The following is a 70,715-nucleotide window of genomic DNA, read 5'->3' as shown; positions in this document are numbered from 1 at the left end:
CTACCCAAAGTGAGGGTAATTCAATGACACACGCAATCCAATAGAGTACCTTTTGGCTCTCCACCGAGGAAAGGTTAAGAACCCCTCACAAATCACTACCGGGATGGCCACAAACAATCACCAACTCATATCAATCACCGAGAGCTACTCCAAGCCATCTAGTTGGCGGCAATCACCAAGAGTAACAAGAAAACCGCAGCCATAACGATCTCCAAGTGCCACTAGATGCAATAACTCAAGCAAATGCACTAGGAATCACACCCAATCTCACTTTGATGATAAATCAATGATGGAGATGAGTAGAAGGTGTTTGCTTTAGCTCACAAGGATGTGTCACCAATGAAAATATACAAGAGAGTGAGCTAGAGCCGCCCCTTCTATTTATAGAGCCCCCTTGGCTCAAAGAGCCGTTGGGCTACGCAGAGCTAACTGGACTCTGAGCAAGGTCCGGTCCTCAGGGTCTAGTCCTTCGATGACTGCCACATGTCCTCGGTCCAAATCCCGTCCATCAGATTCCAACGGTCACTTAACGTTCATGCGCAAAGTTAATGTGTGACTAGACTCGCCTGAGCAACGATCGAACTCGGCGCCACTCAGGGTCAGGTCACTTCCAGTAAGTAACCAGAGGACAGTTTTATGACCGGACTGACCCGGTCCTAATGATCGGATGCAGGGCAGGGTCTAGTCCTCACAAAAGTTCACGCCCACACGCTAAGTCACGATGACAGGATGCACCCCATCGGGTCCGGTCCTAACGAGTTGACCAGGGTCCAATCACGGCCAAATTTACACCGAGAGCTCCCAGACCCCTCGGACTAGGTCTGGTCACCCATGATCGGACTCAGGGCCAGGGTCCGGTCACTCTTCGACAGCCATGTCGCCTCGCGCCCGCGCCTAAGCTCAGTCGGACCCCGAGCGTCGGGTCCGGACTCACCACCATGCCGAGTCCACTCATAGCAGAGCCCTCTCAGCTTTAGCATAGAGTCCGGACCGGACTCACCCTATTAGGGTCTGGTCCTGGCACACCTAGGGTTCGGTCCTATGGTTTCTCCTCCTTTTCTTTTTCTAACACTTCAACCACTTCACACTTGTTTCCAAGTTGCTAACCACAAAGCGTATAACCCGTGTGTATGTGTGTTAGCATTTTTCAAAGGTTAATTGTTAACACACTAGGTCCTAATGCATATGCAAGAATCATTTCACCTAGTGGCACTCGATAACTGCTTATCCAAGATTTTCCCTTCTGAATAGTACGGCTATCGATTCTAAACACACTCACACCCTCTATGGTGTCTTGAGTGCTAAAACAAAAACCTATTTGATACCTTTGTCTTGATCAACACTTGGTTTTTGTTTTTATCTTTCTTCTTTTCCAAGTTGGAGCACTTGATCATCTCTTTTGACCACCACCATCACCATGACCATCATCTAGCTCTACCACTTGATGTGTACCACCCTATCTCTTATACAACACTTAATGACAATGGTTAGTACACTAGGTTTCATCAATTATCCAAAACCAAACTAGGGTTATCACCTCCTCCTACTGAATTTTGCTAGGACATGCTAGAGAGAGGAGACGAGTGCAAGGATTTAGGGGGCTATGCCTCGGCAGACCGTGCCTGAGGACAATGAGCACACGGACCCCATGGCGGGTCATGTTGCATCGGCCCTACCCATAGATGATAACTACAAGGGATCTAATGGTAGGCCATGCTTTGCATGCATTAGACCTTGCACTCGTCGGCATGGAACGCCATCACCATGGGCTTGGCAATGTGGGAGAAGAGGAGGAGGAGGCTGCAGCCTCACTTGTGCACCTCAGTTCATAGGGGAGAAACAAGGTCATAGCTACACATGCTTGTTGCTGCAACTAGAGCAAGAACCACTCACTAACCACATTCAATGTCAATGGATCTCATGAGGTCGGCTTTCCCCATCCTTCCCGGTCATTGCCTATCCAAGCGTTGTTGCCTACCTAGAGGCAAGCATTACCATGCCTCGATCAACACCCAAAACTTGAGCGGATCTCAATCCAGGAACTGCTAGGAGCTCTATTTAGCTGTCAAAGCCACTATAGCTTGGGAAGATCTAGGTGTCACAACGACAATGAGCTCGGTGAGCAGGGAAGCAAAGCTATGGAAGAGGTGGCACATGGGTGGTAGGAGAAGGGAGGATAAGTGAAGAAAGAAAAAAGAGAATAGATGAAGAGGTAAAGGAAGAGAGATGACAGGTGAGCACCACTGCCATGCATTGCACATGCTAGAGAAAGCCACCTTGGACTCCATTAGATGGTAAATGTGAACGGTTTTGATAGTTATTAGGTGGTCGAAGATTTCTGAGTTTTGAGTCTAATGAACAAAATCAAACTTTGGTGATAGTTCGATGGTTAAAACTAGACTTCTTCCTTTTTCCGATAAACCAAATAATTATGAACATTAGACTTGGCTAGGTTAGGTTGGCAAAAATCCCAAGTTCTCTCCAGTCTTGAAGCCAACCAAGCTTCTTGGGCTTGTAAATTTTAGACTACGTCAAGCATAAAGAAAAATAAGGACCTTTTTAGTGGAGCTTCAGCTAGCTCTGGCTCCATATTATGGAGATAGTAAGCATAGGAGGTAGCACATAGTTTGTCTAAGTCAACTTTAAAAAATTAATCATTATTTTTATGGTATAAAAATCTATAATAATATGTTCTCCAATTTGTCATGTATTTATAAAACCTACATCACATTCACTTCAACCTATCTCCTTCAAAATTATATAAAACCAACACATAACATCTAGCTGAATTTTACCTATGTAAGGACAAAAGAATTCCGGTGACCGCTAGTAGTTTTTATTTTCCTTCTCCTTAAATGTCTTTACCAATTACTTGGACCAAGTTTAGACTTAGAATTTTGCCATGTAATAGATCAGAAAATCTATATTATTCCCTCACAAAATAAATCTATATGGCACCAAACAGTTCGTTTGCATAAATTGTTGTGATTTTGTAGCGATACCCGATACCTATTACTCGACCTAGCCACATATACTATAGTTACAATCGCAACTTTCTCGCCATGGCTGCTGTCGGTGTTTCGAGTAAACACCAACTAGTAAATTTGTATTTGTTGCATGTTAGGCCCAGATGGTGTGCTAAAAGACACAAGGTTTATACTGGTTCGAGCAGAATGTCCCTACGTCTAGTTTGCTGTTGCTTGTGTTATTAGCACTGAAAGGTTCGTAGTAGGGGTACAAACGGTCGAGAGAGGGACATGTCCCAAGTTTCTGATGAAAAGGTTGAAAGGGCGCCGAGAGCTTGGTTGCTGCTCAGCTATGTGTTATACGATGTGTGGTGTGTAGAATTGATCCATCCCTTTAGTGGGGTGCCCTGCCCTCCCTTTTATAGATCAAGGGGGAGCAGGGGTTACAGATGAGAGAAAGAGGAAAAACCAGAGGCGGAGAAGGTCCTTCGAAGGTGCTGAGTCTTCTTTTTCCTTCGAGCCTGCCTGCCTGACATGGTAGACGGTGCCAGGAATAGCACGTTCGCTAATCCAGATACGACCGTGCTCTGGCTTCATTCAGCAAGTGGTCACGTCCCATCCCAGTCCAGCAGATGGCGTGGTGCACCAGGGTAGTGAGCCACGACCCTATAGGGAGCAAATGGCGTAGAGGCCCCATGTTCGTTACTATAGATGACATGAGTTTCCTCCTAGACCATAGTGGTTGTCATATGTTCCCGTCAGGACTCGTGCCCGAGGGCAAATACCGGCGCCCATAACACTGTAGGACAAATGTCGGCGCCCACAACACTGTTTGGACTCTGACATGTCTAGAAGGGCTTAAAACACCTATCTGGTCATATCATGATGGTACTTTTCTATAGGTGTGCAGGGTATGGTCCTTGGTATTGCGATTGGCCTAAGTGCCCCACCTTATCTGCGCACGTAGTCATGAAGGAGCAGTGCACAGACGTCGGGCGAGGTGGAGCCTGCCCCCGGACATCGCCCTCGGACATCGGGCAAGGCGGAGCCTACCCCCGAATGTTGGGCGAGGCGGAGCCAGCCCTCAGTCGTCGGGCGAGGCGGAGTCCAACCCTCAGGGGTTGATGCGAGGTGGAGCCAGCCCTCAAGGGTTAGGTGAGGTGGAGCCAGCCCTCGGGGGTCAGGCGAGGCGAAGCCATCCCTTAGAGGTCGGGCGAGGTAGAGCCAACCTTCGGTCATTTGGGCAAGAAGTGCAATCATGTTCTTGTCTGTTCGAAAGCATCAACATTTGATGGTTATTAGCTCCTCCTCTTTAGGTACCCCAGTATTTGGTCCCCGACAGTAGCCCTTGAGCCCCCAAGTGATTCGGATAGAATCGCCCGAGGGTGATTTGACTTGCCAGAGGGTGCCCGCGAGCGCACCCAACGGGTGTAGCCCCTGAGCCCTCGGGTGATTCGGATAGAATCGCCTGGGGGATATTTCGATTCGCCAGAGGGTGCGCGTGAGCGCACCCATCGGGTGTAGCCCCCGAGCCCCGGGTGGTTCGGATAGTATCGCCTGGGGGTAGTTCGGACCTTTTGTGGGTATGGCTGTGAGATTTGATGTTTTGATCACTAAATAGTTTGATTGGAGTCCTGGTATCCTGTTCATGGGGATCCGGCAAGAGTCAGCCTGGCTAAGGCTCAATCGTGGGTCGAGATACTTGTGGCACTCGCGTGCCTAGGTTTTGGCTGCTCATGGGCCCATCCTTTATTGTAAGGCTACCTTGGGACGGTCATCGAAACCGTTGATGGGCTAGCCCTTGAACTCCTGGGCCCAGGCGAGCTAGAAGAACACTTTTTTGACTCATGTCCTTTTGCTGGTAAAGAGTCCTAGTCTGCTAGGGAAGGCGAAACGTCTGGCATGACTTTGGTGGGAAACGATAGGGACTGGGGGCGCATATCCCGCATGGTGACATGGTGGTGAATCATGGCAGGTGCGCAGATCTAGGCAGACGGTTGCCTTCCTCGCATCTGTCGCCCCTATAAAACCAAAGGGCTCGCCCCCAGGATTTCGTACATTGCCTCCTTGCCTTTGCATCTATAATCTCCACCACCAATCGCCTAAGACTTCTGCATCCGCATCTCAGCCGCCGTAAAGTTCGCATCCACCCTCCCCAATCATTCAATGGAGCTATGGTGTAGATCTGATGTCACCCTCTAGCGCATAGAAGGCCTCATTCGTTGCGGCCTTCTTTGCGCGTGGACCATAGCCGAGGAGTGGCGGCTACCCGGCAATGAGGACGTGTCGTCGCCGCCCACAGGCTACATTATGTCCTTCGCTCACCTCCACGAGCGGAGATTCGCCACCCCCGCCCACAAGTTCCTTCGGGGGTTGCTGCATTACTACAATGTAGAGCTACAGCACCTTACTCCCAATAGGATCCAACACATTATGGCATTTGTCACCCTACATGAGGGGTTCCTAGGGATTAGTCCCCACTTCAAGCTATGGTGGCACTTCTTCTCTGTCACCCTCTTAAAGAAGCGGGAGAAGAGGCAAGAGCTGAGCGTGCTGATGGGATGTGCCGGTATTTGGCTCTGCAACAACTGGGTAAACAAATACCCGCTGATGCGTCTGTCGACCTCCAACAAGGGGTGAAATTCACATTGGTTCTACATCAAGGATGATGTAGCCATCCCCCTTGCCAGCGTTCATCGGACGCCTCATCGAAGAGGTCCTAGAATCATGGAGGAAGTGGGGGTCCTAGATAAAGACAAGAAGAAAATCCAGAACCATCTCGCCACCATCCGCATCCTAAAGGAGAGGGGTGTGAAGGGGTCGGGGATCATCAGCACCTACCACATGTGGAGAGTGGCACCGTTGATGAGGCATGCGCTTCCCCTGTGTTGCGCCTGGGGTGGCGCTTGATGGGATGGCGCTCGTAGAGGGAGTGCTCTCCCCCTCCAAAGTGGCACAGCGCATCAAGGAGGCAATAGAGCCTTCACGGGACGACATCGGTGCCGCTCTTGATTTTGTGTATCCGGTGCCGGGGCATCCCCAAATGCGGTCAGAACCGAGGTACATTGACTTCGTAAGTTCCTTTCCCCATGCCTCCTTTTTAATTGAACTCTTGACCCCTTGATGTTGATATTGGGATAGCGAGACCAGCCAAAGAGACTCGTCTTTATGGATCACTCAGCTCCAATACAGAAGGACCCGTTGGTGATGGTGGCCAACCGCGCCATGGCCGAGTGGCAGAGGAAGATGAAGGAGGTCGAGAGGAAGAAGAAGCAGCAGAAGCTGCTGGCACGGGAGCGAGGAGAGGAGACCGATAGTGATGACGATGACGACGACATTGAGGTGGATAATGAGGTAGCTACGAACAATGAGTGGGATGACCCGGTGAACGAGGATACGTTGACAGGTATCCACTCGTCTATGCAGGGGCCTTTCCCGTTCCACGTAGGGGAAAGCACATCTGCGGGGCCAGTGGAGATGGGCCAAACCATCGGCCTGCCCTAGGAGATAGTAGGAGCGGGTAGGTCTACCGCCGTGCCTGAGGTGTCGGTGCAGGGGGGTGGCCCCACCAGTGTACCTCAAGAGATATCAGCGGCGGGTGGATCTGTCGCCATGCCTGAGGTGTCGGTGGACGGGGTGGATCTGCTTCTGCGCCCTCAGACACAAGGGAGGTGGGTCCCTCTGCCTAGGAGCAAGGGGTGGGCTCAAAATGGCCTTGCCCCAATGAGGCAGAGCAGAGGCCCAGGGGTTCGTCCCTCAAACGTCTCCACTGCCCGACAGCTCCAGCGTAAGTCATCAGCTTCTCTATTTTCTCTATTTTTCTCTGTTTTTCCTATTGTCATCATGACTCACACCTTTTGTTTCTTCTACAGCATCAGGAGATGGTTCATACGAGGCACTTCTTTAGTGCTGGCGCTAAAGAAGAGCGTCGCCATTTAGGCAAGGCGGGGGCCATCGCCTGACATCGCTCTTGTTTTGGGCGAGAGAGGAGCTGGTGTCGAGGTGCCATCCATGGCGGTGCTTGTGCCCTCGGTGGGTCAAGCGATCGGTGAGGTAGAGGGAGTGCCCTCTGAGGTTGCCAAGCAATTGGCGACGAAAGCAATTTCATTACCGACGTCGGAGCGGTCGGAGCTACCGGGCACACTCGTTGTGTCGACCACGATGGGCGTGGCGCAGCCGGGCGAGGTCCCTCTGATGGAGGTGGAGGCTATGGTGGCTATGATGGATGGGTCATAGCCAGAAGCTACTATGGTAGTGCCTGAGGCAGCGACGTGTCCCATGCTACCGGCGGCCCCAGAGACGACGCCTGTTGTGGGCAGGACAGAGGGGGTCATGGCCGAGGGACCCCCAGACACCACGGTGGTTGCCGAGGAGACCGGCAGGGAGTTGTCCCTAGTCCTGACATCGGAGGGCCACCACCCGCCCATGCAGGATGAGCCCCTGCTCTGGTGGACGAGTCCGTGGGACTCATCGTCAGAACTCTTCACCCTCGATGATTCCACTGAGGGCATGGAGCGGGAGAGGCTCAACGAGGGGATCATGGCCGGGTTGGATGCTCTGAACTAGGCCAGGGGTGCCCTGCAAGATGTCATCATTCCCACTAGACAGGTATTTACTTAGTCTTGACTCTCGCCCTCCTCTTTCTTCCTCTATTTTTGTGTTCTGACCACCATCTTTTTTTAGTCTCTTATTGCTCACAGCTAGGAGAAATCTCAGTTCCTTCACAAACATAAGGAGGACTAGGAATGCCTTGTTGATGAGGCACGACTGCATAGAGACATGACCACCTAGCTCTGATGGAGAGTGGCCAAGCTAACTCCCTTGGTCATGGAGGCAGCCAGTCTCCAGCTATGGGAGGCCGAGGCCTGTCAGTAGGAGGAGGAAACCGAGAAAGCATTTGAGAAGCTCTTGGCGAGGGCACGATAGGATGAGGAGGAGGCCGCCAGAGTGCGAAAGGAGTGGGATGAGCTGCTCCAATGAGATGCCAAGACCTGCCAGCGAATCATCGACCTCCTAGCCAAGGCCGAGAAGGAGCGGGATCTCAGGCTGGGAGCCGAGGAGAGGTCCATGGCCCTAGAGCAGAGGGCAAAGCTAGATGCCGAGGTGGTCACCTAGCTACGCTAGGAGAGAGATGAGCTATGCCATACTGCAGAGAGGCTTCGCTCGGAGCATGGCGCAGCCCATGGGGAGCACGACCAGGCCATCCGAGAGTGCAATGAGGCGCAATAGAGGATCAGCTCCCTCTAGGCTGAGCTTGGAACCATGAAAGCCCAGAAGCTGGAGGCTGAGGGCACTGCTGCTGAACTGGCCATGGATCTCACTAAGGCGAGGAGTCTTCTTTAGGTGGAGAGCAACGAGCTCGATGTCTTGAAGGTTGCCCTTGGCATAATCTGCGATGACCTACAGGTGGTGCAGGCAGAGGGGACCCGCTCGCTTACGGCCCGTGCCGTAGATATTATGGCATGGGTGCGTCAGCTGGAGAAGGAGGCACTTTGTATGGGGATCACCCAAGCCTTTTCCATCGCCCGCTTGCATTATGATGAAAGCATTGAGTTGGAGGCGATGAGCCTCAGTTTCACACCTAGCTACGAAGCCTATGAGCTGGATGAGATAGAAGCAGCGGTGACTCCTCTTGCGGCAACCCTGGTGAGGAAAGTTGAAGACATGGTGACTCCTCTTGCGGCGTTAGTCAAATAGGTCTGATGGACACTGTTTTTAATCTATGGACAAGTGTCGGCACTTTTGTATCTCAAGAATAGATTCATAATTTTGTTTCGTTAAACAAATTCGTAGTTTCATTGAACTTGTTTTCTTCCCTTTTTTGTTTTTGAAAAAAGGGGCTCATGCAATCTGACCCTTCCATTCGTTAAGACTATAGGGCCTGAGGTGGATAAGAGGGAAACTTCAATTACGCTGGTGAGCAAAGTTACCATAGCCGTCCGGGCGTGGGTTTTTTGCAGTCTGACCAGGCACGCTCGGTTATTTGTTCCCACAAACCTTGCCACTAACTTTAACATGAGAAATGGGTCTGATGTAGCAACTATTTTTTTAAAAAAAGAGGTATTTATACTTTTATTAGCCCTAGAGTGAGATCTGACCCCTTGCGGCTATTGTGGTCGAATGTTACCGAAGACCGAAGAGGGGATAGTGAAACTACTTTCGTACTCGCACATACCCCTTCCTTAGGATTTTAGCAATCGTTCTACGACCGTGCGCTTGGTCTCTTTGTAAGTCCAACTTTCCTTGAGCCCCCGCGAGTGGTGGGGATTCAGTCAAGGGTTGGCTTGTTTTTGTGACTGTTGCCCCATCCATAGTTTTTGCAACCTGAGGGGTTGAGGCGACGTCACTTGCCTTGATGGCTCGAGTGACGCGCTTGATGAGCTCGCTAATGGGGATGTTCGAATAGAATCTGGTCCCGTCACTCATGACAGGGTCGACAAAGCCCTCAGGTGGCATTCCATTGCTCCTTAACCCGCCTTCCAATAGATTCCCCCTCAATGGGGATTCTATGGGCTCAGCTAGAGGCTAGATCAAACGGGAAGGTTGAGATGACCCAATCCACCTCTATGTGGGTTGGGAGAAGGCCGTTGAGGCTCATCTGCATTTTCTCCCCTAGCACTTGTTCGACGTGAGGTGGCCTCGGGTCCTTCATGGGCCAGCCTTTGAACCTCGGTCTCTTGATCTAGGATCTGGTGGCTCGAGCCCCCGAGCCCCTTGGGGTCTGATTGGGGTCAGCCGTGTTTCGCGTGTCACCCTGTCCTTGGTTTCTGTAAATAGAGGGGCTGAGCTAACAACACTTACCTCGATGGCTCGAGTGTTGCGCTCAATGATCTCGCTAACGGGCACATTCGAGTGGAATTTGGGTCCATCGCCGCTGATGGGGTCAGCAGAGCCCTCATATGGCATTCCACTACTTCTTAACCCACCTCCTAGTAGATGCCTGAGCCATTCGATAGGCTCGGGTGGCCAGTTGGCCTCTCCTCAATGGAGATTCTATGGGTTTGTCTCGAGGTTAGAATCGAACGAGAAAGGTCGAGATGTCGTTGTTTGCTTCTAAGTGGGGTCAGGAAAGGCCGCTGGGGCTCATCTCAGTTTTTCTCCCCTGGCTCTATTTGACATGAGGTTGCCACAAGCCCTTCGTGGGCTGGCCTTTGAACCTTGATCAATTGCCGCTCATATCGAATGAGGCGACTACCGCTTTGTGATGTGACGCGAAGCGTTGAGATGCAGCAATTGCATATGCAACGCTTGGATATATGGGATGAATGTATGATATAATGGAAATGAAAGCAAGGGTCGGTGATGTTACCTTGGTGTCATGAGTGACGGGGATCTCTTATCGGATAGGTCCGTGCGGGGTTTGGGTCCGACGTTTGCGATGGGGCCGGCATAACCTGCATGAGCACGACAATTTTTCATTTCTCTCTCTCTCGGCAGCAATCCGAGCTGTTCGATCAACTTGGGTGACCTGACAGCTTCTCCTTGAAGGAGATTCCACAAGTAGACCCCCCTTCTCGAGAAAGCAGATGCTAAAGCTTGGGGTACGGGGACAAAGAATTTGATCACGCTAGTGAACAAAAATGTCGTAGCCGCTGGGGAGTAGGATCTAGCGGTTCGACCAGTTTTACTCAAAGTTTATACCTGCACACCATGCCTTTGGTTTTTAAATATAAGGAGAGGTCAGTCAAAGAGAATGTCTAAATGAGTAGACACTCTCAGCAGCCCTCAAGCGATGTCCGCGCCCCTACCATTGCTGGGGTCAAAGGCTCGGTAGTGAAATTGATATGTAAAGTAAGTAAATAAGGGTGCTTATCTTTTGGCGGCCATCCATTACTCGGCATTTGCCTAGGCCGTCCGATTGACTCAGGAGGCACGTTGGTCTCCCATTGATGGAGGCTCCATCATTGGGCCCTTCTAGGTCCTACCTAGGAAGACGGAGAGTTGCATGCATGCGGCTGCGCCTTGTTTCTCGCGCCCGGCGTGCGGTAGTGGTGGGCCATGCATAGGCCATGTCCTGTTTGACCAGGCGCCATCTCATCGAGAAGGGTGCGTCCCATCGGTCAAGATGCGTCCCATCGAATTCCCATTCGCTTTGAATAGGGGAAGGGAGAGGATTTTTTGCCCCAACCCTTCGCCTTTCTCCAACTATTGCGTCTCCTTCTTAAATAGGGGAAGGGACAGGGTTCTCGTCCCATTCCTCCACCTATTCTTGAGCTGCTACCTCTCCTTCTTCCTTCTTGTCGAGTGTGTTCGTGCATCATGGTGGTTCCTAAGTGAGAGAGGGTAATGCGAGGGAGAGGAGAACTCATAGATCCGTTCAAGGATCCAGAGCGTGATGTCGAGCTAGAGGTCATCCGACATAGATGAGATGGTGCTGGCCACCTTCACCAAGAAGGGGCTGCTTCCACCAAAGGAGGAGGCGCACTAGAGGCTGTTGCACATCGCTGGATTTGTCACCGTCTGCGAGGCCTTCATCGAGATGGAGCTGTATGTAGGCTTCTTCCAGCGAATCTTCCCTGAGCGAGCCTTGTTGGTGGGGAAGACGCCTAGGACAACACCAATGGGGGGTTGTGCCCTTGTAGCCACTCAGGTCGGCCAGTTCATCAAGTTTGATGAGACATCAGAGACATCCACCAGCCATGGCGGCCATACTTTGGCGGGTAGTGTCCCTGTCTAGGAGTTGCCTTGTCTCTAGGTGCCATTATCAGGGTTGTGGCTGATCATGATGGCGTAGTCCCTGGATGCCCCAGCGAAGACACCATGGCCAATGACATGGTGCTCGACGTTGTAGACGACGGCACCCTCAGGGATCCCACAGAGCGGTAGGACATTGCCGATGGAGAGCATGGTGCGGCGGCCGCAATAGTATTTAGACTAGAAGTGGTCAGCAAATGTAACCATTTAAGTTGTGGAGGAGCCCCTATGTGAATAGTTTTTTGTATTCATGAATACATCAGTCCCTTTTCATGATGAAATCACTTTGTAACGGGAAGTTTGTCCCATCTATTTCCTAGCAATGGTCGTGCCGTTTGGTCGATTCGGGCTACCTGCTGAAACAAAAATTCCCTACAGATACAAAGGATGTGGACATCCCATGCAAGAATTTAGTTAAGCAGGGAAGCTAGGTGGCAAAACTTATAACAAATGGACAAGCTTTCAAATTCCATTATAGCAAACAATTTCTTATTTCTTCTCCCCTTTTGTGTAAAAAAGGTTTAGCGCATCCTGACCCTTTTCGTGGTTAAGGTCACAAAAGCTAGGAGTGTGGGCAAGCTAATTCTAATCATGCTAGAGAGCAAAGAGACCATAGCCATTGGGCCGTAGGTGCCTCGCAATCCGCCCAGTTTTACTCATAGCTTGTTCTCAAACTTCTAGCTCTTAGGATTTACCGTGAGAAAGAAGGGCAGGCACAAAGAATGTTCATAGGATAAGTATACTCATATTAGCCCCTGAGTGAGGCCCAACCCCTTGCACTTGCAGGGGTCGGATGTCACAAAAGATCAGGGATTTTAATGACAAAACTGATAAGAGAAAGTATGCATTTATTTAGGGGTAAAAATGACGTAGCTGCTCAATGTTCCAAGCATTGGTGAAGACCTTACCATCGATGGTTTTTAGCTTGTAGGCGTCTGGCCAGAGTACTTCCGTGATGACGTATGGCCCCTCCCAGAGCGGGAAGAGCTTGTGGTGGTCCTTGTTGCTCTGCACGAGGTAGAGAACCAGGTCCCCAACATTGAAGGCTCGGTCCTGCACCCATCGGTTGTGGCACCGCCACAATGCCTGTTGATACTTGGCCGAGTGGAGGAGGGCGACGTCGCGAGCTTCGTCTAGCTGGTCCATGGCATCTTCATGGGATGCCTCGGCTCCCTATTTGTCGTATGCTCTGATCCTTAGCGCTCCATAGTTGAGGTCGGTTGGGAGGATGGCCTCAGAACCGTAGACTATGAAGAAAGGCATATAGCCAGTGGCTCGACTGGGGGTTGTCCTTAGGCTCTAGAGCACTGTGGGGAGCTCGGCGACCCACCGTGCACTAAACTTGTTCAACCGGTTGAAGATCCTGGGCTTAAGGCCCTGTAGAACCATGTCATTTGCGCGCTTGACCTGCCTGTTTGTTTGGGGGTGCGTGATGGTGGCCCAATTGACCTGGATGAGGTATTCATCGTAGAATTGAAGGAACTTCTTGCTAGTGAACTGCATACCATTGTCCGTGATGATGGAGTTCGGGACTCCAAAGCGATGGATGATGTCGAGGAAGAATAGTACGGCTTGCTCGGACTTGATTGCAGAGATCGACCGAGCTTCTATCCATTTTGTAAACTTGTCTATGGTGACAAGCAAGTGGGTGTATCCTCCAGGCGCTTTCTTGAGAGGTCCATCTAGATCGAGCCCCTAGATTGCGAAGGGCCACATGATGGGGATCATTTGGAGTGCCTAGGCCAAAAGGTGAGTTTGTTGAGCGTAGTACTGACACCCTTTGTAGGTGTGCACGATCTACTTGGCGTCAGCTACTGCAATGGCCCAGTAGAAGCCCTATCAGAATACATTTCCAACCAAGGTTCTAGGCATGGTGTGGTGACCGTAGACCCCACCGTGGATATCGCTCAGCAAACGCTTCACCTATTTGATGGGGATGCAACGCTGTAGGATCCTGGTGTGGCTCCGCTTGTAGAGTTCACCCTCCACAAGAACAAAGGACTTGGCGCAACGTGCGAGCCATCAACCTTCCGTCTTATCCATCGGCAGCATGTCATGGAGGAGGTAGTCAAGGTAGAGTACCCTCCAGTCGACCAAAGGTTCGAGCTCTATCGTTGGGCCTTCTTCGAGCTCCATGACTTTGGGGCTAGACAAAGCCGATGGTTGGCAAGCCCCCAAGGTTAAATCAAGGGGACCATCATTGGTCTATTCTAACCCCTCGTAGCAAACTTATGGCTTGTGTTGGTCATTGGCAAAAACACCCATTGGCATCGGCTCTTGGCTAGATGCACCTTCGCAAGTGCGTCAGCTGCCTCATTGAGGCGCCTCAGGATGTGATTGAGCTTGAGGCCGTTGAATTTGTCCTCCAACCGTCGGACTTCTTGGTAGTATGTAGCCATCTTGGCATCATGATAGCTTGACTCATTCATGACTTGATCGACGACTAGCTAGGAGTCTCCCCAAACATCAAGACATCGGACGCCCAACTCGATGGCGATGCGTAGGCCATTGACGAGTGCTTCATACTTAGCCACATTATTGGATGAGGGGAATGGAGATGAACCATGTACCTCATACATACCCCAAGGGGCAACACAAAGACTAGCCCTATGCCAGCGCCCTTCTTCATCAGCGATCCATCGAAGTACATCGCCCAGTACTCTTGATCGACGATCGCCGATGGCATTTGGACCTCGGTCCACTCCACGATGAAATCAGCTAATACCTAAGACTTGATGGCCGTCCGAGGGGCATACGAAGTGCCTTGGTCCATTAGCTTGAGTGCCCATTTTGTGGTTCTTCCCATGGCATCTTGGCTTTGTATGACCTCGCCGATGGGAAACGACGTCACGACCGTCACCGGGTGTGACTTGAAGTAGTGGTGTAGCTTCCTTTTGGTGATGAGGAAGGCATATAGGAGCTTCTAGATTTGGGAGTAGTGGGTCTTAGAGTCGGATAGTACCTCGCTGATAAAGTACATAGGGCGCTGCACCTTGAGGGCATGCCCCTCTTCTTCCCGCTCCACTATCAGAGCGGCGCTAACCACTTGCATGGTGGCCGCTATATATAGCAGAAGGGATTCTCTATTGGTTGGAGGAACCAAGATTGAGGCCCTTGTTAGAAGCAGTTTGACCATGTCAAGTGCCTCCTGGGCCTCGGATGTCCATTCAAAGCGGTCGGCTTTCTTCAAGAGTCAATAAAGGGGGAGACCTCGTTCGTCGAGGCGCAAGATGAATCGGCTGAGTGCGGAGAGGCACCTTGTGACTCACTGAACCCCCTTTATGTTCTGAATTGGGCCCATCCTTGTGATGGCTGAGATTTTCTCTGGGTTGGCTTCGATGCCACGCTTGGAGACGATGAAGCCGAGCAGCATACCCCTCAGGACCCCGAAAACACACTTCTTGGGATTGAGTTTGATGTCATTGGCTTGGAGTTTTGCAAAGGTCTACTCAAGATCAGCAATGAGGTGGTCAGCCCATTTGGACATGACCATGATGTCATCAATGTAGGCCTCAACAGTCCACCCGATGAGGCCCCTAAAACACTTGAGCATACAACGTTGGTATATAGCCCCAGTGTTCTTCAGACCGAACGGCATTGAGACATAGCAGAATAATCCAAAGGGGGTGATGAAAGACGTCATGAGCTGGTCAAACTCTTTCATCATAATTTGATGGTACCTGGAGTACGCATCAAGAAAGCAGAGGGTTTTGCACCCCGAGGTAGAGTCAACTATTTGGTCTATGTGCGGCAAAGGAAATGGATCCTTTAGGCATGCCTTGTTGAGACCCGTATAGTCAACATACATCCTCCATTTCCCACTCTTCTTTCATACAAGAACAGGATTGGCTAACCACTCTGGGTGGTATACTTTCTTGATGAACCTAGCTATCGAAAGTTTTGCTATCTCTTCGCCGATGGTCCTGCGTTTCTCCCTGTCGAAGCGATGAAGGCATTGCTTCATCGGCTTGGAGCCTACGTGGATCTTCAATGTATGCTCGATGACTTTCCTTGGAATGTCAGGCATATTCGAGGGTTTCTATGCAAAGATGTCTTTGTTGCCGCGGAGGAAGTTGATGAGGGCGCTTTCCTATTCGGAGGAAAGCATGGTACCAATGCGCACCATTTTGCCCTTGGAGCTATCGAGATCTATGAGGACTTCCTTAGAGCTCTCTACTGGCTTGAAGGACCTAGTGTACTTCTTGGTGTCAGGCGCTTCTTCAGTGACCTCCCTCTTGATGGCGGCGAGTTCTCCGGAGGCGACGATTGCTATGGCATGACCCTAGCACTCGACCTCACACTCATAGGTGCGCTGGAAGGAGCTACCAATGGTGATGACCCCATGGGGCCTAGTATTTTTAGCTTGAGGTATGTGTAGTTAGGGATGGCCATAAACTTCACATGGCATGGACGTCCTAGGATGGCATGGAAGGTTCTGAGGAACCCAACCACCTCAAAGGTGAGGGTTTCCGTCCTATAATTGAACGGATCCCCAAAGGTAACAAGTAGATCGATCTACCCAAGTGGCATGGCCTACTTTCTAGGCACGATGTCATGGAAAGGTGCTCAGGTTGGGCAGAGGCGTGTTCGGTCGATGCTCATTTCATCGAGCGTCTTGGCATACATGATGTTGAGGCCACTGCCTTCATCCCTCGGTACTTTAGTGAGCCGCTTCGGACTGACGATTGGGTTGACCACGAGCGGATATCTCCCTAGATGTAGGATGCTCTCTAGGTGGTCTGCCCAATCAAAGGTTATGGCAGCCTCTGACCATTGGACAAAGGTAGGTGTGGCTGGTTTGGCCATATAGACCACACGGCGTGCGACCTTCTAACGGTGTTTGGAGTCATAGGCAGTCAATCCTCTGAAAATCATGAGGCAATCGTTCAGTGTTGGAAAGCTATCATCATTCTCCTTGGCGTCATCTGTGGTGGGGGCAGGGTCCTTTCCATGCTCCCCTTTGTTGGAACCTCTGGACAAGAACCACCGCATGAGGCTGTAGTCCTTGTATAGATGCTTCACCGGGAAAGCATGGTTCGGGCATGGCCCCTTGAGTAGTTTTTCAAAGTGGTTCGGAGTGCCCTCCATGGGCTTTCGACCACCCTTGTGGTTAGTAGCGGCTATGAGCGAGTCCTCGCGCCATTGCTTCTTGTTCTTCTTTTTGGCAGAACGATTGAAGGCGCCTTCATCGGCGCCTTCGTCCTGCCTTGCCTTGCCATCGAGATGATCAAAGATCGCTCTGACTGCTTCTTCTCCAGAGGTGTGGCTGGTGGTGATGTCTAGGAGTTCCTTGGTGGTTCATGGGCTATGGGGGTATGGCCCCCGGTATCCACAAGACAGGACATGGGCCGCACCATCAGAGGTGGCCCAGCCCATAAGATCAAGGCATGCACGGCGCTGCTCGGCGTGCACCACAAGATAGTATAGTACCAAATAGGATACTTTCCTTGTAACCCTACCCCTTTAGAGTATATAAGGAGAGGCATGGGTCCCCTAGCAGACAAGATACATCAAGATACATACATCTGCATACATGCAATATCATACGATAGCTAATACAAACCAACAGACCATAGGAGTAGTGTATTACGTCATACTGATGGCCTGAACCTGTCTAACTCATGTGTCCATGTTGCCTTCTTGTTCCTGGTCATATGTTTCCCTGTCGATCAATCTACCTTCATAGGATACCCCTCAGAGGACTGCCGATGATATTTTGTCGATAGTTGGCGTGCTAGGTAGGGGAGTGCATGCTATTTTCTTGTTGAACAAGATGGCTTTTTCTATAGACTCTTTGTCCCTCCCATGGCCTGGCCAGATCTTCACAGTCGAATCCATCTCATGGGTCATCAATGCTAATGGAGTTAGAGACCTCATCGAGCCGATGCAGATCAATGCTGCGCCAATCACCTCAACACCTGTGACTATAGATCTGATATCAGAACCACCTCCGAGGTCACCTTCATCGATGACTCGCCGCCCGCTTTCTCACTACCAGAAGAGGCAGATCAACAATGATGATCTAATCGCATACATCGATCAGGTTGGTCTGAAGCTCACCGATTGCCTCTCCATTGCCAAATCGACTCTAGACACTCTGGTTCAGCATTGACCACCCTCCGATCCAGATCTATCGGAGGCTGCTCGAGAAACCCTAGGGGTTACCGCCCTACTCTTCGGGTTCACCAACGTCACCGCCACCTACCAAGATGCCCTAGGAGGCAAATTCACCGACTAGGTTGGAGATGTCCATCCTCTCGCTGACCAGATAATGACATACGCCACCGACTAGACATTCTATTTAAAGCTAAGTCATGCTTTAATATTCTTCTAAATATTCTCCAGTCTCCGTATATCGCCATAATGTTTTCCTGAGATGTTTTCTCCATGTTTGCTCTCCAAACGATTTTTTGAACCCCCAAACAGTCATGTTGATGCTCGGACACCTCTAGAGACGGCCCTGTCTCTAGCTCCTCCCTACACGTGCTACGGGCTCCGTGCTCTGCGCTCTGCGTTATGGGTGGTCGACAGCGGCTCCTTAGCGACGCCTGTTTCTCCTACACGTGCACGGGCTCCACGCTCGATGTTATGGTTAATAGGCTACTTAGGGCTAGAGACTCAGTTACACACTAACTGTTTAGGCGGTTTATATAAAATACATCATCACACCAACTGATCGCCGAGCTACTTACGCTATTTCATCGCCATTGCTAATTTTTCTCTAGAGTTCATATATTTTTACATCATGTACTACCCGTTCTACATATTTATATTGCAGGATCATCCTCTAGGTGGTCGCACCACCTGGCCTTCAAACTTCTCCACTGATCAACTGGTCGAACCGCTAGGTTCAAGGACTTTGTCGCCGATTAGTTGATCGGATTGTTCGCCGATCGCTTCTACTCAATGCTCACTTCACCACCAACCAGTTGACCAGACTGTTCGTTGTTTGTGCTTCATTGCCAGCTACACTGGTTACTCCTCGACGCTCGGTTTCTTCATGCTCGAGGACTAAGTGGGCACACTTCACCTTATGGACATCGCTAGCGATGCCGGGGACTCCTCGGTGCTCGGACATCGCTAGAGACGCCAGGGACTCCTCAGTGCTCGGAAATAAGTGCGGAATAAGTGCGGAATAGTCCTTTCTAAAATTAATCACGTCGGCTAACCGAAATAAGTGTGGAATTAAAACTATCGGTCTAGCCAAGACTACACCCCTCTATTTATGTTCTCTAGCATCTTCCAAAGATACTAATTAAGCAACAAAGGTGCCAGGCTAGCTAGAGCTCACCTAACCAATTCTAGAAGCAAGGTCACACAAACCTATGCCACTAGTACTTTAAGCAAAAAGGGAGCTCCTACATATGCTAGTAAGCAAAAACACAAAGCCACCTAAGCTCACTAGCAATACTCAATAACAAGGCAACCAATGCCAAATTAGATAGCGCAAATACTTAGCTACACAAACTAAGCAATGTGACTAACAAGGTTACACAAACTAAATTAGCCACGCAAGGGAGCCACTTCTATGCTACACAAGCAAGAAGGTAACTAGTGAGCTACACAAGCTTAACTAAATACAAGAGCAACTACACAAGCACAGTGTATATGAAAGTAATTATAAGCTTGTGTAATGAGGATGCAAACCAATGGGAAGAACAAGGTTGACACGGTGATTTTTCTCCCGAGGTTCACGTGCTTGCCAACACGCTAGTCCCTATTGTGTCGACCGCTCACTTGGTGGTTCGGCGGCTAACTGGCATCACCCGCCAAGCCTGCATGTCGGGTACCACAAGAACCTACCCCAAAAGTGAGGGTAGCTCAATGACACGCTTTACTAAAGTTGCTCTTTGTGGCTCCCGCGGGGCGAGCACAATGCCCCTCACAAAGCTCTTCTCTGGAGCACCGCACAAGCTTCTTGCGGGCTTCAATGGAGACCACCACCAAGCCATCTAGGAGGTGACAACCTCCAAAAGTAACAAGCACCACCGGCTTGCAACTCGATCACCTTGTGCCACTCGATGCAACCTCACGATGCAATCGTACTAGAATCGCTCTCTCACACAATCGGATGATCACTATCAAGCATATGTGAGATGGAGGGCTCCCAAGCACTACTACACAAGCCACCAAGGCTCTAGTATGCTCCACTACAAGCCCAAGGCTGAGACCCCTTCTATTTATAGCCCCACAGGCTAAAATAGCCGTTACCCCTTCACTAGGCATTTTTCAGGTTGACCGGACGCGTCGGTCAAATCGACCAGACGTAGGACCTCAGCATCCGGTCAACGGATGCTCGCCACGTGTCGCCTTTGTTCAACCTTAGTCACCTGATCTCAATGGTCAAGTGATGACTAGATGCAGCAACCCCAGCGTCCGGTCGTTTCTAGTAACGTACCAGTCGTGACCGAACGCGTCCGGTCGGTCACGATCAGACACAGCGTCAGCGTCTGGTCCATCTCCAACTTTTCTATGTCACCTACGTCACCATACATCAGCCTAACCAGACACACCCTATCAGCATCTAGTCACTTACAGCGCTAGCGTCTGGTCAAAGACCGACGCCTACACGCTCTCTGCAGTCACTAACCGGACGCAGGACCCCAGTGTCCGGTCACCATGAGACCAGCATCTGGTCTACTCTAGGAGACTCTGTCTTTTCTGTATAGGGCACCAGTGGCACCGTCGGACTGTCTGCACTCTATGGGTGGACACTGCCAGTGGAGTTCGAACCCTTGCCTCTGTTCCTTCACCGAGTTGATCCACATCAACTCCAACTTCATCTCCTTTGTAAATGTGCCAACACCACCAACTGTACACCACCATGTGAATGTGTGTTAGCATTTTCACAAACCTTTTCCAAATGATTAGCCACTCAACTTGCCACACCACTCAATCTTAGCAACGATGCAGAGTTAGATCACTCGAGTGGCACTTAGATGAACGATAGGCAAACAAGTTTGCCCCTCTTGATAGTACGGCCATCTATCCTAAACCCAGTCATCAACTTCTCTACACACATATGACTGATGAAATGAAATGCCCTAGGTTATACCTTTGCCTTGCGCATTCCATTCCATCTCCTCCAATGTCAATGCAACACATGCACCAACATGATCAACAATGATATGATCCACTTCATATCATCACATGATCATATTGGTTCATCGATCTTGACTTCACTTGCTTTTCACCGTTGGCTTCATCCATCGGCGCCAAGTCTTGCTCAAGCTTCACCGCCACGCGGTCCATCGCTCCAAAGCCTCTGACTTGCCCTTCATGCTTGCAACCGGTCCATCAAGCCAAGTCTTGTCTTGATCTTCTCCACCTTGATCACATGACTCAATGTCATGTCTCATGTGCAATGAGCTCCTTCATCATCACATGTGTGAGCTTTGCAACATCTCCAAGCCATTTTCACCTTCATGGCATATGTTGCTCACACACATGTACTTGTGGACTAATCACATGTGTATCTCACATAAACTCAATTAGTCCACCTAGGTTGTCACTCAATTACCAAAACCACATCAAGATACATACATCTGCATACATGCAATATCATAAAATAGCTAATACAAACCAACAGACCACAGGAGTAGGGTATTATGTCATACTGATGGCCTAAACCTGTCTAACTCGTGTGTCTCTGTTGCCTTCTTGTTCTTGGTCACACGTTTCCCTACTGATCAATCTACCTTCATGGGACACCCCTCGGAGGATTGCTAATGATATTCTGTCGAGATGGGCCCTTGCGTCCTAGCTTATGAACCAGAGACTCGTAGGTAGTCCTAGACAGGAAAGCTCCTATGACGTCGGTGTTGGTGACGTTAGGTAGCTCGTTGCACTGATGGGGGGAAGCGCTAGATGCACCCGCAAAGGGTCTCACCGACCTTCTTATGGCAGTTTTTGAGGTCCCATGGGTTCCTAGGGCGCTTGTATGTGCCCTAGAAGTTTCCCACAAAGATCTCCTTTAGGTCCACCCAACTCTAGATTGCGTTGGACGACAGGTGTTCCAACCACACTCATGCCAAATTGGCTAAGAATAGTGGAAGGTTGCAGATAATGAAGTCTTCATTATCCACACCACCGGCTTGGTAGGCAAGTCGATAGTCTTTGAGCCATAATCCAAGGTTTGTCTCCCCAGAGTAATTTGGGATATTGTTCGGTGGTCGGTACCTTGGTGGGAAAGCAGCATTGAGGATGTGATGGCCAAAGGCTTGAGGGCCCAGTAGGCCGGGGCTTGGGCTTCGATCCTCGCTGCTATCGTAGCATCAGTTGCGATGAGGATGATAGCCACGGTGGGCTCCTTCTCTCAGGTCGCCGTAGGTATGTCTGTGGGCGTCGAGGTGTTGCACGCATCGTGGTTGCGTCAAGGGTGCTGCCTACCGCCCTATGGTGCTTGGTGGACTGACGCATCCCCACTGGGCCGCTCAAAGAGCGTACAATGGCTGACGTCGAGCTCACATCGTTGAGACAACAAACTTTCTGCCTGCTGCGCCGCTGCATGCTCGAGTAGCATGCGAATCTCATGGTGGGACTGATGGTCCTCGGGCGTTGCGTCCTCTAGAAGGCCAAGGAGCAGGGGCGCTGCAGCGGTGATGTTCTGGCTTGCTCGGGCGAAGCGAGGAAGGGATTCATCATCAGCGATGATCCTCCAATTTACATCATGGGCCATGGCGCGTGCGCTCCCACCGTCTCCACTACGCTCAATCTCCCGATTGAGCTCTGTGCAATCCTGCACAAGCTGGAGTCATGCTTCCTCGATCTCTCGGTGTCGGGCTTTCAGCTGCTCCACCCCTATGCGAGGTGGGGCTGTTGTCTCCCTCTCGACCTCATCACCGAGGATGTTCGCTGGGGTAGCCTCCTCCTTGGAGATGCTTTCGACGTTGTCCCTCAGGGGTACCCGCCATGAAGCATTCCCGAGAGGGGTGATGGCTCCCCTGCTGGAGTCAGAGCTAGAGGATGGCCTTAGCTCCTCTACGAGGATGTCGTGGAGAGACTCTGTGACATGTTCGATCACCCCCATGAACTCGTTGTTCGTGGGGGATGGGATCAGACGATGTGCCACAAGGTGGCTAATGGTTGCCACGGCGTTGCAGAGACCGAACGGAAGCACTATCGGGGTGCTCCATGCAGGGTGTTCTGAAGAGAGGGTGAGACAGCGTGGGTCCTCCCTGGATGGCTGGGGTCTAAGGGAGACACCGAGCTGGCGCTCAAGCCTCCTGTAGTTGAGGTCGATGGAGGGGAGAGGTTGGATGGCAACGTGAGCCAACACCAACTCTCCTCCCACCGTGATGATGAAGTCTAGGTCCCCAAAGCACACGTGTGCGTCTAGGACCCAGCTGATACCATGGGTAACCATCCGTGGCCTGATGTTTAATGTCAGAACGCGCAAAGGTCCCCTACCTGGTACGCCAACTGTCGATGTTTCGAGTAAACACCAACTGGTAAATTTCTATTTGTTGCGTGTTAGTCCCAGATGGTGTGCTAAAAGACACAAGGTTTATACAGGTTCAGGTAGAATGTCCCTATGTCCAGTTGCTGCTGCTCATGTTATTAGCACTGAAAGGTTCATAGTAGGGGGTACAAACGGTCGAGAGAGGGATAGGTCCTAAGTCTCTGATGGAAAGGTTGAAAGGGCGTCGAGAGCTTGGTTGCTGCTTAGCTATGTGTTATATGATGCGTGGTGTGTAGAATTGATCCGTCCCATTAGTGGGGTGACATGCCCTCCTTTTTATAGATTAAGGGGGAGCAGGGATTATAGATGAGAGAAAGAGGAAAAATCAGAGGCGGAGAAGGTCTTTCGAAGGTGCCGGGTCTTCTTTTTCCTTTGAGCCTGCCCTCCTGACAAGGCAAACGGTGCCAGGGATAGCACATTCGCTGATCCTGATAGGGCCATGCTCTGGCTTCGTTCAGCAAGTGGTCACGTCCCATCCCACTCCGGCGGACGGCGTGGCGCACCAGGGTATCGAGCCATGACCCTATAGGGAGCAGATGACGTAGAGGCTCCATGAACGTTACTGTAGATGACATGAGTTTCCTCCTGGACCGTAGTGGATGTCGTATGTTCCTGTCAGGACTCGTGTCCGAGGGCAAATGCCGGCGCCAATAACATTATAGGACAAATGTTGGCGCCCACAACACTGTTTGGGCTCTGACATGCCTAGAAGGACTTAAAGTGCCCGTCTGGTCATATCCTGATGGTACTTTTCTATAGGTGTGCAGGGTATGGTCCTTGATATTGTGGTTGACTTGAGTGCCCCACCTTATCTATGCGCGTAGTCATGAAGGAGCAACGCATAGACGTCGGGCGAGGCGGAGCCTGTCCCTAGACGTCGGGCGAGGCAGAGCCTACGCCCAGACGTCGGGTGAGGCAGAGCCTGCCCCTAGAAGTTGGGTGAGGCAGAGCCTACCCTCGGACGTCGGGCGAGGCAGAGCCTGCCCTCGGACATCGGGCGAGGCGGAGCCTGCCCCCGAACGTCGGGCGAGGCGGAGTCCAGCCCTCGGGGGTCAGTGCGAGGCGGAGCCAGCCCTCAGGGGTTAGGTGAGGCGGAGCCAGCCCTCGGGGGTCAGGTGAGGCAGAGCCAGCCCTCAGAGGTCGGGCGAGGCGGAGCCAACCTTCGGTCGTTTGGGCACGAAGTGCAGTCGCGTTCTTGTCTGTTCAGAAGCATCAACGTTTGATGGTTATTAGCTCCTCCTCTTTGGGTACCTCAGTATTCGGTCCCCGATAGCTGCTGTGGTGGTGTGGAGGCGGCTGCAGTCATGGTGCCCGCACTGGTGGCTTCGGCCTTTGGCCGGTAGTGCCACCGCTGTGGGTGTCACGGTTACAATCTCTAGGCGAAAACCATGCCCGGTTCTTCCGGTCCGGCAGCGGTGGTGCGGCAAGCGTCATCTACCTTCTTGAAGGCATCATCGAAGGCTATGTTCGTCGGGGCAGGCTGGGGGCGAAAGTTCTACTTGTGTGCTTCTACCAGCGTTGTTGACGTCTGCAGATGTCAATATCCTTCCTGAAGGCATCGTTGGAGCACTTCTGCAGCCCCTCTCCTGCCACGCTCGCCGGAGTGGCTCCTTCCTGTGTTGTACCTGTGTGCGCTTCAAGCTCCTCTTCATAATGGTTTGTCTAGCTTGCCTGGTGTTGCCGCAGTCGTCTGGTTCTTCGCAGTAGATACTTTGCCGCTCTCTATTCGTTGACGGATGCTTTGCCATCGTTGCTGCTCGTGCGGATACTTTATCGCCGACGTCGCTTCGGGTTCCTCCCTCAGGCAGACGCTGCTGAGTGCGTGTTGGCCCCCCACTTGCGGATACTTTGCCGCGCTGAGTCTGGCGGATGCTTTGTCGCGTGGTCTTGCTCGGGCGGATACTTCGCCACCGCAGTCGTTTCTTCTCAGTGGATGGTGTTCCACCGCGGCTTCATCTTGTATGTTGGCAGCCTTGTGTTGATATATTTTTCATTTGCACGTCTAGTCAGTTAGGTTTGTGGTAGATCGTCTCTCCTTAACGCCTCTTTTTCTATTCTATTGTCGTTTAGGTTCTTAACCACTTTTTTGTGGTTTTGTAACCTACACTATGGGTTCTCCCGTAGCTGCGATGTGTAAACCGTCCGTTCGGCACTCTTCTTCTTAAGTTCTCGAAAAAAATTGATCATATTTACACAATCAATAATCTTTATGTTATAAGTGGATTTTCAAGAAAAATCACCAATACAATTTTCACATTTCCAAGCTATATAATTTAAAACTAGTGACGGCCAAAGTTTTCTGTTAAGAACTTAAGCTTGTCCAAAGCATGTTGTAACTATCCAAATGCTACAAATAGATTACTTTTGTTAAGTTTCCACAAACTACGCATTCGTCCCCAGGTTTATTTAGATTGTTTAAATTTCATTCATCTTCCCTGAAAAAAAAATAGAAAATTGGTCTATGCTTGTTAACAAAGTGAACATCATCCAAGGAGGTGGCTACTGGCTAGGATGCATGCCATTGTCGACAAATTTGTCAAAGAACGTATAATGAGCGGAAGAGCAACCGTGATAAGTGAATGTGATGTACGTGGCGTAGGTGGTTAGTAGAGCAAAAGGAAGAGAGTGGTAGGCAGCAGCAACATCAGAAGTGGGAGAAATCGTGCATGCAGTGGCTATCCTTATCACCTTATATGCATATTCTAATAGAACTTGAAAATGAATTTGTAATTTATTTATTTTTTTGCAACTGTTGTTTTCATTCCTCAAGCTTCCTCTGAATTCACCATTCTACTATAAATCCCATGTGATCCTTTTATAGAAACTATTCGAATTTCATAATTTCAAATGATACTGGCATTTCTGCACTGTCACAGTGCCGCACTGCTTTGTGCACCTCATTCCTTCCGTACTATTCTGCATATTATATTCATTTTTTGGTCTGGTCTTTTTTCCTTGTAATATTCTTATTAAAAGTTCGTTTTGAAGTGTGACCAATCACCAATAGCATATATTAATTTTCCAACGGTCCCTATAATTTAATTTTCAAAAGCGTAATTAGCAAATTTAAACCTGTAACCTTATGCGCAATTGAAATGCTGCTTGGTGCCTGGCCCTAATAATTTCATAATTTATCATGTCGGGTGCTAAACGGTCCACCAAACCACTGCTAACTGGGCGTCAGCTCCCCCTTTAATAGCATTCCGATTCTCGCCCCCACAGTAATCCAAAAAAGCCATCACTCCATTGCACTTGCAGACCTGCAGTCTTGCTGTTGCACCCGATCGACCCTGCCTTCACGCCATGTTCAGTGCCATGTCCGCCCTCCTCCCCTCCCTGGCCCGGCGGCTGGTGCCCCTTCGCCGCAGGAAGAGCATCACGTCCTCCACTTTCGTCGTCGCCAGACGTCCGTTCTTCCCGTGCGGCGGGGGGCACCGCGACGTCGTCAGCGACAGCGCCTTCGTCGTCGTCAAGCGCAGCAAGACGCTGAGGAAGAAGGTGAAGCCGCCCAGAAAGGTGGGGGAGCGGAAGCGCGGGCGAGGAGGCGACGACGACGACCTCCTCGACGGCGATGACGCGTGCGTGTGGCGGCGGACGATCCTCCTGGGGCGTAGGTGCCAGCCACTGGAGTTCACGGGGGCCATACACTACGACTGCAAGGGCCAGCGGCTTTGGGAGCCCCGCACACCGCCGCCGTCGCCGCCGCCGCCGCTGAGCCCCGTCCATCCTTCCGAGCTCGGCTATATGGATCGCGCATAAGACGATCTGCACTGCACAGCAGCCTGCACGTACTCCTACTATGCTAGCTTATGGATGGATGAAGATAGACACGGTTTTCCTTTGGTGACTTCACTGCTTCCTCTCGTGTCTCGTGGCGTGTTCGATCGATCTGTTGTCTTGTGGAACTGAGTAACTAATAATGAGTATATTATATTGTTTCAGTGAAAAAAATGTAGTACAAGAAATTGATTGGTATATAACTTGTGTCGTGTGTAAGATCTTGGTGATGAACAGTGATGAATCCTTTCCAAAAAAGATATGGTAGATGAGAGGTTGTTCAACTACCTGTTGCTCACGTTTTGGACGCATGCACGCTGGCAGTACCCCTCACTTCTGCTTTCGCTGCATGAGCGACTCTGTTTCGGTCTGGAACATCGAATTTGTTAGCAGGCAGTCACTAGCATGCTATAGTGCGTCTCCTAATTCAAACGATACTCCACAAACCCGAGTAGCCTGTAAAGAGGTGGATTATTTCTTCATCTGCAGGTATGTTAATTTATCATGTCTGGTGCCAAACGGTCCACCAACTACGAAATATACATATCTATGACTACTAGATTATTAATTGGTTTTCTTGCTCTGTTATCATTGTCAATTTCTGTTTACAAATATTTGTCAATATATGACAATCATATGATATATTCATGATTTTTGTTTTCTATAGCGGGTATGTGAATTCAAGTGCGGGTTACTTGTTGAGTATTTTTACCTGCGCGGTATGGGTATGGGTAAATTCTTTTTACCTGTGGACGAGTATGGGTATATTAACAAGTATAATTTTATCTGTCGAGTGCATGTATAGACGGTATTACCCGATAGGTATACACCCGTTGCCATCTCTACCTCTGCTATTATGATTCATAAAATCATGCCACCACATACTCAAAATCAAGAGGGTTCACGAGTTTCTCCGGTCCCCATGTCGTCCTCATTGGCGACACGGGTGGTCCCTCCCTCCCCCATCCCTCTTGGACCTAGCACCGCCATTAGGACCTTCCGAAATGACCTCGCCTCCCTTACCATTGCCAAAGACTGGATTGTTGTAAGCAGGTGATGGTGACGGGGCCTTCCCTGTCAAGTGAGATAGTCTCTCGCATGTGACATAGCTTCACTAGTGGCATAGCTTGGTGCAAACATCGTAGATTTGATGTTGTGGTAGGTGAATTTAGCGTCCTTGCATATCCCTCTACCCCTAGGCTGAATCCATCATGCATGGCATGACCTTAGTGACAGATGGGCATGCAGCGTCGTACTATCAAGGAAGGGGTTGTGTTCATAGAGCAAGTATAACAGCAGGCTGTAAGCTGACTAAATGCTGAGATGGAGGAGAGAGGAGAAGCGGACTGTAAGCTTACAGCCTGCTTAGGCACAGGAACGTAACCAAGAAACTTTGTAGAAGAGACAAGTAGGACATGTATTTAATAGTGAATAGCTAACTACTATATGGGTGGGCTGCGAGAAGGTTGCAAAGAAACCTTACAGCCAACAGTCGGCTGAAAGACCGATAGCCCTATGAGTTCGGCTAAGGAAGTTGCACCGGTGATGTAGAGTCAGGTACGAAAAGTTTAGTGACCACCTATGACTGTCATCAGCCCAAGTTCACCAGTGACTGTCATTTGTCCCAAGCTCGCCCTTGAACTCCCCGCCGACCACCACCGGGCCGAGCTCGCCTGGCATCATTGCCACCCTGAACTCACCTATGAATGCCATCGCCCGAACTCACCCTTGTTCTCCTCGCTAAGCGCCGCCTTTTAGCTCCGCACGAGCGGGATAGGCCCATCGACGAGCAAGATGGGCCTAGCAGAGAGGAGCATAGGCCCGATGGGTTGGGGGATGGAACCACAAGTTTGTCCTCTCTACAGTGCTGCCGGCGGCGATGAGGATGTATATACCGAGGGAGATCAAAAGTTGTGGGCGCCGGTATGTAAAAAATCTTGCTTTAGTTTTTTTTAGAAGTCAGTTTTTTGGGTAGCAGTGAAAAGCCAACTTATCAAAAAGGGACAATTGGCCAGAGGACATGCCAAATGAGCACCGACGGCTAGTGGACACCGCAAATGCGCCAATTTGCTGCTGGCCACTGTGTTTCCACTTTGAGTTGCCAGAAGACACCGCGCCCCGGTTTGAGCCAAGAGAGGAGAGAGAAATATTCATTTTGGACATGTGGTGCCCTCGAGCCAAAACGGCAACCTGGTCTGGTTTGACCACATTTAACCGGCCCGACCCGGCAGTTAGGGTATCGACGCCTCCCGCCTTCCCTCTCTTCCCCATCCCCTTCTCGCCCGCCGCCGCCGTTCACTCCATTGTTCGTCGCCGCGCCGCCGTCCAATCCATTGAGCCCCGCCGCTTATACCTCGAGCCGAAGGCATCATCCGCCATGTGGAGTTGAGGAGGATGTCGTCCCCCATCAGGAACCCAAAGATGCCGTCCCCAACCCGGAAGACCGCGCAGTGCCCTGGGTCTCCGCCTAGGGTTTCTCAATTGAAATGGCTTCAAAAAGGGTATGATATCTATCTTCTCTGCTTGTTGATCGATTTGTTTGCCTGCGGATGCGTTAGAAACGTGGCAGATTTAGATTAGAGTTGATTTTGGTTTCACTTTGTTTTGATTTAGCATGGATCCGAGCTCAGCGTGTAGATTGGCGATTAGAGTTCCTGCTTATGTAGAGCGAAGACCGGATGGGCTCGGTGACTATCATGTTACTCAGAGTTACATGCGTGTGGTGGATAAGGATATTTTCAACTGGATGGGTTTTCGTTAGCTGCTCGGTGAGGAGATAGTTCATGGTCAGGATCAAGATCTCCATGTCTCCTTCTTTGACACAACCAAGAATGAGACAGTCCACATAAATTTTGATAGTGCTCTGCTGCATGCATTTGATGTTTATTGGGATAGTAGGAAGCTGCCACTAACTGTAGATGTTATTGACACAACTCCTTGGAACACGGCTCGTGTTGATGCTAATCCTGTTCAGCATGCTAATCCTGTTGAGAATGATAATCTTGCTGATGATGAAAATGTTGAAGTTGCTATGCCTTTAGATATGATTTACCCTAATAATTGACAAGCTCCTACTGCTGAGTGTCCTTCTAGAAATACTGAGCCTGATGACACTACAGATGTTAATGCTCATGACACTGTAGAGTTTGAGGCTGATGACATTGCTAACCATGATGAGAGTGATGAGAGTGCTGATGCCCAGGATGATGAGAATGATGACTGGGGAGAGAAGGATGAGGTTGAGTATGTAGGAGTGGATGATGAGAAAGAGAAGTACCATGATGAGCTCAATGATGATGGTCAAGAGGATTGTTCTTACTATCCTGACACTGACCCAGAGGATGATGACCCACTAGAGGTGGATGATGAGAGGGGCTGTGAGAGTGTGCTACATGTCACTGACGTAGATAACCCTAAAATAGCAGTTGGTGTTACTTTTGAAGATGGTTTATGTTTTAAGAGGTGTATTAGGCAATATGCTATGCTTAATGAAGTTGAACTTGCAGTTCCTTATAGTGAGTCAAGGCGGTACCGAGCTTACTGTAAGGCAGAGAGGTGTAGGTGGAGGATTCATGCATCTCAGTTATCAGATGGGAAGACATGGCAGGTATGCACTTTTTCATTACTTGTTTATGCCATGTTTCATTGATGTAGCTGTTTCACTAACTCTATATTATTTCATTACCTTCATTCTTTGATGGTTGCAGATTAAGAAGATGCCACACAAGCACAGATGTGCTGGCATAGGGAATTTGGAAAAGAATTGCATGGCTACCAATCATTGGGTGAAGGACAGAGTTATCAATTGGCTAAGGGAGGACCCAACTATTCAGCCTAAAGCTCTAAGGAAACAGTTGGAGGAGAAGTACAACATCAAGGTGAGCAAGTACGTTGCTTGGGATGGTAGGCAAATGGCATTAGATGAGATTTTAGGTGGATGGGAGGACAGCTTTGTCCATGTGTTTTCTTGGAAGAGGGAGGTTGAGAAGAGGTGTCCTGGTAGTGTTGTAGAGATTGAATGGGAGCTTGTGAATGAGAAGAGAAGGTTTTGTAGGATGTTTGTAGCACTGAAGCCATGCATTGATGGCTTCCTTAATGGTTGTAGACCGTACCTAGGGATTGATTCTACAGTTTTGACAGCAAGGTGGAAGGGTCAGTTAGCTTTAGCTATAGGTGTTGATGGCCATAACTAGATGTTCCCAGTGGCCTATGGAGTCTTTGGCAGTGAAACCATGGAGAACTGGGAATGGTTCATGAAGATGCTGCACAAGGCAATTGGTTCTCCACATGGTCTGGTTATTTCAACAGATGCAGGTTAGTTTTCTTATTTCAACATATTTCAGCAGACCTTGTTCTTTTCTTGTTTCCTAATGACTGACAGTGTTTTCTGGTTCTTTTCTTGCTTCCTAATGATAGGCAAAGGAATTGATAAGGCAGTTACCAAAATCTTCAGCAATGGTGTAGAACACAGAGAATGCATGAGGCATCTTGTCAAAAATTTCCAGAAGAGGTTTAGAGGAGAAGTGTTTGAGAAGAACTTGTGGCCTGCATCAAGGTGCTATAGAATGACAACACATGAGAGGCATTGGAATGAGATGCACAAAGCATGCCCAAAGGCAACTAACTGGCTGTTGGAGAACCACAAGCAGCTATGGGCAAGGGCCAAATTCAACACAACAAGCAAATGTGACTATGTCACCAACAACATTACTGAGACATTCAATAGTTGGATCAGGGAACACAAGTCCTTACCTGTTCTAGACCTCATGGATAAGATAAGGCAGTTGATCATGGAGAGGTTCTGCACTAGGAGAAACCTGGCCTCAAAGTTGTCAGGCTTCAAGATTTTGCCTCATGTCATGAAGGTTCTGCATGAAAAAAGCAGATCCCTTAACTATAGCATACATAGGAGTGGCCCAATGGTTGGAGAAGTAGGAGGAGTGAATAAAGACCTAGTTCCTTGGAGATTCATTGTTGATCTGGACAACCATGAGTGCACATGCAAAGGATGGCAGCTCACTGGACTCCCCTGTGTGCATGCCATAGCTTTCATTGGCACAAGAAGGGTCCTATTGGAGGATTTTGTGCACCCTTACTACTCTGTGCAGAAGTTCATAGCAGCATATGCATCTGCTGTGCCTCCAATGCCAGACAAGGAAGAATGGGAGAAGGTGGACCTTGGCTTCAAGCTACTTACTCCTTTATGCTATAGAGCAGCAGGTAGGCCAAGAAAGAGAAGGATAGTTGGCTCTGAAGAAGGTGGGACAAGCAGTAGAGGCAAGAGAAGGTGTAAAAGGTGTGGTGGATTTGATCACCTACAGAAAACCTGCAATGAAACTGTCCATGATCCTGATGCCCCACCACCTGCACCACCAAAGAGGAGGACTTACAAGCCAAAAGTGGTGGAGATCATAGAAACCACGGAAGATCCATCCAAGAAGAGGAAGAGGACTTCCAAGCCAAAAGTGATCAGGGTTACAGAAAACCCAGAAGATCCTTGTACTAAGAAGAAGAGGAAGGCCTCCACCAAGGGGAAACAACCCAACAAGAAAAAGAAGGCAACTCCTACAGCTGCAGAGCCCACACCTGTAGAGCCCACACCTGCTAAACAGTATGTGATCCATCTGTTACCTTCAGTTTTTATGTTAGTTTAAGGACTACATGTTAACATGTGTATAACTGTGTAGGGTTTCAAACTCCCCGGTGACAAGGAAGCAGGCCAGCCAAGGAGCAGTGATAAGGAGCCAAAGTACATCATCAGCAAGTCCCAGCGCTAGCACTAGGAGCAAGAAGAGGTTGATGGAAGTCTAGGAGTGTGCAAGCAACATGGCTTCCTCTTTATGATGGATTTATGTGATTTTGTGAACTTCTCTATCAGTTTAAGGATGCTATGGCCATATAAACTTGGTCTGGGTTATGTATGACACCTGGTATTGAATTCTGGCAAATGAACTATGTAATGTGTAAACTGGTATTGTATTGTGGCCATATGAGGCTCCACTTGGACTGGTATTGTATTATGACACTGTGTATTGTATTATGGCCATCTGAGGCTCAGTTTCCTTGTATTAAACTTGGGATTGCAAGATAACTGTCTTCCATTCATTACTCAAGCCATTACAAAGTTAATCTTGCTTCTGCATTAAGATGCACAAGACAACTGCACAAGACAACAAAGCACACAACTCCTACAAACACACTGGCCACATTCAACCACCTATCCACTCTCTGCTGCCCAGCTATTCTACTGACATGGAGACTCTGAGCTTCAACAGAATTGCCCAGGGCCAACAGAGACTTCTCCAATGCCTGGACTCCGGTCGTCAATGATGCAGCATCGACGCCATCACTCACTGGCTTCCACATGAAGAAAGCGCACTTGCTGTTGCCCTGTTCAAGCAGAGATTTCGGATGAACCCTAGATCTGGAGTTGGTGTTGACGAAAATGAACAACATGAAGTACAAACCTTAATTTAGCCAACGAGTCGTGATGTTCAGTCTAAGTTGATCCTGTTTGGCCACCAATTTGTGATGTTTAGTTTAAGTTGTACGCCTTACATGTTTGACATGACTCCACTTCACTAGTAACTTTTTTTCTTTAGCTCCACGAGCTGCTCTACCAGTGGAACTGGAGCTGCGTTAGTGATCTATTTGGCAAAACACTCCATATGTGAAGCTCCTTAAAATATGCTCTCGTAGAATCTCACGCAGGGGCCCACCATTGCGAGTTGAAGCTAGGTGAAGCTACTATTTTCAGCTACATCTCTCATTCATCCCTTGTGAGAGCACAGAGCACAGAGCACATAGCACGTTTTAAAAGGCTTCATGAATGAAGCTATTTTATTTTAGCTCGTTTAACACAATACGGCTCCAAACAGCTTTAGAAGCAAAGCCAATGGCGGAGCTATGCCCAAAACGTACATATTTTCGACTCCTCCATATAGCTGAGTGATGATGAGTTTTGTGAAATGTGATGTTGAGTTTGTGAAGTTTTACGGTGCGTGTCTTCAACCATATCGTTGTCGAGGGATGTTGAGTTTGTGAAGTTTTTATTGTGCGTACCGTTGTCGAGTGATGTTGATTTGTTGAGTTTGTGAAGTTTTACCATGCGTGTCGATATCGTTGTCGAGTGATGTTGAGTTTGCCGTGTGTGTCGACTCCCCCATATCGTTATCGTCTGCCCCGTATTGTTGTCGACGTCCGCTGGTCCGCAGAGTTCCAGCTGTGTATTGGCATTTGTTTTCTTTCTTTTCTTTTACCGCCTGAGCTATCTGTTTTTTTTTTCAATAATATTAATATTTTTTATATCTATAGAGATAGAAACTGTAAATGCAAGTTCGTTCAAAAATCAAAACAAGAAATAGTTCCAAGACCCCTTAAATCCAAATTACGTGGGCATACCGCTTCTAGCGAAACACGACTGCTACAACGACAAAACATATGAACAGCACGAGAAAAAAAGACAGCTCAGAAAACCATCCGACCTCGAGTCCCGAGGCCCCATGATTCATGAACCATGCCGCCCCGGCACACGGGCTAGGCTACGCCCCGGGCGCGGCGTCCTTGACCCGAGCGTGCGAGCGCGGCGGGTACCCGCCATACTCTCGCGCGTAGGCGTCGTAGTACCCCCTGACTCGGCTGGCCACGTCCGCGACCGTGCCCCCGCGGGCGTAGTGGTCGTGGTCGGCGGCGGACTCCACCCGGTGCGCGCCGACGGGGTGGCGCCCCGTGAAGTAGCGGTGCGCCCACGTGCCCACGGCGACCGCGGCCACGCCGGCGCAGCAGGCGAGCAGCGAGGCGGCCCCCGTCAGCAGCGCCACGACCGCCACGGGCGCCCAGAGCGGGACGGTGAGGAGCACGAGTGGGCTGAGCAGGACCAGCGCGGCTGTGAGCGTGACGCCCGCCAGGACAAGGAGCGCGGTCAGGGTGACGGCCAGCGCGAGGAAGCCCAGGAGGTGCTGGGTGGAGCCGTGGACGTGGTGGAACGTCTGGACGGCGCTTCCGAGCAGCGAGCGCTGCTGGCGCTCCGTCGACGACGACGCGTGGCCGCGCCGGGCGGCGGCGGGGCTGGGCAGGGCTGCGCGTGGCCCGGGCAGCGGCCGGTCTGCCATGGCGAGGCGAGAGTGCGCGGATGGAAGGGGGAGAGAATTCGTTGGGCGCTGGGCGATGGCGGGCGGGGATCCAGGGGGTTAAGTGCAAGGGCTCGGAGTCGGAGCGACGTGTGGCAGAGCCCGCAGTGCTGCGTGGGCGCGTGGCATGCGCGGCGACATGTGGAACTAGCAACGAACAGAGAGCACTTGCAATCACGAAATGGGAAGAGGTGAAAGAATCGTACACGTAAAAGCAGTCAGCAGAGCGAGCTACTACCGTATTCTTATTTTGTATAGGAGGACTACATAAGATTTTAGAGGCCCATGTCCTGGGTGGGACATTTACAGATTTGTTTTCTATCACTAAAGTTCAAATCACACACTGGTAATTTGATTGAGCTCCAAAAAAGAAACTCTGTACAGGTTTTTAGTTTGTTCCATCAGTGTGTCACCTTCTTAGCTCCACAAAAGCATCCAAGCTCTCGGCTGTGAATCCGCCTGCAAATTGGCAACGGGACAAAACTAATCTAGAACTGTCAACCATGAAAACAAAATAAAGACAACGGCGCGCTTTCATACCTGATGAACACGGAAGGCGAACCTGGCACCCTGATGGAGCAAGACTTCCCTGTTCTGCTCTTTCAGATGAGACGGTTGAAAAGTTCCATCTCCCTGCTCTGCTCCTCGGTGTTGCCACTCAGGCCATCGATCTCGGTTACACCTCTCTTGATGTACTGTTTCGCCAAGTTGACGCATGCCGAGTTGATCTGCCACGTGCATGTCATCGCATCACAAGACGAGGACTCAGATTAAAATGCAGGCTGGCTTTAGGTGCTTACAGTAACCGTGACCGTGTAGTGCTAAATGGAGTAGTTCACTTCAGTCAGACAACGAGCGTATCTAAATGTAGCGACGCACCTTGACAATCAAACCCGTGTCCGACATCATCCATCCTACCGGTATGTCTTGCTCCTTGTACCGCGGCATGAGATTGCTCTTGGCGTCAGCAGCCTCGCGCTCTTGTATGAACTTGTACACGCTCTTCTCTGATCTGCAAAACAATCAGTGGAACCTGGCTGGATCAGTGGAGAAAGCGGTGGTAACATCCACTTGCTTGTCATCTCCACCAATTGACCCAACGGTCATTGGGTCCTTGATCCGCGTCCTAATCGAGGACGCCCAATCCTAATATGGTGGGTGGGCTCCCGTCGCACAGCGCCATAAATAGGAGGTGCGGGCAGGGGCGTCGAGTACGAGGTTCGCCTGAGCCGCCTAGCACCCCACCTACAGTCCTAAACCCTAACCGATAATAGAGGGGGCGCTGCCAGCGACAGAAAGCGTCGCCACCGCCTCTGCATCTACACCGAAAGGCTGCTACAGCACCGGGCTGCCCTGCGACCTCTACACCGACCCCTGGATGACGCCGCTACTGCACCGCCGCCCTTCGACTCGGCACCGCCACCGGGTTATCGTCAAGTACTGCAATGGCGAGCCCATCTTCATCCAAGGCGGCCGATGGTTTACACCCCCTTCACCTCTCTCTCTCTCTTGTCATATCTCTAATCCAGTACTAGTAGATGCTTCTAGGACCTACGATTTATTCAAAGTGCAAGTAGACATGCTAGATTTAAGCCTAGAGATCATGCTTGAACTCTATTAATGGTATCAGGGCTCTAACTAGGTGTAGATCTAGCCTATCGGATGAGAAAACCAAGTAGCAGCTAGAAGGAGGTGGTAGATTTGTTTTCGGATCTAAAAAGGTCACCGAACCCTAACCCTAATCAGGTGAAGCACAGAGAAGATAAAGGGGTCTCGGCACGCGAAGCCGAACCCTAACCCGCGAATCAGACTCGGGGAAGAAGAAGAACAGTGAGCGAAACCCTAACCCTAACCAAACCCTAATCCCCAAATCAGATAAATCCGAGAAGAACGAAACAAGATCTAGACGGAGAAGAAGAAGGGGAAAAGAGGAAGAGGCCTACCTCGTCGTGCACCGTGCTGCCGCCTTGCCGGCACGCGAGAAGAAGGCCGAGCGGGGCAGGTCTTGCGTGGGCTCTGGCCAAGGGCGCCGTGGCTAGGCCCCTCGACGACGGCGCCATGCTCCACTACGCTCTCGCTCTCGTCGCTCGCTGCTGCTGTGCTGAGTGGGAAGAAGGAGCGTGGCGAAGAGAGAGGAAGGGAGGCAGAAAAATGAGTTAGGGTTCAGGGGAGGACGCCGCGCTGGGGGTTTTGTTCGACCGAACCGCGGGCGTGACCGTCCGATGCAGATGAACGGATGACAGGAAATGGGCCAACAATCGGCCTAGGCGGGCGCGCGGCGAGCGGCTTTGTCGGCCTAGGCCCAGGTTGCGGCCTGGAAGGCACAGCGCGCGCGAGAGCCGAACAGGTGCGGGCCGATTTTCGCAGCTTGGCCGCGACAGTGCACAGCGCGCCAGGAATTTCGGTCCAGATTGCACAGTAACGTTTTCCATTTTTGTTTTATTATTTTCAGAAGCAGATTTCGATGAATTTTGTTTAGTTTAAATCTCTGTCAAAATTTGAACCAACAGGATATTTTTCAGAGAGTAGATTAGTACAGTAAATGCTTCTAAAAAGTAGATAAATAATTTTTCATGTTTCCGCTGTAATATTAAAGTTTATAATCTTCTAATTAAATTTGAACCAACAGGAGAATTTAATTTGAAGAGTAGTTAATTTTAATCAGTAAATTATAATATTATTATTTTTCTTACCAACGTTGATAATAACAATGTTATAATGTTTAATCATAAGTTTTTCATGCATTAATTCTATTTCTGCCCAACGGTGATGTAGAATTAGTGTATAAGAACATTGTATGTTTTAATTTTGATCAACGTTAAATTAAAGCATGCAATTATAATGATATATTTTCTCACTATCTCTGACGATGTTTTTCAGGACTCAATCCAATGGCATTCATCTCACACATACCACCTCTAGAAGGGGGCAGTTACAGAGTATGGCGAGAGAAGTATGAGCTCGCACTTGCGCTGTCCGAGAATGACTTCGCGCTCACCTCCCTGTGTCCTACTGAGCTAGTAGACCCGGTGAGAGAAGAAAATGAGTCTGGTGCTGATTTCACTGCTCGGCAACGAGATCATACAGAAGTGCGTATGAAGTATGATCTTGAGCGTAAGAAATGGGACATATCAAACCGCAAGTGTTTGATGGTGGCTAAATCCACAATCTTAGATGCTATAAGGGGGTCTATCCCAGACTGTGAAACCGCCACGGAGTACCTAAAGAAGGTGAAGAGTCAGTTCACTGGTTCTTCAAAGGCTTATGCTAGTACATTGATCAAGAAATTGTTCAATGAAAAATATACTAGTGGCGGTATCAGAGAGCATATTTTGAAGATGAGCAACACAGCTTCGAAGCTGAAGCCAATGGATTTGAGGCTCAAGAATGAGTTCCTAATTCATTTGGTTTTTGCTTCCTTGTCAAAGGAATATGAAACATTTGTTGTTAACTACAACATGTAGCCCGATAAGTGGGACATAGAGAAGCTCATCGCAATATGTGTTCAAGAAGAGGAAAGGCTGAAGTCCTTACAGGGTGACTTTGCTAACCTTATTAAGGACAAGAAAAAGAATTTCAATAAAAATGTCAAAGCTCAAGGAAAGGCCCCTCGGACTGAGCACCATCAGAAGAACAACAACTCTCAAGTTGAAAAGGATCAGTGCAAATGGTGCAAGAAGCATGGACATTAGCAGTGTCCAAACCTACTGAAGAGAGGTGAGGATTTTATTACATTCATAGATGAATCCTTGTATTTAAGTTATGCAAAGTCTACTTGATGGATTGATTCAGGTGCAACTGTTCATGTTGCAAATTCATTACAGGGATTTCGTACGAGGAGGACCCTACAAAGAGGAGAAAGAAGAATTAAAGTAACAAATAGAGTTGAAGCTCAAGTTGAAGCCATTGGAGATCTTTCTCTAGAATTAGTTGATGGTTTTCTACTTAAGCTTTCAGATGTTCTATTTGTACCCTCTTTGTAAAGAAACTTAATAAGTGTTTCACGTTTAGATGACGATGGATATGATTGCCATTTTGGTAATGGCAAATGTCAGATTGTTTATAATAATAAATGTGTTGGTCTTGCCTTCCAACAAGACAAGCTTTATTTATTATCACTTTCTGAGAATGTGAATGATGTAAGTACTAAGAATGAGAATGCTTCCTCATATATGAATGCAACAAATAAGTGGAAGAGAGTGCATGATGTATCTTTGAAATTATGGCACTGTCGTTTAGGCCATATTTTGAGGGAGAGAATAGAGCGATTGATTAAGAAATCAATTCTTCCGTCTTTAGAATTTTCAGATTTAGAACAATGCATAGATCGCATAAAGGGAAAGTATGTTAAGAAAATAAAGAAAGATGCCAAACGAAGCGTAGAAATTTTAGAAATAGTCCACACAAATATCTGTGGTCCTTTTCCTGTGAAGAGTGTGGATAGTTATGATTCATTTATAATATTCACATATGACTATTCTCGTTTTGGCTATATTTATCCAATTAAAGAAAGATCGAAAGCATTGGATAAATTTAAAATATTTAAGGCTGAAGTAGAAAATCAGCACAACTTAAATATTAAGGTAGTAAGGTCCGACCATAGGGGAGAGTACTACGGTTGACACACCCCATATGGTTAAGTTCCTGGACCCTTTGCAAGGTTCTTATAGGAAAATGGCATAGTAGCCCAGTATTCTACAACGGACGAGCCTTAGCAGAATAGAGTAGCTGAAAGATACAACCGTACCTTAATGGATATGGTGAGAAGCATGATAAGTTATTCTACCTTACCGATAAATTTATGGATGGAGTCGTTAAAAACCGTCATTCATATTCTTAATCGAGTGCCAAATAAGTCGGTGCCCAAAATGTCATATGAGTTGTGGACAGGAAAGAAACCCTCACTAAACTATTTATGTGTGTGAGGTTGTTCTGCTGAGGCAAAAGTATGTAACTCAAACATAGGGAAGTTGGACTCCAAGACAGCCAGCTGCTATTTCATTGGCTATCCAGAAAAGTCAAAAGGTTATCGCTTCTATTGTCCTAATAGACAAACAAAGTTTATACAAACAAGACATGATGTCTTCTTGGAGGATGATATGATAAGGGAAAGCATGGTAGCGTGAGAAATAAGTTTTGAAGAGAAGCGGGTATATGTGCCCACTCCTATGGTTTAGGAACCATTTTTTACGCTACCTGTTGTTGTTGTACCAATAGTACAAGACACTGTAGTAACAGCACCTATTGTTAGTTCTCCTGTGACAACAATAAATGCGTATGAGGAACCTATCCTTCAGGATCCCCAAGAACCCGTTGTCACACATGAGAAAGAGCAACAACAGCCTCATATAGAACAAGTGTCATCTAACGAGGCTCTTAGAAGGTCTCAAAGAGTCAGAAGATCGGTCATTCTTGATGATTATGAAGTTTATGAATGTGAGAAAATTCAAATGGAGGGTGATTCCACCTTATTTGAAGAAGCCATGAGAAGCGCTCACTCATCCAAGTGGCTTGAAGCCATAGAAGATGAAATGAAATCAATGAAAACCAACGGAGTTTAAAAATTAGAAACAATTTTTAAAGTGGTCAAGACAGTATGCTGTAAATAGGCCTACAAAACTAAACATGACTCCGAAAGAAATATAGAAAGGTTTAAAGCACGACTTTTGACGAAAGGTTTCACGCAAAGAGAAGGCATAGATTATAATGAGACATTTTCTTCAATCTCATATAAGGATTCTTTTAGAATCATAATGGTGCTTGTAGCATATTACGACTTAGAATTACATCAGATGGATGTAAAGACGGCGTTCCTAAACGGGAATTTAGAGAAAAATATTTACATGGCACAACCGAAAGGTTTTATTGCGGAAGAAAAAGAACGCATAGGATGCCGCCTGAAGAAATCGATTTATGAATTAAAGCAAGCTTCAAGACAGTAGTATTTAAAGTTTGATGGTACAATAAGAAAGTTTGGGTTTTAAGAAAATATAGAGGACAATTGCGTTTATACAAAGTTCAAGAATGAGAAATATATTTTCCTAGTCTTGTATATAGATGACATCTTACTCGCTAGCAGTGATGTCAATCTACTACTAGAAACAAAGAAGTTCTTGTCCTCAAAGTTTGATATGAAGAATTTCGGTGAAGCTTCGTTCGTCCTAGGAATAGAGATTCACCGAGATAGAGAAAATGGGGTTTTAAGATTATCACAAAATGCATACTTAGAAAAGGTTCTAAAGAAATACAGTATACAAAATTATAAGTCATCACCTGCTCTCATAGTTAAGGGCGACAGATATAGAGAATTTCAATGTTCCAGGAACTAATATAAGATCGATCAAATGAAAGCGGTTCCATATAATTCAGATGTCGGAAGTTTACAGTATGTTCAACTGTGTACTCGCCCTGACTTAGCGTTTATTACCGGGTTGCTTGGCAGATATCAGAGTAATCTAAGAATAGAACACTGGAAATTAGTAAAGAAAAGTTTGCGTTACCTGCAAGGTAAATATGGTCTCATGCTAATGTACAGAAGATCTGATTCCCTGCACATAGAGGGGTATACAGATTCTGATTATGCGGGAGATGAAAAAAAGTCCACATCAGGATGCATATTCACTCTCATAGGAGGAGCTATATCGTGGAAAAGTTTAAAGAAAACCGTCACTACATCGTCCACAATGTATGCCGAGTTTGTAGCATGTTATGAGGCCATAGGGTAGGTAAATTGGCTAAAGAAATTCATGCCTAGGTTAAAAGTGGTAGACGACATACATAAATCACTCAAGTTATACTGCAATAATAATCCAGAAGTATGTTATGTTCACAACAATAAGTCAAGTGGTGCTGCCAAACACATTGACATAAAATATTATGTTGTGAAAGATAAAGTCTGGAATCATATAATTAGTCTTGAGTATATAAGAACAGAAAATATGCTCGTGGATCCGCTTACAAAAGGCTTACCACCCAGTGTATTCAGAGAACACGTAGCCGGCATAGGTTTAATGGAAAGCCTATGATTCCTGGACAATAAAGGTCTAGTTAAGAATCTGTTTCAAAATAGAGAGGTGCATTGTAACTGTTTAATCTAATGGCAAAAGACCATGACGATGAGGCAGGCTCTATACACTGATCTATGATGGAACGAGAATAAGAGAAAGTAAATAAGTTAAGTTTAAGTTATAAGTGAGATCAATGGGAAGAATGTTACTTGATCTTCACCAACGGTCAATTGAGCCCTTAGATCCGCACCCTGATCGGCTAACTACTATATAAGTGGACTAAGAAAATGCTACAAAGAACACTTATCGCTAGAATTCGACTATATTATTAGCCTTGCTCTCGGTGCACTTTTCATAGAGGGAGAACATCTTGCCGAGCGCCGGTCCCGGTGAAGCGCGGAGTCGTCGTCGACGAACGGCGCGATCCGCGAACCGCGATCTGCTTTTCCAGCTGCAGGAGCCCATGGTACTTGGCAGCCGCGTCTCGTAGATCGTAGCGCATCCGCTCTTTTCTCCGGGCAGTCGAAGTGCTAGAGGACCGCTTGCTCGTCGACCTGAAGATGGTTTGGTTTGGTTTGATCAACGTGGCGCGTGTTCCAATAGAAATAAATTCGATCAATGGCACCGAATTAGTATTTGGTACCCACCAGGAGGGAGAGCTCTTCGTCTAGCCGGGCCACGAACGCGACCACGTCTTCGATGCTGGCGAAGGTCGTATCCTGGACCTCGGACCTAGCTCTCTTCTCCGAGTCCGAGCGCGAGCAACTTGCTCATGGCGAACTTGCTTCTTGGGCCTCGGTGAGCTGGTTCGGATTGTTTACCCGGACCCCCTGGCGGCCTGGCCTCCTCCAACCTACTACCGTACGACATGCTCTTGCCATGCTGGTTATTGCTGTTTATTCCTACCATGCTCAGCTGTTGACGTCAACTGTCTGCAGTCTGCACCAAGCAGCACGCGACGGGTTAGCTTCGACATGGTAGAGAGAACGGGACGTGTGACGCAGCGAGTGGTGATATGGTAGTCTAGTGAGTGTTCTTCAACCTTGATTTGTGTACTGGCATAAGTTTGTTAGATGTGTGTTTCTTTTCGAATCAGATGTGTTGTTAATGTTCAAATGTACTCTGCACCTGTAGCAAGTTGACTTTGACAATCCGTCCCCAAGAAAAAAGAAATGGGAGGTGCGGCTGACGCTCCGTAGAGGGACAATATCATTTACAAGTGTCGCAAAATATCATTTACAATAGAAATTATCCATACATTAACCTGTTTACAACCCTCGGTTCTTAACTCCATCCTGATTCATTTTGATATGGGAAACACAGATATAGAAATCTAAAATCAAAAGCTTGATACAGTTCAACGTGGCAAGTAGAGTCTCTCAACAACACAATTACATACTGATATTTAGAGTAAGTTAAGATTAAGATTAAGATATCTGAAATAGCTCCCTGATGCCTAGACATTCAACCAGAATGGCGAACGAGTGGCAAAGCATCAACAGGGATTCTAAATGCAGTGTTGTCCTTAAGACAATAGCCAACCATTTTATCCTGCTCCATCATCACATCTTACAATGACGAAAACTGCTATGACATAAGTGACACCAATCATCCGTGACTTGTAGGTTGCTGGGTAAACAATCATAACACATTCAGAATTTTCAAATTACAGCAAGTCCAAAACATATAGAACATAAACTACAATTAGGATTGGTTAATTAATTAGCATACAAGTGATGCAGTAGAAATTTAGCAAAGCGACAGGCAAGACAAGTGAACTACTAATATGATGTCCTGATGTGTCTTCTACGGGCTACCCTCGTCTTGTTGCGCCTTCTGTGGGTCGGACTAGGCAATGTAGGTGATTGAGAGGAAAGAGTGGTTGCTGGGGTCCATGGTTACCGGCTTGGGGGTGGGGGTGGGCAGCGATGAGCAAGAGCGGCTTTTGGGGCGAGCGGCGAGTGCGCTGCCTGCACCTCCACTATATATAAATAAACCCCACTTCCGTCTTTCCCCTCATCTTTCTTCAAACAGTAGAGGGAGGGAGGGAAGAAACCTACCGGCGAGTATGAGGAGTATGGAGGCGAACCGTCCCGGATGCTTCGCCGCTCTTCTCCTCTGGTTACTGCTAGCTGGAATAGAGGGCTGTGACCTATCGCGTCGTCTTGGCGCTCCTTGTGCCGCGGGGGTGGCGCTCCTCGCTCCCGTTTTCGACGACGGCGTTACTAGTGGGCTTCCGGTGGAGGCTCCCATCTTCGACGGCGGCGCCACTGGTGGGCTTCCGGTGGAGGCTCATATCCTCGACTGCGGCGTCACTGGTGGGCTTCCGGTGGAGGCAGGTAAGAGAGTACACATGCCTCTACCTTTAGATATTAGCTTCATTTCTACACATGATGATTGTAGAACATCTAGGAGATCTTTGTTTCAGTTCCGCACACGGTCGAATGATTAAAAAGTTGTTTTTTATGGCTCATGCTTATAAAACATCAAGGATATCTTCATTTCAGTTTTGCACACAGTAAATTGATTAAAAAATTAAATTTTTAATGGCTCGTGGTTGTAGAACATGGGTGTGTGGGGTGAGTAACATGTTTTGTTGCTTTTTTAGTCCATCCGTAAATAAGTTGGCTATATGGGGTTTAGATTGGGTGGATTTATGGATCCATGGGCTATCCGCCACTTATTTCATTTATGTGAAAAAGTCAAAATCTTAATATCGAGTACTTGCAACTAGCAACCGTAAGCTACTCAAGATTAATCAAATCCACGATGTATGGATGTGACGCCCACACTCTGGCATACCATATAACCACATACCGCCCGATCCCTAGGTAGAATGAGACTCTTACACCCAAGTGCTGCGAGGCTATAGCTGCCTCTGTCTATCTTGGGGCTATTTGTATCTCGTTATGAACTCCACATACATGTAGGGATCTATAATCAGGGTTGAACATGTGTATGATATGTACTCTAAATGTGGTGGCGTCCGTTCTATGTCGACGTCACAACATACTGTTTATGCAAAGGGAAAGGACGAAGTTCTCGTGGATGTGGGCAAGCGGCTCGGGGACGAGCAGCGAGCAATAGGCTTTGAGGGCGAGCAGCGAGCGATAAGGCTTTGGGGGCGAGGGAGAGCATTTTTAGATCCAAATAGTTTTGCAAAGGGGATGACGAAGTTCTTGTGGAAAGGTTGTAGGCGAGCGAAAGAGAAATAAGTTGGAATAAAAAAGGTATGACGTACTCCCTCCGTCTCAAAATAAAAGCACATCTCGCTTTCTGACAAAGCAAACTTTTTAAATTTTGACCAAATGTATAAAAACATTCTATTATTTGTCATGTATAATAAGTATCATTAAGGCAGTACTTATTAAGCACCTCTGTCGAAGTTATGTGATTACTCTTCTAACACAAGCTACCGAAGTTACGCGGTTACTGTTGCTACTAACCTAACACAAGTAATGCAAAACACGGAAGGCAATCTAATATATAGCCTGCGTGGTCCGCGCATGGGTCTGGAAGTTTCTCCTTTCTCATTCTTATAAATATCTTATTTGGCCTGAGCACAACTTGGCTTAGCATGGATCTAGAACTTTCTCGTTCTTATATATCTTCTCCATGCTAAGCTCTGGATCTGACGAGCAAGCGTATCGCAGTGACAGCAGCGGCACTAGATCTGAAGGGCTTGGCTGTGGACGTGAGTGCATTGGTGATCTTAGCCTTCTTGGCGACAGGGCCTCGGCGGCCGGAGCAGGGGCGGATGCACCCTTCTTCCTCTTCTTGTTGGCGACGGGGGCCTCGGCGGCCAGAGCAGACGACGACTTCTTGCCCAGTGCGGTGTGTGGGGCATTGGTGGGGCTGGCCTCCGTTGCCGGCGCCGGTGCCACGGCGGACACCTCGCGCATGACCGTGGGTGGCGGAGACCTAGCAGTGGTGGAGACAGGAGTTCGCGAGTCGCACGCGATGGAGATGGGGTTGCAGGCCTCTGCGGGCTTTTGCGGGTTTTGCAGGTTGTCCACTTGCGCCAGCAGGCTAGCCTGCCTCGATCCGCAACAGAAAAATAGGCAGCCTGCTGTTGTCTAGCCGGCCTTTTTTCGGAGCCGGTGGGCTTGCGGGCATGCCTGCGCCGCTTGCATCCTTAGAGCCTAGAGGTGCCACTCTTGATCACTAAGAGCAAGTTTAATAAGCATACCTATTAGCCAAGTTCACGTGTGATCTTGAGACACTACAAGAGATAAGCAGTGGTACAACCACCTAAAAAAGTACTCCTACTTAGGTGTTTAAGTCCCTGAAGTGCATTTAAACTAGGTGATAAACACTAAGTTCAACCTATGTAGCTACTTGTGTTGCTGGTTGCAAAGAACAAAAATTACTGAACCAAGTATTTATGTGCTTGCGACATTCAGGACAACGGTCAATTGTACAAATAAATCAAATAAGATGCCGACAAGTTGAAGCAGACAAGGCCATGTTCGCTTTGCTGATAAGTCAGGCTGAAAGTACTTATCGCTGATTTTTTGTGAGAGAAAAACATTGTACCATAGCTGATAATGCAGACTGATAAGTTCAAGCGATATTGTTCCCTGGTCAAATATAGTGGCTCTTACAACCAGGTTCAAATAACATTAGACACACCAAGGACACACAAATACTTGAAAGCTCAAGAAATAAAACATGATTTGCAGTGAAACTAAAACTTGATTAAAAAAACCTATTACTACCATGAGCAGCTATTACACTAATGACTTACAAATAAATCTAGCATCCACAATTTACTTAGCCATATCTCCTGATGACTAGCAAACGGTCGATGATTGAAGGAAGAAGATGACTAGATTAGTTTTTAATATTTTTAAAAGGTAATTTTATGTCAAGCGATACATGTTTGTACTATCAATTGTTTTTCTTTATAAAAATCACATATAAGCCACTCTTAAGTGTCTTTCTTGATTATAAAATTGCTGGGAGTATGATAGAACTTGCGCAGAATAATGGATGGACCCTTCAAAAGCGCTCTTGGATCGCTTGTATTTGGGCAGGCGGTTTCGGGCTTTCGGCCTTCTGGACCGTTTGATGATTTTGGTGAAACGTTGCCTTGGATCGCTTGTTGGGCAACTATACGGGTCTGAATGTAGCCCATTTAGACGCACCATTATCGTAGTATACAGAAATCTAAAAGCCCAAGCTGGGAAATCTGTGGAATGCCCGGTGCCGTCACCGGTCACCGTACTCCGTCACGTCGTGCCATGGCTCATCCGCAGTGCTCCCGCTCCCGCGCTGCCCGCGCACCGCGCGCCCGCCGTGGTCGGGCGTCCGCTGCCCACTTGCGCGCTTCCCCTCTGCTCCCCCGCCGTACATAAAATGGACCTATCCACATCACCCCGGCGCCTCCCCCTCTTCCTCCTCCCTCACCGTCACCGCGGCCCCAACCGTCACCACCGGCAGCAGGACGGTTCACCCCGCGCGCGAGGGAGACGCCGCCGAGGGCGAGGGGTGCGTCCCGCCGGATCGGCACGGGGGCGACGCACGCGACGCCATGGACGAGAAGAAGGTGCGGGCTGGCACCGAAATCCCCTCTTAATCGCGATATGTTCTTCGGTTAACGCGTATCCGGATTCGGAGTGTGGATTTGATGGGCTCGGTCCCCGTCGACGTGGCGTGACCAGGGCTCCGGGGAGGCGCCGTTCTTCACGGACTACGGCGAGGCCAGCAGGTACGAGGTCACCGAGGTGGTCGGCAAGGGCAGCTACGGCGTGGTCGCCGCCGCCCTCGACACCCTCACCGGCGAGCACGTCGCCATCAAGAAGATCAATGACGTCTTCGAGCACATCTCCGACGCCACCCGCATCCTCCGCGAGATCAAGCTGCTCCGCCTCCTGCGCCACCCGGACATCGTCCGGATCAAGCATATCATGCTCCCGCCATCGCGCCGCGAGTTCCGCGACATTTACGTCGTCTTCGAGCTCATGGAGTCCGACCTCCACCAGGTAATCAAGGCCAACGACGACCTCACGCCCGAGCACCACCAGTTCTTCCTGTACCAGCTGCTCCGCGGCATGAAGTACATCCACGCAGCCAATGTCTTCCACCGGGACCTCAAGCCCAAGAACATTCTCGCCAACGGTGACTGCAAGCTCAAGATTTGTGACTTTGGCCTTGCTCGGGTGTCTTTCAACGATACACCTTCAGCAATATTCTGGACGGTAACCAAATCACAAACCAGAGCACATATATTGTGAGATACGATGAGCAGCCACACAGTTTAAGTTGTTGTTCTTGATGTGTAATTTAATCACAGGATTATGTGGCAACAAGATGGTATCGTGCTCCAGAATTATGTGGCTCCTTCTTTTCAAAGGTCGGATAGTTTTCATCCTGACAAAACTTACACTAGCCCTTTATTGATATATGATTTGTTTAGGAGAACCTTTATATGAATGTTAAGTTCATAAATGGAAGGTTCTCGTGTAGGAGTACAACACTTAATTTTGCTGAATTTACAACTTAACATTTAATTTTGCAGTATACTCCTGCGATTGATATCTGGAGCATAGGATGTATATTTGCTGAAATGCTTACAGGGAAGCCTCTCTTTCCTGGCAAGAATGTGTTACATCAATTGGATCTCATGACAGATCTACTTGGCACTCCTTCATCAGAATCACTTTCCAGGGTCGGTTCACTTTCCCTGCTTCTAGTATAAGAAAATCAGTTACAGGCTTGGAGAGTTGGAGCCTTATCTTTTATTCAGAATCTCTCATAACAGAAAAAATAAGATTGCCTCATCTTAATGCTAAGAAAGTTATTGTTTTACCCCCTGGCATTATATTGCAAACTAAGGTATACTAAGGTTGCGTGTGTAGATTCAGAGCTATAGTTCAATGCTGCTGAGGTATGGTTAGAGAACTGGATAATTTAGAGGTACAGTTTGTACGAGGAATAGAATTGGTGGAATAGTCAATTATATTGCTGAGCCTCGTGGGCAGATTACATAAGAGTACATTCCTTAAGGGGCAAGAAGCCTCCCTTAGAGATAAGGCAAGCTGTGATTACACGATCCTAATCTACCACATTTAGAAATATCCTAATATACTCTAACATCCCCCCTCACAGTCATAACGGGAGCGGCATAGATGGTGAGACTGGAGAAGAAACCCACATTCGAAAGGAAATGTTGATCAACGACCAGCGAGAGAGAAAACCCCAATCAAAGGATCAGGAAAAGACTCCCAGGGTGGCCAATCAACATGATTGGCAACGCGCAGCGACGAAGCCAGCGGTGGGGCTAGGGGGCCTCTAGGCCCCCCTACCGATCCTGGGCACGTGGAGCCCCCCTAAACCCTCTCTTAAAATTTTATGCATATATGTATTAGGTAGGAGGGGCTAAGGTTAAGAGAAGATAAAAAAGCCTCTATTCTTTTGTTCAGCCCCTCCTAAATTTTTTTCTGGCTTCGTCACTGGCAACGCGAGCCCTAGGTGCAGGCGGTGTTGCCCCTGGCGGAGATCCTCATGGGCGATCTCCCTGGGGCACATTAAACGGAAGTTTTAGGGTTTGTGGTCTAGGATCTAAACCTAAACTCGTGATACCACGTAGGAGGAATAGAATTGTTGTAATAGTCAATTGCATTGCTAAGTCTCGTGGGCAGATTATATAGGAGTACATTGATTAGGGGGCAAAAAGCCTCCCCTTTGAGATAAGGCAAATTGGGCTTACATGATCATAATCTACCATATTTGGAGATACCCCAATATAATCTAACACAATTGGCTCATAGCATAATTATAACATTTAGATTTATCTGCACCTCGACCAGTTTGCTATTTTCGTCAACTGTAAAGGTTAAGCGCTTACTTAGGTCACAACTGGCTGCATACAAGCATTTATGTTGGAACCACTGTGAAGGTGTATATTGTTTATTCAGTTTCTCCAAGTTTGCATTGCATTGGTTATGAGGCTTTTTGACAATGCAGAAGCTTAATTAATTAGTTAATGATTTCCATACAATATAATAGTAAAGCTGTGTAAATTAGCAGAATAGGTATTACATGAACATAGTCACTTTCCTTTTAAACTGATAATTGACATACAAGGCCATCTAAATTCCCATTTCATGTGAAGGACCAGGGTTTTTCTATTACTTTTCTGTCTAAATCATGTGAAAATCAAGTTTTAATATGCAATGTTAATAATAGTTTTGTTGAAAAATCTGTAGTTCACGATGTGAAGTCCAAATCTTATATATTTGATTTCAACCATAGCATTGGCCATATCTTGATTAACTGAAAATAAACACCCTTGTATGTTGAGTTTGGGAAAAAAAATGTTTACACTCTAGAAGAAGAAGAAGAAGAAAATGCTAGAGATGTATCCATCTTCAAATTTAAGACCAAACCTGATTTACTGAACCAGCATAGACTTTCTGGAGGTTTCCATCTTCAACTGCAAGGCCACACTTGAAATACTAAGCCAGCGTAGGCTCTCTGGTATGCATGTTATATGATACAATCCATTATGGTATGGGTATTGAATACTTTCCTCCAGTCTTGGCTAAATTTCTGGCCTTTCAGCTACCACTGTAGTGTTATTTAAGCAATTGTAGTTGTAATGGTTGTTTTCTATTTTTGTTTGTCTCATGTATAAGTTGAACTGAACTCAATTTGAATTTAATAATACATAGTGTGTTTCTTGCCCCCCCCCCCCCCCCCCCCCCCCCCCCCCCACACACACACACACACACAAAATATGAGACCACCGTAGGAGGAACTAGGTGGTTTTTCAATAAAAAGGAAACAGGCACCCAAACTCTAGTTGAAGAGGACTTGAGCTTGGATGGTTGGGTGCATCACCATATCTCCCACCCAACCAGTTGAGTTAGGCTTACTTCCTTGTTTCTTGGCTCCTATTTTGTTGATAATATAAGTTATATAAGTGTGTTTCTGTTATGTGGCTGCTAGGATTGAGAGGAGAGAGAGTCGAGGGGAGCGACGGCGGCTGTCGTGCTACAGTACCCGTGGCGCTAGTTTCAGTCGATACATAGTGTGTTTAATTCGTTAGCAATATACCCCCGCCATTTAGGAATGATAAACGTATTTTGATTGGGAAAGTTCACATTTTACAAATTTTGACCAACAATTAGTCAAAATTATATGCAAGTTTAGGTCATAAAACTTGCTTCAATACATTTGTATTCAAAGTGCCTTTGAGATGGCGTTGACTCTTTAGCTATTGACAACCTATTGTAAGAGAAATTAAGGTTCAAAGTATACTTTGCATGACTTTTCTTTGATCAAAATATGCTTACCATTCTTGGATGAAGGGATTAATGTGTTCCTTTTGGTCCAACAATCATAGTGCAACCGTTTTTGCTACACTAAACTATTTTTCACCCTTTTATCATTTGTAGATTCGAAATGAAAAGGCTCGCCGATACTTGGGTAACATGAGAAAAAAGCATCCAGTTCCTTTTACGCAGAAGTTTCCTGGTATAGATCCAATGGCTCTTCATTTGCTTGAACGTCTACTTGCTTTTGATCCGAAGGATCGACCAACTGCTGCAGAGGTAGTAGCAATGTCAGCAAGAAGCGGTAGTTTCAAAATGTTGTATTATTAGTTATGCTCAATACTGATATTACAATAGTGGAATTCAAGGCCTTAACAGATCCATACTTTACTGGATTAGCAAATTCTGAACATGAACCGATAACACAACCAATCTCAAAATTTGAGTTTGAGTTTGAAAGAAGGAAGCTGGCCAGAGATGATGTTCGGGAATTAATTTACAGAGAGGTACTTTTAGTTAATTCTACTGTGGTTATTATGGTATTATGTTACTAATTCATTATGTATCTGTTTAGACATTGGAATACCATCCTCAGATGTTGCAGGAGTTTCTTGGTGGTGGGGATAAGGCGAGCTTTGTGTACCCGAGGTGTGTGCGTGTTGTTCTGTACTTCTGTTGCTCTTCTTAAATGCGGATTATACTGTCTTTGAAAAGTCTATAGTATACTTCATTTGTCTGATAGTATTGAGAACCACAACGAAGAAAAACATAGTCGAATTCCTTTTTCTGAAAGATGTGTGCTATCTTAATTTTTTCTCACTGGGTAAAATTTGGTAAAAATGTTTATTTTTAGTTGGTGTTACTTGACATCTCTACTCTGAACTTTAACATGTTGAAATGGTAATATAAAATTGCACTGTTTGGGAGAACTTCGCCATATTACATGAAAAAATAGAAGGCTAGTGCAGATCATTGCTCTTATAATTGCAGAATGAAACCTAACATGGTGAAGTGCTCCCATAGCGCAAATCACCTGTTAAATTACATACATTAGGAACAGCATATCAAAACTTTTAAATGCTAAACAATTTTGTTTTTATCCAAGTTTCTTTTCTATTCAAACGGAATGAACTTGTAACTTTGATGCACTGTATATTGAATCCAAGCATTGGACTTTGCTGAGCATGATAAGGAGTATTCTATTGCAAAGCTAATTAGTTGAGGGGCTGTTGTAATTGTACCAATGGTAATGGATGCACTATTGACAGTGGGGTGGATCGTTTCAAGAGACAATTCGCTCATCTCGAAGAAAGTGCTGCTAAGGGTGAGAAGACTAGCCCACAGCTGCGGCAGCATACTTCCTTACCAAGGCAATACTTCTGCCAATATTCTAAAGGACTTTTCAGTGGTCTTTAGTTTTACTGTATGATCATGAGTTAAGTGTGCATATCCTATGCGGTGGGTAGGAGTAGGACAGAGTTGTTTCTCTTTTGTTGGGATGTAAATCAAAAGTTCAAAGGGTGCAAGTTGTTTACCTTGTATTGATACCGACGTAGAATTACTGGCTGTGAATTTCTCTAGTACTAATAGTTCTTGCATCCTGTCGCAGGGAAAGAGTAAATGACAGTGGCGACGACCTTGAGAAACCAAGTGCAGATTACTGCATAAGATTGCATGTATGTGAGCCACTCTCAAGTACTCGTAACTTTTTGAAGAGCGAAAGCATCAGTGCTTCCCAGTGTGTGGTCATCAAACAAAAGCGAGAGAAAGATGTAAGTGCAATAACCATATCCTATAATATACCAGTTGATTCAAGTTGGTCTATCAAGATGACCCTGCTGTCACCTGGTAATTACTAATTTTCAACCAATACAAATGTGAAAGAGAAACTAAAAGGTGTCAGTCAAGTATAATAGGGTGGAACTCAAAAAGCTAATGTTGATTGTTAGATAGAGTACACTTTACTTCCCTAATTACCTTATTATATGAAAATACTGGGGTGTGGATTTTTACTCCTATTGCCAAGCATAACCAGCGAGTTATTATCAAAATCAGCAATGCTGATTGGTTCCAACAATAACAAAAGAGAGACGCAGGCAGGAGAAGTTGATACTGACTCCACCATTCATTTAAAGGGTCCTCTTCTATTATATAACAGATTTTGTGTACAGAATTGCTGTAATGTTACTACTGGTTGCCTTTCCTGTGCTTTCATTTTCGCATGACATTGTTCTGGACTGGCCGAACAACCTACTCCACATGATCTACGAGCTACGACTCCACAAGGGTCCAACGGATCCTAGGTTTCAGAACCATGATGCTTGTTCCAGAATCTTGCTGTTACTCATCGAATACACTGAAGTTACATACATTATAAGTTGATATCTTGACTGAATGAATTATTATTGACATGCTAAATGGTGTATTAAATACGTACTTTGCAGGAGGAATCTATATCTGAGTATATGAACGATCCAGTTGATGGTGTGCCACAGAGGATTGCTCAACTCAAAACCTGACAGCCTTAAGGTACATACCAGCAAGACCGATCTGTGCACATCGACCTGGCCATAGGGGGTACTTGGGAAGGCTGATTCTACAATCTTTGAGATTCAGTAGCCACAATCGTTTTTTGATAATTGTAGTGCATTGTGTTGTATCCCCCCTTCATCTTTCTATCTTGGAGCTAGATATATTTGACTCCAGCTCCAGGTTTGTCGGATGGAATTCCTATTCACCCATGATCTGATTAGCTAGTTAAGTATAGGTTAGCCAGTAATTAATCGTAGCATATACAATGTGTTCCAACACACTTTTCTAACAAATATTGACATATTGTCATGAATTTGTGAGACTATCCTGATTTCCGTTCCCTACCCCCACCATTATCTTTTTTTTTTCTCAAACACGCATGAGAGCTGCGTTATCATTATATTAAGGAGAAGAAAATGGGGCAAGAACCTATACAAGAAACCTTACACTAACAAAACACAAACCACTAGGATCCTAAACAAACAGTCGCGCTCTTAACCAGAATTGGAGACGACCAGCTACCACACTTCTTGAGCTTTTATCCCACCAATCATCAAAGGAGATCTCATCAGATAGGGAGTGAGACTTTGTGGTCCAACTCGGCGCAGAACGAAAAAACAAAATTCTCGTGCAAAGACGCATGTCGACAGCAAGTGGTTAATATTTTCCTCCTCTTGGTCACAAAGGGGACAACAGGAAGGGTGAGGGAGCCTCCTTCGTGCCAACCGATCAACCGTCCAACACCTTTTGCGGATCACTAGCCACATGAAAAAAACGGCATTTCCCAGACGCCCAAGTTTTCCAAATCCTCTCAGGCGGATTTTGCTGAATAATGCCCATCACCAAAGAGCCTCCAAACATGAGCGTCTTCCGCCTCTGGTTGTAGTAGTACTTCTAAGATGATATACCAAAGGGCAAAATATTCAGTGAAAAATGCAGCAGAGAAGGCGCCCTGAATCGCCCCGTTCGCTGGGCTTATAAGCCGTACTTTTTCAGTCCATGAATAGTATTTTTCTTTTACAACAAATCAGCCAACAGTACTTTCAACTATGGCTTATCAGCCAAGCGAACAGGACAATTTATCCCTAACCCATGTAAGGTTAGTTAAAGCTTCTAGAACTGTTCTCTTGTTCCTTTTCCTTTTGGAAACTAATGCCAAGACTTGAGGGGCAAGATTAGCCATACTCTGGCCGTAAATCCACTCGTCGGTCTAAGGCCCTGTTCGGCTGCTTATATAAGCGGGCTTATTAGCCATGGTACAGTATTTTTCTCTCCCAACAAATCAACCGTACAAATCAGCACAAGCGGCTTATAAACCAGCCGAGCAAAGTTGCAGCCTCATTACCAATCTCTGAAACAACTGCAATAGAGAAGAAAGCTTGGACACACTTATGAACCCCTGCCATTATCGGCACAGAATTATGAGAACATACAAAATCATGTACAATGTATACCTATTTTTGTGTCTTGGAAACGTAATATGGTGACTTTGCTGATGAACGACGCACAGTGGGAGTGTGGAGCACACATGTTTGCAATGCCGGTTGCCGGCAAAGAAGTGTCATCATCATGACCAGTGGGAACACATGCCCTCGATACGCATGCATGTTCCATCCTAGACCATGAAAGCCTGCATTCATGTAACACCTGTGCCCTTTTTGACCAATGAGGAGCGTGACTAGCTGTAGAAGACTGGCCAGCAGCTTGAGCATATTGGGGATTCTGCATTCCGGGAAGAAGCTTAAATTGTACTACCCTAAATTCAAATCATAGTTCGATTTAACTTTGCCATAAATACAAAATCCATAGTTTCGATTAAGTTTTTAGAAAAATATGTTAGCATTTACAAGTTCAAATGAATGCACTATCAAAACGTATCATTTATGAATTAACAAAACTAACTCGACATTGTATATGTTCACACATTTTTCTATAAACTTTGTCAAACTTTTAGAAGAGAGACAAAGTGAACTATAATTTCAAAATGAAGGGAGTAGTAAATAGAAAAAAGTAAAACATTTTTTGAGAAGAAAGAAAAAAAAAGCAATTCTCGCTTTTCAAAAAGTCAAACAATTTTAACTTTAACTAAAGTTATATAAAAAAGTACAAAATAAGTACCATTAGATTAGTTATAGAATATATTTTTATAATAAATTTATTTGGAGACATAAGTATTAATATTATTTACTATAAATTTGATCAAACTTGAGCTATTTTGATCGGCATGGATTCATTAATTGCATTCTTTTATGAACAATGGAGTATCACCCAAAACCATAGAAAAATCTGGACCTTACTCAAAGACCGCAATAAATTATTTAACTCAGAATGACACGTGGGTCTAAAGAGATAGACCTGTCCCTAAATAATTATCGTCGTTGGTGTACGTGTCATAAGTTTGACTTGATTTGTAGAAAATATATGCAACATTTGTATCTCTAAATAAATTTATTAAAAACTAGATTCAAAGATCTTTCTAATGATACTAATTATGTACCATAAATATTAATATTTTTTATTTTAATATATATTTAGCCAAAGTTGTTTATCGGGAAACGAAAACGGTAGATATTTAGAGACAGTGCCATGTAATCCAGACAAGGTTGCACACGTTCAGCAACCATTTCAGCGATTTACTGGGACCCGCGGGTGGCTCGAGCACATGCTACGCTAGCTAGACGTGATACAATGATGAACATGTGCTCCTATGAGTTTTGCTACTACTCCGTACGTGCTCTCCTTACGCTGATGGGCAATGATTTCTGAAGGCACATCTAGGCACCTAGCCATTCCATTGTGCCTATCATATAACTTGAAGGCGTGCACGTCCTCAAATTCAGTAGCGTGTTGAAAAACACATGAAGCAGGGGGAGCAGGGGCCACACCACCCAGCTGCATGCCATCGATCGGCATGCAGCATGCACGTTGGCACGATGCCACGATCTTGCTTGCCATGTTTTTCTCTCTCTCTCTCTCTCTCTCTAGCCCTCTTTTTGACTGGAAACAGCGGCAAAAAGGTTGGATTGGGTTGGGTAGCTCCAGGTGGTCAGAAGAACCCACGAATCAGAGTCAGATTAGGTACCGCACCTTGCACAGTGTTTGCGAGTGCTGCAAATGCAAAATATATCAGGAGGGTTTAAATCCAGGGCTAAAGTTATCGGGTGTTATATGGGAGTGTAACATCAAGTGTTTAGACAGTAATAAAAAAATAAATTACAGAAGTTCTTAGTAATCCGCGAGACGAATTTATTAAACATGATTAATCTATTATTAGCACATGTACTGTAGCACAACATTATCAAATCATGGACTAATTAAGTTTAAAAACTTCGTCTCGCAAATTAGTCTCAATCTATGCATTTAGTTTCGTAATTAGTGTATATTTAATACTCTATGCATGTGTTCAAATATTCGACGTGACAAGTCTAAATTTTTGGCCATGCACCGCCTTTTGCCAATATTTCCTCTTCTATACTATGCTAGTAGAGTATAGAGAACGTTAAAAGGTCCTGAAAGAGACATCCGGCAAGGTTCATTTCTTCCCTTTTTCATTCAAAAAGGCTACCCATGCATATACCTGCATATAATACCATGCTTCACCAAGCGTCCCCGACCGACGACCCGTCCAGAGAGAGAGAGAGAGAGAGAGAGAGAGTACTCCTATGCAATCAAGACCGGCCGTCATCTTCAGTGTGGACAACGAGAGAGGCGGCCGGACCGAACTCCTTAGGGCTTCTTTAAATCCAGGAGTCAAGTTTTGGAGTGTTATATTGGATGTTATATGGGGTGTTGTATAGGGTGTTCGGATATTAATAAAAATGAATAAATTACAGAATCTATCAATAATCCGAGAGACAAATTTATTAAACCTAAGTAATCTATCATTAGCGTATATGTTACTATAGCACCACGTTGTTAAATCATAGACTAATTAGGCTTAAAAGATTCGTCTCGTAAATTAGTCGTAAATTGTGTAATTAGTTATTTTTTAATCTATATTTAATACTCAACATTTGACGGTACAATGAGTAAACTTTAGAAAGGAGAAAGGCCTTAATTGTCGACACGACGGGAGAGGAGAGACGGCCCGTACGTGACCGGTTACATCCATCCATCCATCGGAGGATGATGCGAGAGAGATCAGTCGTCCGCCGGCCGGCCGGGGCATTCAACACTCGAGTGGGGGCAAGCGCATGCATGCAGACGCGCGCGGTGGTGGTGGTGGTGTACCCTCGCGGCATGCGGCATGCCTCAGGGACGGCCAGCAGCTGGCAGGCATGCATTATTGTGCAAGTAGAAGCAGCAGTGAGCAGTGAGAGAGCGCTTCATGCAGAGGGACGAAAGCAACAGGCAGCATGTGGAAGCGAGGTCTCGCCACTCACCAGGGCGCGGCCTACACATGCAAAGTGCAGGTGCTCAAGGAGGAGAAGCACGCAGGCGCATGCAGCAGGATGGTAATCGCAGAGAGAGCAGCGAGCTGCAAGCAAAGCACAGGCCGAGATGATGGTACGGGGGAGTCGTGGGCTGGGTACGTACTCAGAAACCGCAAAGCGCAAACAGCGCGGCTAGCGCGAGAACACATGCATGGACGGGCGCTGCTGCATCTGCACCTGCGTCTGCATGTGCCAGGCCCAGGCGCCAGGAGCTAGCATTGCTGCAGGCAGAGCGCAACAGCGCCTGGGCGATGGGTGGAGTCGTGGAGAGCCGACCACGGCCAGAGCCACTGAGCCAGCACTACTACGTACACTTGTGCTAGCTAGCGTCAGTGGTAGCTACACCTGCGGCCGGTATAGGCTCGCCTTTCCGCTCCAATATTGCCGCGTGCATGCATAGGTGCCGCGTGCGATGCCGATGCAATCCAAACCCACCGTGGCGGGGGGTCATCTGATAGGAGTGGCCATGCACTGATGAGTGCTGCACTGCTGCTCGCTGCCGGCTATACAATGCCTACTACTATTTACGGGGGTACCATGCATGTCCTCCCTTTTTTAGGGCAGGAGTCTATTGTACGAGAGTTCATCTTTTAAAGAATTTCTGAACACAATGGTGATGGTCATGGAGAGAATGGTCTTTGAGGAGATACAAACGGCTCTGTGAAAGATGACATTGTCTCATAATAGAAAGGTGCGCCCCGTTCGGCTTAACTCATTTTTTCAGTCGGAACAGTGTTTTTCTCTCGCAACAATTCAACCAGAACAGTGTTTTCAGTCAGTTTCAGTCAAGATTCAGCAAGCCGAACATGCCATTGTCTCATAATAGAAAGAGTAAGCTGCACTCTGCCTGTACTCGTTTAAGATACTCCTACTCCTACACAGCAGCAATGCCACTATTACAGTATATACTGTATTTGGAAATGGCAGATTGAGAATGTATAACAGCCGGCCATTGACTGTACTAGTAGTACATACGTACAGTAATAAATCATTGCCATGCGTGTTCATATTACTCCGTACTGCTAGCTGCTTGTCAAGTTTACTTCACGTGGTACTATCAAACACTGTTTAAATAAAGATGCTTAAAGAAGCTAGTAAGCTGCAGATGGAAACAGAAACAGAATCTTAGACTGCGCATGCAAAAGCCTTGCTCCTTTCTAGGGATCAGACGGCTGGGCACGACACGATGTGGATTCTGAGCCAGGCCCGGGCACACACCGCTCGCTCCCGGCCCAGGCTTGCATTGCCCGGGGGAACAAAGGAAAAAAGGGAGCCGGGTGTGCATGGCCACCAGCACCAGGGTCCAGGGACAGGGAGGGGCCAGCCAGAGCCACGGCAGCAGCAAAAGAAGACAAACGACATGATTCGCTGCGTACGCCAGCCGCGACAAAAAGCGCCTCTCATCTGTCCCCTCCCCGTCCGCCGCCGCCGCCTGCGGCCTGCGGGCTGCCCCGCCCTGCCCGGCGCGCGGGTGCGCATGAACTCCACCGGTCCAGTCCACCCACGCGCGCTCCCCGGCCGGGCGGTCCCCATCCAGCCTCTCTCCAGTCTCCACACGGCATACTCCTCCTCCTTTCCGTAACCTTTAAACTGTGCTGCGCCAAGGCCCAAGAGAGAGAGACGAGCGAGCGCCATGCCATAGCACACGTACGGCAGCAGAACAGAAACCGCGGGTGTCCCCCGGGGGAATGGGATGCGACGACGGATACCCGGACCCGACCACCGCCCACGCACAGTGTGATTTGTGATGTGATGCTAATGGGATGGCGCGGCGCAGCAGCTAGCGGAAGATCTCACGGCGCCGGGGAATCCGGCCGGATGCGGAGGTACCCCGTGCAGTGGCGCAGTCCAGTGGCACCGGCCGCTATCATTTCTCGTACGTACTTACAGTATGCATGTACGCGCGCCCATGTTTGCTTCCACGTATTTGACGTACACGTGACGTTACCTGTAGGGTACGTATTCGCAACCGCATGATTGATGACTCGACTATGAACTCGGCATAGATACATCCTCCAAAGTATGAAATTAGTAAATGAAGTCTAAAATTTACTGTGTAAATGTATTATCTATGGTCTAAACCCATGCATCCGCAAAACATTTGCCCTTAGCCTAACTTGTCGCTGCTACGCAAAATCTTTTGCGAGGCGTTTTGAATTTGGCCTCGGAGGCGGGCAGGATTTTAAACTGTCTCGGTTAATGCCTAGATTAACCGAGAAGGTTATTTTTTTATTAACCGAGGCGGTCACAGTCAACCGCCTCACAAAATCGATTTACCAAGGCTGTCCAAAATCAATTAACCGAGGCGGGCCTTATAATTAAGTGACCCGTCCGGAGAAAATCAGACCATTTTCGTAGGCGGGCCTTATAAGTGGCCCACCTCGGTTAATATGGCCGAGCACTAGCAAGCCCACGAAAACCAAGGCCCTTACTGTCCTTACCGGGCTTATATAGAGAGAGGAACTTAGGGTTTGCTCTCACAGCCTCTCATTTCCTCGCAGAACCGACGCACTTGCCCTTTCCTTCGACACAAGTCATGCGCATCAGCGGCGCCTTCCCCCACCGTCGCCTCTCTCTCTCACTTGCCCTTTCCTCTCCCTCGCCTCTCTCACAGCCTCTCATTTCCTCGCAGAACCGACGCACTTGCCCTTTCCTTCGACACAAGTCGTGCGCACCAGCGGCGTCATCCCCCACCGGCGCCTCTCTCTCACTTGCCCTTTCCTCTCCCTCACCTCCCCCTCTCCCATGGCAGCCCCAGCGATGGAACCTCCCTCTCTCTCCCTCTCCCCCACCGACTCAGGCAAGACGCGGGCACCTCTGTCTCCTCTCGATCTCCAGCGACGGTGGCGTATGCCTCTCCCTCTCCCTCGACATCGAGCTCCGCCGACGCACAGGGAGGCCAGATCCGGCCTCGGCGCTGGTGGATCCAGCGACGATGGCGCACGGGGAGGCCAGATCCGGCCCCGGTGCTGGCGGATCTAGCGGCGGCGCATCCCTCTCCCTCGAGCTCGGGCGGCGCATGTGGAGACCGATCCGGCGGCCTGAGCTCCTCCCCTTGCGGCATGGCGACTAGAGGTGCAGATCTGGCGGTCGGAGCTCCTTCCCTCGCGGCATGGTGACTGGAGGTGCAGATCCGGCAATCGGAGCTCCTCCCCTCGTGGCAAGGCAGCTGGAGGCACAAATCCGGCGATCGGAGCTCCTCTCCTCGCGGCTGGAGGCGCAGATCCGGCGGTCCAGCGAGGATGCAGCACCGATGACGCATCGGGCGGCGGGGAGCCTGCAGGGGCGCGCAGTGGAGAGCCTGTAGGGGTAGCGGCGGGGAGAACCAGATCTAGGGCCGGTTGGGCTATGTTTTTTTAATTTGATTTATCGAGGCGGGCATTTCAATCGCCTCGGTAAATAATTGATTTACCGTGACCTTTCGGGCAAGGCAGTTGTGATGCCCACCTCGTTAAATCAGATTTACCCGCCTCGGTACAAATTTTCTGTAGTAGTGTGTTCTAGCTAGTTTCATCACCGCACATACTCCACAGTAGTACTAATGTATATCGTCCAAGCACTACAAAAAAATGATGTTTAAACGCGACATTCGTCTACCTCCTGCGTGCCCCCCCCCCCCCCCCCCCCCCCCCCCCCCCGCGCGCCCCCAGCCAATTGCAGTTGCACCGCCAGCCGCGCTGCCCACCTCTCACCCTCGCCGCTCCGCCCCACCCTCCCCTAAACCCAAGGTTCCGCGCGAGCTCTGTTGTCCTCATCCTCACCCCACCCCACCGTCGGTGACCGGTGGCGAGCCGTCTCGCCATGCCACCCTCGTCCCTCAACCCACCCACCCTAATCCCAGGGCGTCGACGAGCTTGCCGCGACACCCCCACTGCCAACCTTGCCACACTGGTTCTCCTCGACCGCTCACTCGGCAACGTCTCCGCCGCCTTTCAACCCGCCACGTCCGCCACGTCGCGGCCACCTCCCCAAACCTCCTTCTAAGGTTGCCAGAGATGGAAGCCCTAACCTCGTCGGTGTCGGAAGCCTGGAACCCTAGCCACCATCGGCATCTTCTTCTTCTCCGGCACAAACGCGGGCATGGGCGTGGACATGGAAGCCCTGACCTCGTTGGCGCCGGAAGCCTGGAACCCTAGCCACCATCGGCTTCTTCTTCCTCTCCAGCACAGACGCGGGCACTGGCGTGGACATGGGCGGGCTCTAGATGGTCGGGCGTGTGAGAGAGGGAGACGCGGGGTCGCAACATGAAGCGTTGCGGAAAAAAAAAGGTGCAGACACAAGTTTGTGCAAGTTTTTGTTTGTACAAGTTTTCGTGATACAGGCTCGCGTTCACATCTCAAATTATTTGGTCGTCGTCCTTGATCCTGAAAGATACCCGTGCACCGCTCTATCCGCTGTGTGATGCGCTGTTGTCACTAGTGTCGCCTTCATCATCGAGGTGGTTCCCCGAAGCTAATGGAGTAGTACTCCAGTAAACGGTCAATCTGTCTGCAGTGCCAGCCCGTGCATGTCACATCTATCCATCTCTGAAACAAAGCTGGACAAGTTTCGTGGAATGCAAGCATCCTGTTAAAATGGGACATGACTCCCAACAACTCCATTTCGCATCGATGGCACGCCTGCCGATCGGGCACGCCGTTCTTTGTGCACCGCTTTATTCGGACTAGGGCCTCGTTTAGATTGCGAAAAAATTTCAACCCGATGAATAGTACCACTTTCGTCTTATTTGACAAATATTGTCCAATCGTGGACCAACTAGGCTCAAAAGATTCATCTCGTGATTTCCAACTAAACTGTGTAATTAGTTATTTTTTTTACCTACATTTAATACTCCATGCAAGCGGCTAAAAATTGATGTGATGGAGAGAGAGTGAAAAAACTTGGAATTTGGGATGCATCTAAACAAGGCCTAGGACGACTCGACGACCTTGGGGCTTTGGCTATACGCCTATACGACGCTACTAGCAAAGTAGCAAACCTCGTAAAATGCATTGTGATCTCGTCGGAAGAAATAGAGCGATGGCCTTCGGAACAGCTAGACTCGCAGAGACCTTTATCATCATCAACATGTAGCCCGTGTTTAGTTGGCCAAATTTTGGAATTTGGTTCATCATAGCATTTTCGTTTTTATTTAGCAATTAGTGTTTAATCATAGACCAATTAGGCTCGAAACGTTCGTCTCGCGATTTCCAACCAAACTGTGCAATTAGTTATTTTTTTCGTCTAAATCTAATACTCTACATACGTATCGCAAGATTTAATGTGATAACTCCTATAATATTTTTTAAAAATTTGGGTTTGAAACTAAACGCGGCCTACGTACTCCTCCAGGCCTGAAGCATGGTGCATTGGTTTGGTTCCATTCGTGAATTAAAAGCAATCTACAACCAGTAGTAGTACAACTCGACTACTCCTGGTCAAGAGGGCATCATGTGAACATGATGAATCCACCTCAACGGCTCAACCACGAATTCAGAGCCTCGACTTGGGCGGTGGCGCTGCAAAAACAAGTCACGTCACTCTTGGTCTTGGAGGAAACCTCGTGGTCACCCGACCCGCGAGATTACCACGCCGATGGATTAGACTTGGGCGGCGAGCCGGTTCGCTGGCGGCTTTCTGGGCTGGTAAATTCGACTGATACTGATGGGACGTGAGAAAAAAAATACTATTAGTTAACTAATAAATTCTGGCTAAAATCAATAAACGAACACGCTGAATAAGCCAGGTTAGCAAGAGAAAAGAGGTGAGAGAGTGTGATGGCCGACGCATGCGTCGCCGGGCTCTTCACGAGCTCCAAGACTCACGTAGGTCCGCAAGAATTCAATGCTAGCAGGCTGCCTGTGTTTCCTTGTACCATGCAAATGAGCGACATGTTTGTTTGGATTTGTTTGTTTTTTTAGTTAATGAATAATTTTTTTTTCTTACATTAAATCAACCAACAGTATTTTTAGTCATTGTTTATCAGTTAAATAAACCCAAATAAATAGAAGGAAGAACAAAGTAGGGAGGAGGAGAGAGAGTATGGGTAGTGGTGGGTCCCATGCTATTTTTGGAATCTATGAAGAGCCTTAGTTGTTATATAACCTGTCTATAAAAATAGTTTGCATATGACATGGCTTAGCTATTAGATAAGTTTATTGGGCTGGCTTTTTAAGCCCATGCAACCACGGCCACGGCGCTATGGCGGTGAGGATTTTTTTATTTTTAATATTTTTTGTAAACTAATTTTAAATCTAATACTGTTTTTTTTTTCAAAACTAACACTTTTGCCCGCGCCTATTGTCATGGCGCGGCGAAACGCCTGTGTCTCGCCACGTAGCCACGAATGCCGGCGCGTCACGGTCGCCGACCGCCCGCTCATATCAAGGTAGCTCCCTCTCGATTTCATGTTATTATGATTGTTATTTATTTAGGATAGTTAGTGATTTAGTATAGTTAGGTTAGTGATTTAGGATAGTTAGTGATTTAGGATAGTTAGGGTTTTATGATTGTTATTGATTTAGGATAGTTAGTGATTTAGTATATTTAGTGATTTAGGATAGTTAGGGTTAGTGATTTAGGATAGTTAGGTTAGTGAATTTGTTTATTTAGGTAGGTAGTTTTTAGATTTGAGGTTGTGTGTTGTACTATAGTTAAGGTTTGATTAGGTAGTTAGGGTTTAGGTTACTGTTAGTTAGGATTTTGGGTTTAGGGATTGATTAGGTATTTATTATTTAGTTTATAGTTAATTATTTAGTTAGGGATTTTGGGTATAGATACTAGTTTTCAAGTGTCGGTACTTAGTAGTGCGTGATACGTCGATTTGGATGACTTGATGAAGTTTTGTCAAATGCTTATTTTTCTAGTGAAGTTATTTAATATATTTGTTAATGTTAGTTTGAATATATATATATGTGCTTTCATATTGTGTTCGTATTGTGTCGGTGTTTCGAATAAGCACCAGCGAGTAAATTTATAGTTATGCGCGTTAAGCCCGGATGGTGCGCTAATGGACACAAGATTTATACTGGTTCAGGCTGAATGTCCCTACGTCCAGTCTGTTGCTGCTCGTGTTATTAGCACCGAAAATAGTTCGTAGTAGGGGGTACAAACGGTCAAGAGAGGGACTGGTCCCAAGTCTCTGATGGAAGGGTCAAAAGGATGCCAAGAGCTTGGTAGCAGCTTGACTGTGTGTGTTGTGTGTTCAAGAGTCGGTCGGCTCTGACCGGAAGGGTCGCGGTCAGAACTTGGTGGTCCTATGGTTGGGAGCGTTGATGTCGATCTAGTGAGTCTGGGCTTGAAGAAATCGATCTTCCCTTCTAGGGAGGGAGCGCATCCCCTTTTATAGATGAAGGGGATGGCTTTACAGGTGAGAGGGGGAGAGTACAGATATTTCTAAGTCTTGCTGCCTACGGTGATGAAAACTAGATAATGGTTGAAGCCCCCAATACTGTCAATGTCGCTGTAGGATGTCAAATGTGCACGGGAGGTCGAGCTATCTTCTTTAGGAAGGATGACGCCAGTACCTACAAGATACTTCTTGATGCCTAGTGGCATGTGAGGAGCCGTGCTACGTTCACCCGGTATGGCAAATCCTGGAGCCCATACCGCGATCAATGTCCAGAGACACGCGGGGGGCTTACCATATGGGAGTTTCTAGCGGCCCCTACAATACTTTGTGTCAGGGTGGCTACAGAGCACTGTTTCATGCAGGGTATGGTCCCTGGTACAATGGTGTTGACTTGTGAGCCATGCCTTGCCTTTCTCCGCACGCCTTCTGGTTCTTTTCGAGCGGGCGTCCCCGGTCGGATGGCTCCAGTCGGCCCTCAGTGCGTCGGTCGGAGAAGAGCGGTGAACAGGCTTCCCACGAGCCCCAGTCATAGGGTCAGAGTCATGGGGTCGGAGTAGGAAGCAGTGCTGTGGGCAAAGCCTTTTGATCGGAGGGGGCGTCCGGAGGCTGAAGCGAATACTCTGATTTGGTGGACCCGAGGGGCCATGAAGCGGGTGCTGCTCCCTTGGGATCATATCATGGTGATAGCATATCCGTCATTTGTGGAGGACACGAGTCTTTTTCTAGACCGTAGTGGTTGTCGTATGTCTACGTCGGGTTCCATGCTCGAGGGCTGAAGGCAGCGCCCACAACTCTGTAGGGCGAAGAGCATGCGCCCACAACACTATTTAGGCTCCGCTACACCTGGAAGGGTCTAAAGCATCCATCCTGTCGTTCTCTGGCAGTACTTTTCCTGTCGGGGCACAGGGTATGGACTCTGGTATAGTGGTTTTGACTTATGAGCCATGCCTTGCCTTTCTCCGCACGTCTTCTGGTTTCCTCCGAACGGGGAGCCTTCGGTCGAATGGCTCCAGTTGGCCCTCAATGCGCCGGTCAGAGAAGAGCGGTGAGCAGGCTTCCCACGAGCCCCGATCGCGGGGTCGGAGTCATGGGGTCGGAGCAGGAAGCAGTGTTGTGGGCGTCCCTCGAGCGAGACTGAGCTCATCCCTCGAGGGTCGGGCAAGGTGGAGTCAATCCCTAAGCTCTCGGGTGAGGTGGAGACTAGCCCTTAGCCCTCGGGCAAGGTGGAGCTGGCCCAAAGGCGTCGGGCGAGGCAGAACCAAACTCCCGTCATTCGGGCAAGAAACGTAGCGGCGCCCTTGTCTATCCAAAAGTTTTTAACGTTTGATGGTTATTAGTTTCACCTCCTTGGGTACCCCGGTATTAGGTCCCCGACAGTAGCCCCCGAGCCCCTGGGTGATTTGGGTAGAGTCGCCCGGGGGATGTATTCGATTTTGTCAGAGTCAATTCGCTAGAGGGTGCGCGCGAGCGCACCCGATGGGTGTAGCCCCTGAGCCCCTAGGTGATTCGAGTAGAGTCACCCGGGGGGTAGTACCAGACCCTCCACGGGTAAGGCCGTAAGACTTGGTTTTTTGTCAACTAGATATTTTTAAGGGAAACGTGGTATTCCGTTCACGGGAATTTTATTTAGGGCCGACGAGCTCCTGGCGGAGCTGTAGACAAAGCGGGACCTCAAGCTGAAGGCTGAGGCGAGGTCCACGACGTTGTAGGAGAAGGCAAACTAGGATGCCGTGGTGGTCGATCGGGCCATCCGAGAGCGCGCCGAAGCGCGTCAGGAGGCTGAGGCACACCAGGCGGATCTTGGAGTCGAGGTGGCCCAACGGCTGGATGCCGAGGAAGTTTCTGCTGGTCTACGCACCGATCTCACCGAGGCACGGGGGCTTCTTCAAGTCAAAGGTGATGAGTATGATCACCTATCTTCCACTGTCCTAGCGGTCTGTGATGACCTATGGGTGAAGCAAGAGGAGGGGGCTGGTTCCCTCGCGGTCCGTGCTGTTGGTATCACGGTGCGCGTGGGCCAGCTTGAGGAGAGCGCCTTTTGCCTCAGGATCACCTAGGCCTTCACTGTTGCCCATTCCTATTATGCTCAGGAGATCAACCTAGGGTGATGAGCCAAGGCTTCGTGCCTATCAATGAAGACGCTGAGCTAGATGAGATGGAGAAGGCTGTGGCTCCCCATGCGTGGAACCTGGCGGACAAGCTGAAAGAAGAGGTTCTCCCTTTGCAGAAGTAGTTAGTGGAATTGGTTTGATAAACACTTATTTGTAACATGTGAACAAGTGTCGGTGCTTTTGTGTCCTAGAAATGATTGCGTAAGTCTCGTTTCGTTTGTTTTGATCTTACCTTCTCTTTTTGCGATGAAAAAGATTTAGACAATTGACCATTTTGTTTGTTAAGACCATAGGGCCTGAGGTTTTTTTAGGGGAAACTTGATTGTGCTGGTGAGCAAAATTATCATAGTTGTCTAGGCGTGGGCCTTTTGTGGTCTTACCAGTCTGTTCCGCTGAACCTTGCCCCTGGTCTTGATGTGAAGAGGAGGTCAAATGTAATTGCCCCTAGTCTTGATGCGAAGAGGAGGTCAAATGCAATATTTTCTCGAAAAGAAAAGAAAGGAGGTTCACATACCTTTATCAGCCCCCGAGAGAGATCCGACCCCTTGCGGTTGCTGGGGTCGGATGTTACTAGAGACCAGAGCGAGAGAGGCGAACTTATGTTTGTATTTACTCGTACCCCTTACCTTAGGACTTTGATGATTGCTGCGTGACCGTGCGTTATGAGCTTGCTAACGGGGATGTTCGGATGGAACGCGTGCTACCCCAACCTCGGTTTCCGTGGCCAGAGGGGCTGAGTTGATGACACTTGCCTCGATGGCTCAAGTGTCGCACTCAATGAGCTCGCTAATGGGTATGTTCGTGTGGAATCCAGATCCATCATTCGCTGATGGGGTCGGTAGAGCCCTCATGTGGCATTCCACTACTTCTAAACTTGCCTCCCGACAGATGGCGAGCCATTTGTTGGGCTCAGGCGGCCCGTTGCCCTCTCCTCAATGGAGATTCTATGGGTCTGGCTCGAGGTTAGAATCGAACGAGAAAGATCGAGATGTCCCTATCCGCTTCTGAACATGGTCGGGCAAGGCCGCTGGGGCTCATTTTGGTTTTTCTCCCCTGGCTTTGTTTGACACGAGGCGGCCAAGCCCTTCGCGAGCCAACCTTCAAACCTCGATCAGGCGTCGCTCATATTAAATGAGGCGGCTACCGCTTCGTGACATGACACGAAGCGTTGAGATGCAAGGGTTTGCATATGTAATGTTTGAATGCATGAATTTAACATATAGTTTAATCGAGACAAAAGCGGGGGTCGGTAACATTACCTTGGTGGTATGAGCCGTGGGAAGCTCCTACTAGACATGTCTGTGCCAGGTTCGGGTCTGACGTTTGCGATGAGGCTAGCGTAACCTGCATAAGTATCGTGATTTTTTGTTTCCATCTCTCGATGGCAATCCGAGCCGTACGATTGACTTTTAAATGATCTGTCAGCTTTCCCCCAAAGGGGGCTCTATAGGCGGACCCCTCCAAACTCCTTTTAGGAAGGCAGGAGCTAAGGCTAGGGTCTGGTGGTTCGTCCAGTTGTACTCATCGTTGTATTCCCACACGCCGTGCTTTTGGTTTCCCAAACGTAAGGAGGGGTTGGGCTAAGAGGGTGTTTAAACAAGCATGCACCCTTAGCAGCCCCCGAGCGATGTCCGTGCCCCTGCCATTGCTGGGGTCAGAGGCCCAGTAAAGAATTTAATACTCAAAGTAAGTAAATAGGGGTACTTATGTTTCAATTGGTCGTTCGTTCGTTGTTTTGCCTGGGCCGCCCGATCGACCCAGGAGGCCTGTTGGACTCCCCCTGGAGGGAGGTTCCATCGTTGGGTTGTTCCATGGGCCTTTCACCTTTCCTCTGCTACTGTGCCCCTTCTTTAAATAGGGAGGGGGAGAGGAGTTCTCGCCCCATTCCTAGCCAGCCTCTGAGCCACCACCACTTCTCCTTCCTTTCCACCGAATGCGGCGGTTCCTGAGTAAGAGAGGGTGATGTGAGGGAGAGAACAACTCATAGATCTGCTTGTGAATCTAGAGCGTGATATCGAGCTAGAGGTCGTCCCACATAGATGTGACGGTGCGAGCCGCCCTTGCTGTGGGCGCACCACTGAAAGCTTTAGTTTGGTTTTGGTTAATTGATGAAACCCTAAGTGCTAATCTAGTTTATCAAGATGATCATGAGATAGGTAGCACTACTCCAAGTGATGAAGCAATGATGAAGATGATGACATTGGTGATGATCAAATGCTTGAACTAGGAAAAGAAGAAAGAGAAAAATAAAAGGCTCAAGGCAAAGGTATAAAATATAGGAGCCATTTTGTTTTAGTGATCAAGACACTTAGTGAGTATGATCACATTTAAGATAGATAGCCGTACTATTAAGAGGAGTGAAAATCGTATCGAAATGCGGTTATCAAAGTGCCACTAGATGCTCTAATTCATTGCATATGCACTTAGGATCTAGTGGAGTGCTAACACCCTTGAAAATATTTGTGAAAATATGCTAACACATGTGCACAAGGTGAAACACTTGGTGGTTGGCACATTTGAGCAAGGGTGAAGAAGATAGAGTCGAAGAGGAGTTAGTCGCGCTGGTTACAGAGTGACCGGACGCGTCTGGTATGTGACCGGACACGTCCGGTATTTTGGCGGCAGACTCAGCGACCAGACGCGTCCGGTCGCCACACCGGACGCATCCGGTGTGAATCAGCAGGCACAGTATTCGGCAGGATAGTCCATCGAACGCTGGCAGCGTCCGGTCCGGTATCACCAAACGTGTCCGGTCGGGCGTGGATGCTTACTGTACTCCAACGGACGCTGTGGCTCAATGTCCGGTCATTTGTGGTTCAGCGTACGGTCGTCAGCAGAATGCGCGGCAACGGCTATGATGGTTTGAACCGGACATGTGGCAGTCTGGGGCTACTGGACATGTCTGGTATTCATGACCGGAGCGTCCGGTGCTGCATCCGGTGCAGGGTGATCAAAGCGTCCGGTCGACGTGCAGTCAACCTGTTTTTTGAGCCAACG

At 48.0% G+C, this 70,715-nt stretch overlaps 5 protein-coding genes across 6 annotated transcripts; 4 read left to right on the top strand and 1 right to left on the bottom strand.

The window, feature by feature from the left end:
- Positions 1-26,368: 26,368 nt before the first annotated feature.
- On the top strand, positions 26,369-27,025 carry LOC136452570 (uncharacterized). Its single transcript, XM_066453176.1, has one exon. It carries the CDS (start codon positions 26,425-26,427, stop codon positions 26,878-26,880), a length of 456 nt encoding a protein of 151 aa, XP_066309273.1. The 5' UTR covers positions 26,369-26,424; the 3' UTR covers positions 26,881-27,025.
- Positions 27,026-28,722: 1,697 nt separating this feature from the next.
- LOC136454907 (uncharacterized) lies at positions 28,723-32,675 on the top strand. The gene is made up of 7 exons (XM_066455150.1): positions 28,723-28,821; positions 29,660-29,923; positions 30,044-30,505; positions 30,606-31,042; positions 31,124-31,212; positions 31,315-32,486; positions 32,586-32,675. Exons 1-7 carry the CDS (start codon positions 28,723-28,725, stop codon positions 32,673-32,675), a joined length of 2,613 nt encoding a protein of 870 aa, XP_066311247.1.
- A 1,604-nt stretch (positions 32,676-34,279) lies between these two features.
- Positions 34,280-35,144, bottom strand: LOC136452569 (oleosin-like). Its single transcript, XM_066453175.1, has one exon. The coding sequence runs from the start codon at positions 35,007-35,009 to the stop codon at positions 34,440-34,442; it is 570 nt and encodes a 189-aa protein (XP_066309272.1). The 5' UTR covers positions 35,010-35,144; the 3' UTR covers positions 34,280-34,439.
- A 2,774-nt stretch (positions 35,145-37,918) lies between these two features.
- LOC136454906 (uncharacterized) lies at positions 37,919-38,491 on the top strand. Its single transcript, XM_066455149.1, has one exon. The coding sequence runs from the start codon at positions 37,919-37,921 to the stop codon at positions 38,489-38,491; it is 573 nt and encodes a 190-aa protein (XP_066311246.1).
- Positions 38,492-47,287: 8,796 nt separating this feature from the next.
- LOC136450208 (mitogen-activated protein kinase 16-like) lies at positions 47,288-54,157 on the top strand. Of its 2 annotated transcripts, XM_066450572.1 has the most exons (10): positions 47,288-47,582; positions 47,698-48,234; positions 48,330-48,389; positions 48,555-48,704; positions 51,436-51,591; positions 51,681-51,818; positions 51,887-51,960; positions 52,581-52,682; positions 52,922-53,084; positions 53,757-54,157. In XM_066450572.1, the coding sequence occupies exons 1-10, from the start codon at positions 47,568-47,570 to the stop codon at positions 53,829-53,831; spliced, it is 1,470 nt and encodes a 489-aa protein (XP_066306669.1). In that variant the 5' UTR covers positions 47,288-47,567; the 3' UTR covers positions 53,832-54,157. The 2 variants fall into 2 exon arrangements, with proteins under 2 accessions (XP_066306669.1, XP_066306670.1); XM_066450573.1 differs by lacking the exon at positions 52,581-52,682.
- Positions 54,158-70,715: the final 16,558 nt, after the last annotated feature.

This window comes from Miscanthus floridulus, chromosome 5 (genome assembly GCF_019320115.1).
Source record: "Miscanthus floridulus cultivar M001 chromosome 5, ASM1932011v1, whole genome shotgun sequence".
Taxonomy (NCBI): domain Eukaryota; kingdom Viridiplantae; phylum Streptophyta; class Magnoliopsida; order Poales; family Poaceae; genus Miscanthus; species Miscanthus floridulus.
The sequence above is the reverse complement of the archived record's forward strand: the minus strand, read 5'-3'. Positions and strand labels throughout refer to the sequence as shown.

What these genes read in the sequence shown, in the direction of transcription:
- LOC136452570 (XM_066453176.1), top strand. Translation starts at nt 26,425, where the DNA reads ATGTTCAGTGCCATGTCCGCCCTCCTCCCCTCCCTGGCCCGGCGGCTG.
- LOC136454907 (XM_066455150.1), top strand. Translation starts at nt 28,723, where the DNA reads ATGGGTTGGGGGATGGAACCACAAGTTTGTCCTCTCTACAGTGCTGCC. An exon ending in ATCAAAAGTTGTGGGCGCCG is followed by an intron (nt 28,822 to 29,659) that starts GTATGTAAAAAA and finishes GGTTTTCGTTAG; the next exon opens with CTGCTCGGTGAGGAGATAGT. An exon ending in CTGATGATGAAAATGTTGAA is followed by an intron (nt 29,924 to 30,043) that starts GTTGCTATGCCT and finishes GACACTGTAGAG; the next exon opens with TTTGAGGCTGATGACATTGC.
- LOC136452569 (XM_066453175.1), bottom strand. Translation starts at nt 35,009, where the DNA reads ATGGCAGACCGGCCGCTGCCCGGGCCACGCGCAGCCCTGCCCAGCCCC.
- LOC136454906 (XM_066455149.1), top strand. Translation starts at nt 37,919, where the DNA reads ATGGCATTCATCTCACACATACCACCTCTAGAAGGGGGCAGTTACAGA.
- LOC136450208 (XM_066450572.1), top strand. An exon ending in CATCAGAATCACTTTCCAGG is followed by an intron (nt 48,705 to 51,435) that starts GTCGGTTCACTT and finishes TATCATTTGTAG; the next exon opens with ATTCGAAATGAAAAGGCTCG. An exon ending in GCGAGCTTTGTGTACCCGAG is followed by an intron (nt 51,961 to 52,580) that starts GTGTGTGCGTGT and finishes CACTATTGACAG; the next exon opens with TGGGGTGGATCGTTTCAAGA.